The sequence below is a fragment of the Lycium ferocissimum genome, chromosome 10 (assembly GCF_029784015.1).
Source record: "Lycium ferocissimum isolate CSIRO_LF1 chromosome 10, AGI_CSIRO_Lferr_CH_V1, whole genome shotgun sequence".
Classification (NCBI taxonomy): Eukaryota; Viridiplantae; Streptophyta; class Magnoliopsida; order Solanales; family Solanaceae; genus Lycium; species Lycium ferocissimum.
The window spans coordinates 22700392-22772480 of NC_081351.1; the positions used below are offsets into that span (position 1 = coordinate 22700392).

The 72089-nt window shown below is 32.8% G+C and overlaps 4 protein-coding genes, 1 long non-coding RNA gene and 2 pseudogenes across 6 annotated transcripts in view; 2 read left to right on the top strand and 5 right to left on the bottom strand.

Moving 5' to 3' along the window:
- LOC132034726 (condensin complex subunit 2-like) overlaps positions 1-1807 on the bottom strand; it is a 6484-nt pseudogene extending 4677 nt beyond the window's left edge.
- A 1469-nt stretch (positions 1808-3276) lies between these two features.
- Positions 3277-10080, top strand: LOC132032846 (pentatricopeptide repeat-containing protein At3g24000, mitochondrial-like). Of its 2 annotated transcripts, XM_059422614.1 has the most exons (3): positions 3277-6711; positions 7556-7654; positions 8469-10080. In XM_059422614.1, exon 1 carries the CDS (start codon positions 3477-3479, stop codon positions 6573-6575), a length of 3099 nt encoding a protein of 1032 aa, XP_059278597.1. In that variant the 5' UTR covers positions 3277-3476; the 3' UTR covers positions 6576-6711; positions 7556-7654; positions 8469-10080. The 2 variants fall into 2 exon arrangements, with proteins under 2 accessions (XP_059278597.1, XP_059278598.1); XM_059422615.1 differs by lacking the exon at positions 7556-7654.
- Positions 10081-13922: 3842 nt separating this feature from the next.
- LOC132032847 (ubiquitin-conjugating enzyme E2 variant 1D) lies at positions 13923-18259 on the top strand. Its single transcript, XM_059422617.1, has 4 exons — positions 13923-14111; positions 16381-16520; positions 16821-16946; positions 17899-18259. Exons 1-4 carry the CDS (start codon positions 14078-14080, stop codon positions 18037-18039), a joined length of 441 nt encoding a protein of 146 aa, XP_059278600.1. The 5' UTR covers positions 13923-14077; the 3' UTR covers positions 18040-18259.
- A 2474-nt stretch (positions 18260-20733) lies between these two features.
- LOC132035204 (uncharacterized) lies at positions 20734-22491 on the bottom strand. The gene is made up of 2 exons (XR_009409196.1): positions 22456-22491; positions 20734-21342 (listed from the first exon to the last, which is right to left on the bottom strand). It is a non-coding gene; the product is annotated as an uncharacterized LOC132035204 (long non-coding RNA).
- Positions 22492-37285: 14794 nt separating this feature from the next.
- On the bottom strand, positions 37286-37672 carry LOC132034727 (protein GL2-INTERACTING REPRESSOR 2-like). Its single transcript, XM_059425090.1, has one exon. It carries the CDS (start codon positions 37670-37672, stop codon positions 37286-37288), a length of 387 nt encoding a protein of 128 aa, XP_059281073.1.
- A 21751-nt stretch (positions 37673-59423) lies between these two features.
- LOC132034728 (probable E3 ubiquitin-protein ligase ARI8) lies at positions 59424-60686 on the bottom strand (annotated as a pseudogene).
- Positions 60687-71870: 11184 nt separating this feature from the next.
- Positions 71871-72089, bottom strand: part of LOC132032848 (short chain aldehyde dehydrogenase 1-like) — a 2583-nt gene continuing 2364 nt past the window's right edge. Inside the window, exon 3 of the mRNA XM_059422618.1 lies at positions 71871-72089. This exon is cut by the window's right edge and continues 450 nt beyond it. Coding sequence (XP_059278601.1) covers positions 71998-72089 — 92 coding nt within the window. The 3' untranslated portion in view covers positions 71871-71997.

Consider the following 72089-nt stretch of genomic DNA (forward strand, 5'->3'; position numbering starts at 1 on the left):
CTTTTGGAATCTAAACCTAGGGATGTAATGATTTATTAGGCTGAAGCATTGAGGGACACATGTGCGTTAAAAGACTTGGTATATGAGATTTTGTCGTCTAAGAGTTAAGATGGAGTAGTCCGTAGGATTAACTCATATACTTAATTGTGTTTTGGTGATTATAGATGTATTTTGAAATTCTTCTTTTAATTATACACTAATACCTAGTGTCTTTGCAATGTTTCAGCGGAACATGTGAACTTGGAAGATTTTGCTTTGGTGTCATTTGAGACATAACATTAAAAGCTAGTCTATCCTCGCTAGCTGGTGGCAGTGTGTAATTAATAAGTTAGTCAACAATGCGTCTATATTGAGGTCGCCTGTATGAATACTCTGTTTATTCCATTTTATTTGAGCCTGTTTCGTTCCAATACGTATTAAGAATGTTCAACATAATTTGTCTATTTTTGCATTGATTATGGTCTTTCTCAAATGCTCCATCTAGTATTCAACTGCTCGTCTCTAGACAATAGTAACCGATTCACCGACCATCACTATCAAAATTAGACACATCCTTCTACTCCCTCACCAATTCAGAACACTCCAATCTTGAATAAGGCAAAACATTGACCCATCAAGGTTAGCCCGTGCGGAATGAATCACAACAGATTTTTCCACTGGCGTCACCATGGAGGGCGGAGGTGGGTTGATGGTGGCAAAGGTTAACATAAGATCGAGGTGATCTTAGGGATACAATGATGGTGATTTAGAGAATTGTTAGTAGGGCTTGAATATGTGGAGGTCTATTTGTATAGGAAGAGGGGAGTTAGTGGGGTGTGATTATGTGGAAGTGAAAAATTATGTGAATTTGGTGAAAGTGGGTAGATAACATCGGTCTCATATTGGAGTACTTGATATTTCCTATTTAGATAACATTTAAAAATAAATTATTTCACACATAATTGAACGTGCATGTTATAGTTTGGGTTTTTTGACAATGGCTGGTTGGGTTTGTGAAAAGATGGGCGTCTATTTATATAGAAAAGAGGAGTTACGTGGAGGTGAAAATTGTGATTGGATTATTAATGAGAATTTGTTGAAAGTGGGACTATAACGTCGGTTTCACTTTAATAAAATACTTTCATCTCTCAATAAACGTGGAAATGTAAGTACAAATAAAAGTATTCGCATAAGCCATGTGAAGCATATTTGAGATAAAAAAGAAATGTAATGTGACATGATAATAGTATCTATGGAGCCTCTAGGACAGGAATGATTTTTTTTTTTTTTTTTGTCATCACGAATTTAAATTTTTCCTTCTTTTTTTTGTTTGTGCAAGTTTAGTGTTTCAATATAGATTAAGTCGTTATATTCATTATTTTATTCATTAAAGGTAACAACAACAGCAACAACATACGCAGACCTTATCCCTACCTTGGGAGGTAGAGAGACTATTTCTGATAGACTCTCGGCTAAGAATAAAGCAATAACAAAGAAAGCCAAATAGGAAAAAGGACTAGTAACTACAACAAAACTGTATGCTAAGCGAACAATAAGAGATAGTAAATAATAACATAAATGAAAGGACAATAAACTACAGGAAAAAAAATATTACTACTAATAGTAAAGAAGAATATGCGAGACAACGCGCCACTACCTACTAACCTTCTACCCTAATTAGTGTCCTTCACAACCTCCTATCTATGTTCATGTCCTCGGTAAGCTGCAACTGCACTATGTCCTGTCTAATCAATTCTCTCCAATACGTCTTCGACCTACCTCTCCCTCGCCTGAAGCCATCCATAGCCAATCTCTCACACCTCCGCATTGGGACATCTACGCGTATCCTCTTCACATGCCCGAGACTGAACCATCTCAGCCTCGCTTCTCACATCTTGTCTCAATATATATGTATATATACTGTTAATATTTTCACGAATTTCTTATCTCTTAAAAGACTATTGCGGCTTCAAAAAATAAATAAATAACAACGAACAAATATGTTTGAGACTATATTAATAAGTAGGTAGAATAGTTTTATAGACATTTATACTTGTATCGATTTGTCAGCTCGACTCTTCAACTTCATGAGGTTTACATTCAACTAATTGAATTTTGCACTTTTAATCCGTCAATATATGAATTTTCACAAATTTAACGAATTATATTCTCATTACATCACTTTGATTATTAATATGTTATGTTAGTTTGTATTGTGATTTCATATTTTAGGGCAATATAGTTCTAACAAAAGTCTAAATATAACATATTTCCTACTGTATAGAAAGATCAAAACACATTTTTTATAAATTGAAGGTTAAATCTGCTAAATTATATATTATATAGACTATAAGTTGAATTTTATCAATAATAGGGACCAAAATATTATTAACCTTATAAAGAATTAACGGAAAAGGACCAAATATACCCTCATTTGAGTTTCGCTCCAAATGTACCCCCTCTCCCTCCCCCGGTTATTCGGCGGATATCTCTCTCTCATTATATTTTGACACAAATTTCTCCTCCCCCGAGTGGCGTGGGGGGCGTAGGGTGTGAGGTGCAAAAAGCCCAAAAAAAATGTCAAAACTTTTTTTTCAAAAAGTTTTTTTTTTTTTCGGGGAGGGGGTAGGGGTGCAAAAAACCAAAACAAATGTCAAAACTTTAAAAAAAAAAAAATTTTGGGGGGGTGGGTGGGGGTGCGTGGGGGTGGGGTAGGGTGGGGTGCAAAAACAATTCAAAACTTTTTTTTAAAAAAATAATTTTTTGTGGGGGGGGGGGGGGGGGGGGGGGGGGGGGGTGGGGAGAGTGGGTGGCGGAGTTTGCGTGGGGGTGCAAAAAATAAAAAATAATGTCAAAATTTTTTTTCCAAAAAACATTTATTTTTGGGCGGGGGTGGGGGAAGGGATGAGTGGTGGGTGGGGGATTGGGAGTGGTTGGGGTTTGGTGATTCTTTGGAATGAACTTGTGAACTTTTTCACTACTTTTATTAGGAAGTCATTTTTTTCAATTTTGAGAAAATGTTTTCCAAAAGAAAATATTTTTTAAATTTTTTGACCAAATGAACATGAAAAAATTAAAAAACATTTTCTGAAAAATATTTTCCTCCGTACCGAACACACCCTAAGTGGATACTCTTTTTGATTTGGAATGAGTATATATATTATAAAGATCATAAGTAAAACAACAACAACAAGAACGACTCTCAAGTAAAAGCACACAAAAAATAGGGTGTGGGGAGGATAAAGTGTACGCAGACATTACCAGACCAAACATTCTTTAAGTCTTGGAAGATATCTTGAGGTAGAAAGGCTCAAGAAAAGCTCATAAGTAGAATTTATCAATATTAAGGGACCAAGAGAGTTATTATCCTTATAAAGAATTAATGCCCTAATGTCATTTTTTTGAGTAAATTTATACAAAAACGAGGGAAAAACCAAAACCAAAATATCATCTCTTTTGAGTCTTGAAAATGATTGCTGTTTAATAGCAGTATTTACATGGAACTCGAGTTTCTATCTGCACATATGCGTAATCCACCTATTTTTAGAGGCTTTTTATCTAGTCTTTATCCTGTGCCTACAACCCGTTTGATAATATGCCCCAATAAACAAAAACTGAGTAAATTTTCACTCTTTCCATCTCTTCACTTTAACTGTTTCTCATGTGCTGCTGTAAAAGTAGTTGAAGTTGAACCTAACTCTCCATCAGTTGAAAAAAACCCAAAAAAACTTCAAGATTCTTTAAAATATGGTGAAAAGAAGAGATTTTGTGATGTTGGTAATGTTGAAAACAAACCAAAAGTTCAAGATTCTTTGAAATATGGTGAAAAGAAGAGATTTTGTGATGTGGGTGATGTTGAAAAAAACCCAAAATTTCAAGATGCTTTGAAATATGGTGCAAAAAAGAGATATTTTGATAAGGGTGAGGGTGATTTTTTCATTAGGGATAAGAAAAGGGGACTTAAATGGTATTCTGAAATGCTCAAAGAATATGCTGCTAAGTTATGTTTGAAGGAAGGTAAAGCTCTACATGGTGAAATGATTAGGAGTGGGGTCGAACCGGATTCACATTTATGGGTTTCTTTGATTAATTTTTACGCGAAATGTGGGGACTTAAGTTTCGCGGGCAATGCGTTTAATTTGATTCCGGAGAGAGATGTTGTGTGTTGGACAGCATTGATATCGGGGTTTATAGCTCAAGGGAATGGAACTAAAGGGATTTGTTTATTTCTCGATATGAGGGGAGAAGATATTAGGCCTAATGAGTTCACTTTGGCAACAGTTTTAAAGGGTTGTTCAATGTGTTTAGATTTAAAGTTTGGGAAACAAATACATGCTGAGGTTGTTAAAGGTGCAGCCTTTTCGGATGTTTATGTTGGTTCTGCTCTCGTTGATTTGTATGCTAAATGCTGTGAATTAGAATCTGCTGTTAAAGTTTTCTTTTCCATGCCGGAGCAGAACTCAGTATCATGGAATGTGTTACTTAACGGATATGTTCAGGCTGGTCAAGGAGAGGAGGCTTTGAGATTGTTTATGAAGATGTCTGATTCAGAGATGAGGTTTAGTAATTATACGCTATCTACTATTTTAAAGGGCTGTGCCAATTCGGTAAATTTGAGAGCTGGTCAAGTTATCCATTCAATGTTGGTCAAAATTGGGACCGAAATGGATGATTTTACAAGCTGCAGTCTTGTAGATATGTATAACAAATGTGGTCTGCAAGATGATGCCCTGAAAGTGTTTTTAAGGACTAAAAATCCTGACATTGTGGCATGGACTGCAATGATCAGTGGACTTGATCAGCAAGGACAGAAGAGAGAAGCTGTTCAGCTTTTTTGCTTGATGAGGCGTTCAGGTTTGAGGCCTAATCAATTTACATTAGCTAGTGTTGTTAGTGCAGCTGCTGATTCGGTGGATTTAAGTTGTTGCAAAAGTATCCATGCTTGTGTTTACAAATTTGGTTTTGACTCAGAAGAGTCTGTCAGTAATGCATTGATTGCAATGTACATGAAATTTGGGTTAGTTTTTGATGGGCGTCGTGTATTTTCTTCTTTGAGTAATAGGGATATAATTTCGTGGAACTCCCTTTTGTCTGGATTCCATGATAATGAAACGTCTTATGAAGGGCCTAAAATCTTCAGGCAGTTACTTGTAGAAGGTTTGAGGCCAAATATGTACACGCTCATCAGCAATTTGAGATCTTGTGCAAGCCTCTTAGATGCAGGTCTGGGGAAACAAGTGCATTCCCATGTAGTTAAAGCTAACCTTGGTGGCAATCTATATGTAGGAACTGCTCTGGTTGATATGTATGCCAAGTGTGGGCATTTGGATGATGCAGAAGTGATCTTTTATAGATTGAGTGAAAAAGACGTTTTCACTTGGACAGTGGTCATTTCAGGTTATGTGCAGTCTGATCAAGGAGAAAAGGCTTTCCGATGTTTAAATCAAATGCAAAGGGAAGCTATTAAACCCAATGAGTTCACTCTTGCTAGCTGTCTACGAGGTTGTTCTAGTATAGCGAGCCTAGACAATGGGCAGCAGGTGCATTCCGTGGTAATGAAGTCTGGCCAGTTCAGTGATATGTATGTGGCTAGTGCATTAATTGACATGTATGCAAAATGTGGGTGTATCAAAGATGCTGAGTCTCTATTTCAGAGCATGAGATCCTGTGATACAGTGTTGTGGAACACACTTATATGTGCCTACTCCCAACATGGGCTAGATGACAAAGCATTGGAAACATTTCGAACCATGTTAAGTGAAGGTATTCTCCCTGATGGGGTTACCTTTATTGCTGTCCTTTCTGCATGCAGCCATCTGGGCCTGGTCAAAGAAGGAAGAAACCATTTTGACTCCATGAAAATTGTCTTTGGTATCACTCCTTCAATGGAGCACTATGCTTGTATGGTTGATATTCTTGGCCGTGCAGGCAAATTTGATGAAATGGAACTCTTCATTGAGGGTATGGAGCTTTCCCCTAATGCATTGATATGGGAAACTGTTCTTGGAGTCTGTAACGCTCATGGAAATGTGGAATTGGCTGAGAAAGCTGCAAACACACTTTTCGAAATTGATCCAAAAGTAGAGTCAAGTTATATATTGTTGTCCAATATATATGCAGCAAAAGGGAGGTGGGCTGATGTCTCGAAAGTTAGAGCACTAATGTCCAAGCAGGGTGTGAAAAAGGAACCTGGTTGTAGCTGGGTTGAGATTGATAATCAAGTACATGTCTTTTTATCTCAGGATGCTTCACATCCTATGTTAAAGAATATCCATAGAAAGTTGGAAGAGCTGGCTTCGAGAATTACTGCTGCAGGATATATGCCAAACACAAACTATGTGCTTCATAATGTCTCTGACAAAGAAAAAATAGACAACCTTTCACATCATAGTGAAAGGCTAGCTCTAGCATTTGCTCTTACGAGCAGCAGTAGGAATAGTACTATCAGGATCTTTAAAAATCTTTGCATCTGTGGAGATTGCCATGAATTTATGAAGCTGGCATCGGTCGTAACAAACCGAGAAATAGTTATTCGTGATATTAACCGCTTCCACCACTTCTCTCATGGAACGTGCTCATGTAAGGATTATTGGTGATTATTAACTGGTTGACTCATCAGGCAAGACTATTCATGTTCCGCAGCTGCAGCAGATCAATAGTGCTCAACTGAAGTTCTAAATGCAAGTCATGATATGTCAATATGAATATATTATTGAGGCGGCAAGTAATGAGGTATTTACCAAACTTTAGTAGCTCTTGCACTATTATGCAGAGTATAAACTTAAGAGAAAGATGAATTGCCTCAGCCTCTTTTATTTTTGGTGTAAACAGGACCTACTGGGGAAATAGAAGATTTAGTAGATTTTATAGGAAAAGTGTAAAATGTTAGCTATACTGATGTTTTTCCCTCTGTCCCCTTTGGGTTGTAAATCCCCTCCTCGTCATCTTTGGGTGATGAGTTTTTTGTGATTATGAATATAGTTACCTTTACCTCAAAAAAAAAAAAAAAAAAAACACTTAAGAGAAAGATCTTAGATCTATATTCATCTTTTTCTCTTTGGTATTGTGGTTACTCTTACTTATATTCATCTTTTCTTTGGTACTACCTTCTTTTTTCAATTTAGTCAGAAAGATCCTTTGACTTTGACTTCATATTTGCAGTTAATCACCAAGCTATGGTGAAGTAAGTGTTTAATTGTGAGACTTTCGTTATTGCGCATTTAATTGTGAGACTACCGTTATTCTTTTGTTCTTATGTAATGTGCAGGAATGCTATGTTGTCCTTTCTCAGTTTCTTAATGTGGGCACGGGGCTGTCCATCCCAATTCTTCCTAGGAAATTGAATTTTTCTTGTGTTTGTTGGAACTTGGAAGTATCAAGCTGTTTTAGTTAAGCTATTTTGATACATTTTACTTCTAAAGTGACCAAATTTCCTTGATTCAGAAAAACTTTGGTTGAACACTTCTAATGATCTACTTATCATTTTTTAATTTTGTTTGATTGAGTTTCTGCCAAGGTTAGTTTTTTGCTTGGAAGATCTTTTTAATTCGAAGACAACTCTTTCTATCACCTACAGGACTTATAGCTGGAGTGATAAGTTACCTGAAGGGTACTAATAGATGAAAAGGTTAATCAATCTCTGAGCACTCAGAAAAGATCATCTCAGTCTGGCATGGTATGTGTTCGAAATTTACTTGATTCGGAGATAATAGAATAGTCTAATGAAAACGCAGAATTTCGTTGAGTCTTATGCCATACATTAAACGGAAAAGGGTCAAAATTACCCCTGAACTTTGAAAAATAGTTCATCCATACCCTTCGTTATACTTTAGGCCAATTATACCCTTACGGTTATACTATGGGGTCAATTATCCCTTTGTAACTATTGCCACGTGGCATCATCCCAGCCCTTCAAAATTATTTTACCCTCAAATAATTTTTTTACCCACTAAAATAACTCAATCCGACCCAAATTTTTTTTTTTTCAGCAAAAATAATATGGATAATTTTTTCAGCAAAAAAAATAATAATAATTTCGTATTAGTTTGGGCTGGAAAAAATAATAATTTCGTATTAGTGGGTAAAAAATTATTTGAGGGTAAAATAATTTTGAAGGGCTGGGATGATGCCACGTGGCAATAGTTACACAGAAGGGTATAATTGACCCCATAGTATAACGAGAAGGGTATAATTGGCCCTAAAGTATAACGAAGGGTATGAATGAACTATTTTTCAAAGTTCAGGGGTAATTTTGGCCCTTTTCCGTACATTAAATGTTCGACCAGTACATTATTAGGATCAGTACATATTTAATCTTGCATGGGATGATGCAACATGAGGTTGTAAAATGACTTCATCACCTCTTCTTCTACTCTGATTCTTCTCCTCTACTTATTCTTCTCCAACTACTGATGCAAACTCTTTTTTCTGGTTATTTGCCTCTATTTATCATTGTTTTTTATTCTCACGGTATGTATTTTCATTTATAGGAGGTTCATAGTTTCGTGTTGCATAGGATCTACTCAGTGGCATGGGACTGCAGCAAAGCCTCGAGGAAAGAAGAGATAGAGCAGAAGGATAAGCTGACGTGCCTTGCAAAGTAGTTTGTCACACTATTCTATGGCCTTCAACTACTTGCTAAGATTGTGTTCAGTTCTATTGAGTTCTGGGTTTCCAAGCCTGTTATTTCACCCTAGGAGGTCAGTAACTGGAAGTCCATCAGATCTCTTTGGGAAGAATTTGGTTCTAACGCCAGGTTCACCATGGGAATGGAAGAAAAGTAGCATTTTGCTCCAATAAGTGGATAGGTCGTGAGCCATTAAGAGAAAGGTTCCCTGGAGTTTTCAGAATATCAACACAACTTGAGGCCACAATTGATGGAGTTTGGAGCCAACATGATTGGAACTTCATCTTCAGCAGAGCCTTCAATGACTGGGGGGTTGGGGAGAGTGAATGAACTATTCCAGATTTTGGAAAATTTTACCGTTACAAATGAAAATGAAGATAGCATGATATGCAAGGCACATCCAACAAGGTGTTCAGAGTGAGAGATGCATATGAGCTTTATGGAAATTCTGGGCAGCAAGACATCGCATGGCCATAGAAACACATTTAGAAAGCTAAAGCACCATTCAAAGTAAATTATTTCACTTGGCTAGTTGCAAGGAAGGCATGCCTAACACAAGACAACTTACAGAGAAGAGGTATGCAACTGACCTCAAGGTGCTATCTATGCAGAGCTGATTCAGAAAACAATAGTCACCTCTTCCTACATTGCAATTTCTCATCCCAATTATGGCACCTATTTAAGGCTATGATTAAGCAAAAAAGGGTAATTCCAGGGACAATGTATGATCTGCTTGAATCATGGAACTATGCTGGAGGAAATGCCAATCAGAAAAAATGGTGGAGGGCTATCCCAGACTGTATATGGTGGAACAATTGGAAGGAAAGAAACAGTAGATGCTTTGAAGACGAGTATAATTCCATTCAATAAGTTAAGGTGAATTGTGGGTAGATGATACTGAAACAATGTTACAGTTTTGGAAACCTTGTGTAAAGACTGTGATGCCTATTTTTGTGTAAATACTGTTGCCAGCACAAATTTGTGCTGATGAATATACTGTTACGTTTATCAAAAAAAAAAAAAAAAAAAAGGCTATATATACATGTGCTCTCTGTGCTTGATGGTAGTCGGAGAACAGGAGGAAAGAGGGAAGAAATGGCACCTCAAATGTAACACTGAAGTGATCTGATCTACTGAATGGCTTCTAACAAGCTGGGAAACAAGGGATAAAATTACAATAGGAGTTGGGGAATGTAGGTTTGAAAGAACCATACAATTGGTTTACTTCTCTTAGGGACTGTTTTGAAGCTGCCAAGATGGTTGAACCCTTCCGTTATTAGGTGCCAAACCAGTAGCTATGCTGCTGCACCTCAGTAGAAGGCAAGAGAGAGTCTCTAGCTATGCTGTTGCACCTCACTAGAAGGCCAAGAGAATCTTTCTTATCCCCATCTATTTCGTATGAAATCCTGTTGTCTTCTGAAAGCATGAACAGATAACCATGGTTTTAATACTACTTGTGTAAATTTTCATGTTCTCTTATATGCGTAGATTAGCAACTGCATGCTCTAGCTTAACTTGATGCATCTCGTGTTGCTTAAAATGCTGTAAATCTCAGATGCTGGCTGAAGGCAATCATACGGTGCATAACTATTTGTAGTTTTTAACACATTATAGAAGTTGTCCTTTGGCATTTTCCCTTTTTAGGCATTGTTCTTTCAGGTCCTTTTTCCATTTTCACCTTGCTGCGCATTGTTTAACTGGTTTATTGATGAAGAAGTGTAAGTGTTTTCTAGGCTCAAAAGCATATGTTGGCATGATTTAGAACTGATAAAGCAAAGGATTTGCGGAATTATCTCTCTGTCAACTTTAGGAAACACAGAATGTCAGCTTCCCTTAATGTAGTTTTTTGAAGTTATCAAATGGCTTTTAAAGTTCACTCCCCTCCCCCTTATGTCTCTGGGGTTGGCTCAAACTCTACCGTGTGTTAAGAATATTCATGTTAATATGTATAAATAATATATGTTGAACCAAGTAAGCAAAAAGAAGATTCAAACCCAATAAACTTAAAATCCTGGATCCGCCTCTGCCTTTCGTTGAAGCTCTTTGAGGCAGTGACTAAATATCATAAAAGTAAGTCCGTCCTTGTACTATGTAATATCATTTATGTAATATCATAAATGATATATCAGTTCGAACAAAGAAAAGCGCTTTTAAATGCAGCTGTTTTGGAATCTCTCTCTAAGCAAATAAGAGGTGCTAGGTTGCTAAACTGATGTTGTAAAGAATAGGTACTGAAATACAGGACCTTATGTACTGTAAACTCTAATGGACTTGTCAATCATGAAAAAAAGGAAAATGTAATGGACAGAGCAAACACCAGGTTAAGTATCCAATCCAACAGCTGGTGTGACTTCTAGTTACTTAAGTAACTCAGTTATAGACTTTTGATGCACTCAGTTGCCTGATATTTGTGCCGGTGGGAGGTAGCAAGTACACCGTGGAATCAGTCGAGGTGCACGCAAGTTGGTCCGGACACCATAGTTATTAAATATAATTTATTTCCATAAGAAATTTCTGTTTAAGAAATATATAGCTTTTAATACTTGATGTCTAACACAGATGTTATACAAAAGATGAAATCTTACTGCACATTTCAAAATCTTTCTTCATAAATCTTGCTCTCACCACAACCATTTCAATAGTAAGCTCCTACTGCGCATTTTCAAATCTCTCACCCCTCAAAAAGACCTCCCTCCTTATGTTGTGAGTTGCGACATAATAGTCCATGTTATCAAATTTTATTTTCTGTTGTTTGTTGTTATCTTCCAAAAGGTTCCTTTCTTATTTTGTGCAACTGTTTTCAAAGTTTGGACTTTGGAGGGTATATATATATAAGCGCATGAAGTGGGTAGGCATACTATCTAGTATGGTGTTACTTCTCATGTGGTTGCAAAGTCTCCACTTTTAACTTTGATACAGCTTCAAAATCTATTAGCACAATTTTTAAGAATTTCACAAGCTGCATTGAGGGAATCGTTTTGTTTCAATCAATCAATATGTTTAAGAAAATTACACTTATCTTTTTTCTTTGATAAAGAGTCTCTAAATGCTAGTGCTGCATGGTCTATGACTCCAAGTCAAGCCCTGACAACTATTAACATTTTGAGTCTCCAATTGTCCGATATTCTAGGTTCTTCTAATGGTATGTTTGAGGATCATTCAGGTCTTAACCCTTCTAGTGACGCATCGTTGGCTAAGTCATCGCAGCGGAAGAGTCGCGGTTACCACCTTGAAGTACAATTTCCATTGAGCGTGAAGTACAATTTCCATTGAGCGGCGGATATAATCCTTTGCAGTGTCCAACTAGAATTACTTGTTCATGATTGCTATAAGAAGATTGCTACTTTGCACTCTTTCATTCCTACCATAGTCTCCATTGTTGAGAATCAGCTCTTCCCTGTTGGTATGAAATAAGGCAAAGTAGGTGAATGTTTATGGTAGCAGGAGTAGAGAAAATATTCGAATTTAAAATGTGAAAAGATAAAATGATTAAATACTTAAAAGATACTTAAATACTTATAATTCTCCCTAATTGTTTGTTTGAATATTGAAGCAGGATTCAAGTTTATATACTTGAATTTATACTCCTATCTTTAGAACAATAAGTTGTGGTCCTGATCTACGAAAATTTGATACAGATTCGGTATAACAACAATAACTTTTTGTAGGAGAATTATATAAATCATTTAAATCACTGGAAATAAACTTTAAGATTTACAACACTTAAGAAATACTCCACTCAAATTTGTTTGTGGAATGAAAGTTGTTCAGTCAAGAATACAAAGCATGATCACTAACTGCTAGAAAATACTCTGCCAATATAATGAATAATAATGCTACATCCTTTTAACCAAATAATTTCACTTCCTTTTATAAACACTTCTATGGTAGAGTCATGCATGATTAAAGTATAATAAAGATAAAGTCACCAGTATAAGCACATATTGTATGTTTACCCACAGGCCACAACAAAAAAGTGGTAGGATCTTTTAGAAGATCAAATCCCAAAAAAAATTCAAGCATATAGACCATATATTTAGTTGTTTCTAAATAATTTAATAATCATTAGGGATCCCTAATCATTGATGTAGTTTTCCACTACTGCAAAGTTGAGCATCTTGCTTAAACCTTCTATCACTAACAAAAATAAGAAGGTTTTTTAATATTAATTTTTTTAACCTAAAATAAAATACAGGGATTCAAATGTGAATGTTTTCTCTTGCTCACTATCAATATGATTCTATAAATACTACTAGATTTGGTAAGAATAGAAATTACTTCATGTTCGTTTGTTGAAACAAGCTGAATTAACCTTTTGTTCTCTGGAGAGCTAAAAAATTATGTATGATCTAAATTGAATGTCAAATTTGAGAAGTTGAATGGTACATATACATCAAAATTTAAATAGAACAATATTTCATGGACCAAAATCACAATTTTTTTATTTCTCATTTCTTTGCCAACGAAATTGTTTTTCTCACATATTCGAATTTCTATTGTTTGATTTGTTTCCCTTACATTATAGACTATTCCATTTGGGAAAACTTCTCTATATTCCATTTTCAACTATCTCCATTTTCTATTATTTTTTCCTTAGGATTTTCAAGAAAGTTATCTCTACTCCCAATGCTTTTTATATTCTTTTTTATTTTTAGGAAATTTTGATTTCATTTTACTCTACCTTTTTCAAAAAGTTAATAGTACTTTTAGTCCTCAATTTTGATTCTTACGACACTGACTAAAACGAGCATTTTTATCCCTTTGCTTGTGAATACTTACAAATTTATCATAATTATCAGTCATTCTACTACTTAATTACACAATTGTTATGTTAAGCTTGTGTTATCACTTCGTATTTCATGTCGATATAGTTCTAAAAGTAATTCAAATACAAGATACTTCTTGCATAAAAAGATTAAAAGCATACATTTCGACTAATTAAAAGTGAAATGTGCTTCATCAAATATCACAAGGACTAACTCATTTTTTTTTTCTAAAAAAGGACGGCCGTCTTGCAAGCTCTAGGGTTAGTAGGGTCGGGAAAAGAGGCTCGCTCCGAAAAGGTGTAATGTAAACAACTTACCCTAATGCAAGTATAAGTAATCGCTTCCACGGTTCGAACCCTAACAACTTTACCGTTGCTCGAAGTCTTCCCTTCTTAGGACCAAATCAAAGTATATCTATAATTTAAGGACTAAAAATGTTATTATCCTCCTTTTTATTTTTTATTTTTTTTTATTTTAATTATGTATGAGATCTTTTGTGCAATTGCATTTTCCTACCCACTACCAATCATATATTCTATATTTATTTATCCCCTCATTTTTCCCTTCTGCCTCTCTTTAGCCCTCCATTAGATTTTTCCCCAAAGATTCTCTCACTCTTTTTAAGTTTTTTTTTTTCTTTCTTTTTCTTCATCAAATCGATATTTTGTACAAACCCCAAATAATCATCAAGAAGTATTAATTAGCTATGACTCTTGGTTCAGGAGGATCTAGTGTTGTTGGTAAAACCAATTTTCTTGAAACCCCTTTTTGTTATTACTTTAAAGTTTTGATTTTTGTTATGCAATTCTTTATTTTCCATTCAAATCTTGTTGTGGGGCTGTTTTGTTTTTCTTGTTTTATGCGTGTTTTGTAATTGATGTGTTTTTTGGCTTGTGGGTATTTAATACCTAAGTTCTTGCTGATTAGAACTTGTTATTCTGTTACTCCCTTCGTCCCAATTTATGTGATATAGTTTGACTGGGCACGGGGTTTAAGAAATAAAGGAAAACTTTGAATCTTGTGGTCTAAAATAAGCTAAAGATATTTGTGTGGCTATAGATCATCTCGCTAAGCGTAAAAGGTAAAGTTTAAAGTTAAATTGTTGCCGAATAATGAAATGTATCGTTCTTTTTTAGGACAGACTAAAAAGGAAAGTGTATTGGGACATGGGGAGTATTATATATTGAGGAACCCGCTGATCAATTGACTTGGACTAGCTAAGTAGTGTTGGTTGTGGGTTATGTTTGCATTTTGCTGCAGTTCAATTATTTTGTAAATTTGACATTAATTTTATCATTTTCCCTTCAAATCTGCTTTTGGATCGTTTTGTTTTGCTTCTTTTGTGCATTTTTTATGTTTGATGTGTTCTTTTGCTTGTGGATATTTAATGTCTCAGTTCTCATTTGTATATATTGAGGAACTGCCTGATCAATTGATTTGGATTAGCTAGGAAGTAGTCCTGGTTGTGGGGTTCTTTTGAGGTTCTGCTGCAGTTAAATTCTTTTGCAAATTTAACGGTAATTTTATCATCAAAATGAGCGCGCGCGTGTGTGTATATATACACAGTATATATTTTCTTGGGGGTGGGGGGTTAGATTCTTGAATGTGAAGTAGATGTTGTGGTATAGAAAGTTGTGTTTCAGAGAGATTTGTTCCATTGAGATAACACAATTATAGTTTTATGAACTTCCAGATCTTAATTTTTTTTTTTTAGGTGTCTTGTCCTTTAACTGAATCTTACCAGATGAAGCTGTCCACAAGCCTAATGTCTTAATTAAATGAAAAACAATGCTGAGCATTTCTTTGGTTTCGTATATCAAAGTACACGAGTGTCTTTACCGTGCAGTTCTGTGGAATTTGTTGCAGGTGTTAGTTGTCCAACAATCGCTGTTTGTTCTGTGATCATAGCGTGTAATTTGGTGTGCATGGTATATTGATTACTTCATATCGTTATCAGGGTTTTTGCTGAGTAATTATTCTTGGCTTTTCTTTTCTTGCTGCCTTGTATCCACACTCTATTCGTTGTCATATCTTTTGTTGTTGTAGTTAGAATTTCTGGTCAATATACCGTAATTTTCGCACCCAAGGGTGCGGCCTAGTGGTCAACGATGTCAGTTGAGAACCATGAGGTCTCTGGTTCAAATCCCAACAAAGGCAAAAACACCAGGTGACTTCTTCCTATTTGTCCTAGCCTTGGTGGACAGAGTTACCTGGTACCAGTATCCCGTGGAATTAGTTGAGGTGCGGGAAAGCTGGGTCAGACAATATGGTTATCAAAACACACACACACACACACCCCTCCCCCATAACTTGCCAAATTGTGGAGTGATGCTCTTTGGGATATGTGGCAGAATTGGTTCCGTTCCGTCTTTTCTTTTTATCATGAAAATGTGAGTTAGACGTATGCACATTCTAACCTCAGCTTGACGATTTTTGCTTCATAAATGGACCTTCAATAATTGCACAAAACACTTTGTCCCTTTTGCTGCTTCTTGGTGGGCACTGACGGTTTGTTACGAAAAAACAGCAACTACTACTGCACCTCAATCTCAAGCTAGTTGCGGTTGGCTATACGAACCTCACTATCCATGTCACTCCGTTTAGACCCATTTCAAACCTATATTCAGTAATTTAGGTTTTCAAAAACCAGCAGTTCTCTGCATTTCTACTGGCATATAAAGTTTAACAAGATTTAAAGACTCCCAGCAAACAGAGGACCTAAAGTAAGCATATCACTGACTGTTTGATGTGCTAGCAAATTTATTTAAATATCATTTCATGTGTGAATGGGTTCTTACCTTACTTGTATGCATCTGGATTGTATTACTAGATCATTTTTACTTTGTAGTAACTGGATTGTTTTTACTTTGTAGTAGAATGCGTAGCAATGTCGTTGTTCTTGTTTCCATTTAGACTGTACAATCTAATTTGGAGTTTGAAGCCTTTACACAATTCTAGACTGTTTTCTTTTTGAAGATTTCAGCAACCAAAATTTCAATTTCCTTGCAGTTCCTCGCAATTTCAGATTACTGGAGGAACTTGAACGTGGGGAAAAGGGTATTGGAGATGGGACAGTGAGCTATGGTATGGATGATGGAGATGACATTTATATGCGATCTTGGACTGGCACCATTATTGGTCCTCACAATGTACCCATTCTTTTCTCTTCTTTTACTTCCTACCATCTCTTTCTTTGGATATAGCAAATACATGAAATTCTAGTCCTAGAAATTGTTGGCCAAACACTATTGCTGCTTAAAAGTGCTTTTCAAATTGATTAGCCAAACACAAACTGCTTCTCTTGGGAAGTACGTTTTTAAAAAACACCTTTTAAAATAGCATTTTCCAAAATAAGCTGATTTTAGAAGCTTGGCCAAATAGGCTATTAGTAATAAACTGATGCTCTGTGTTTCCATTCATTCACAGAGACTAACTTCCTTCTTTTCTAGTCTGTGCACGAAGGTCGCATTTATCAGTTGAAGCTATTCTGCGACAAGGATTATCCAGAGAAGCCACCAAGTGTCCGTTTCCACTCTCGTATCAACATGACATGTGTCAACCATGAAACAGGAGTGGTGAGCGACAAATTATTATAATGCTAGAATCATAGCTTTTGTTATCAAGCAATTATTATGTGACAAGTTGCATCTCAGAATGGTTGCATGTATGCTAAAAATGATTAAAGTAATTCGAACTTCTGTTCTCTATGGCTCAATTCAACACTTGCAAAGTATATTTTTAATGGCATTACATGTAGCATAGTACTTGTAAAACAAAAGTGGAGCAACAATCAGATACCCTCGAAGGATTTGTATCCTACAGTAGGTACTAACCAAATGATTCTTTTCACTGGAATATCTGATGTTCTTTTAATGCAGACAAATTTTGAATATGATGCTTTATTTTAAAAGTTCTTGTTGAAGATACCAAATTAGTTTCACTGGTATTTCCTAAGTGCATGATTAGCTGCTATGATGTTATGTTCCCATAATCGTAGGTTTGCAGCTTTAGATGTTGGATAACATTCTATTTCTCGGTTAGATAGGATTTGAATGATCGGCCAAGAGTTAGAAGTATAGAGAAATATGAAGCCACCAGCAAAAGTGGTACTTATGATTAGTCATGTCTAAAAGTGCTTACAGATTTTGTAATAATATATACGTTTTCACTGGCCTAATGTAATACTCCCTCCATTTTCAATTTTTTTTTTGTCTTAGTTTGATTTGGCATGGAATTTAAGAAAGTAAAGACTTGAATCTTGTGGTCTTAAACTAAAAATATGTATAATGTACCAAAATGCCCTTTATTCTTGTGGTCTTAAACATGCCATGTGGTATGTTGAAATTAAAAATTGCCAAACTAGGAAAGAGACATTCTTTTTTTAAACAGGCTAAGAAGGAAAGTAAGACAAGCAAATTGAAACAGAGGGAGTATGTTTTTTCTTGTTTATAGCGGCATATATATGTTTTCAATTAGTAAATTGGTAAACTAGATGATGATTCTCTACATCGTATAATTTGTGCACAGGTGGAACCAAAAAAGTTTGCTTTGCTTGCAAATTGGCAGAGAGAGTACACTATGGAAGACATACTGGTTCAACTGAAAAAGGAGATGGCTTCTCCCCACAACCGTAAGCTAGTTCAGCCACCGGAAGGCACCTATTTCTAGCGTTAAAGGGCAATAACGTATAGGTCTTCTTGTCAACTATGTGCGAAATTGTACTGCTGTGTTGTCACATTGGGAATTAAAATGTAAAAGGGGTTGAATGCCTGAAGAGGCTTTTCTCCTCTTACCTCACAATGGACTCTTCATTGTCCCCTCTGCTTTTCGTTTTTTCTAAACTTCGACTATGCTTGCTGTTTGATTAATGGATTCAGTTCTTGTGCTATCTGAATCATCGTCTATTGGTTCTTTTGCCGTATGAATCATCCTTATACTTGGTATTTTCTTCCTTTTCTTTGGCATGTTGCACAGCAAATGGTTGATACTGGATATGTCTCTAGCATTTCCTATTTTGTTATGTCCCAAGTGTCTTACATTATTGTTGAACAAAGAAATTCCTGCAGTTCTTCCATCTTTGTTGCACAACAAATGGTTGATGCTGATTTTTTTTTTTTTTTGGTATCGTTCCAATTTTATTGAATATCCTCGTAGGGACTGAACTATTCTCTATACTAAATTCCCTTAAAAAATGGCGTTGAGACCCTTTTCGAGCAGCCAACTTAGAACCACAGACTCTTCTTCTGCATAAGTCCTGGTGGAACAGAGTTATCTGATATCTATGTTATTTGGTGAAATAGTGGAAGTTATACAAGCTAGCCCAGATATTATCGTTATAAGAAATTATATATAAGAGAAAGTTATAGTCACGAGAACACACTTAGTAAGTCTAGTCTGGGAGGGACCAAGTTGTTAATAGCAAAAGGAAAAAAATGTCCAAGGGTTATTAATTTGGTTGACATTTATTCTGAATTATACAATGGGAGCAAAGGGATATGAATTTGAAGAGGTGCTTTTATATCAAACTAAGTTAGTAGAGTGTTTTAGGAACAAATTCTAGCTATTTTTATTCTTTCTTTTTCATTGTTATCATTGGATTTGTTAGGCAAAAGAGATTCTTTTGCACATGCTGTTTTGTTCATAGGGTGTACAATGAATGCATCAAAATAGTACTTCCACTTTATTTAGAAACCATCACAGTCAACCATTAGTACACCAATTATGGAAAGTAAGATAAGTTGTTGTTGGATTCTTCTTTTTTCTTTGAGAAGGGCCCTCCAAATGGCAAGTTGCGTTAGTCACATTTTCATAAGATAATTGGACCCTCGCAGGGTCATGGCCCCCATTCTGCAAAAGATTCTCTATGTTTATTTGAAAACACATAAATTTTTTTAACAAAGACTAAATTTGACCTATAATTTTAGGAGTACAATAGATTCGATGCTAAAAACTTTAAAGATTGAATATATCGTATTAAAATCTTAAGTTCGTGTTGACTCAATCCTCAACTACAGAAAAAGGTTTGGCGATTGAATGTCGTCAAAATGACAACATTTCCCCCTGCTGATCTCCCACCGCCCCCCCCCCCCCCACACACCTCCCCCTCCCCCCAAAAAAATAAAAATAAAGACAGAATGTTTCTAGTTAAAAGAAGGTGAAAGGACCACTTAATTTTTTAAAAGGTACTGCAAATAAGAGGCATAGTAGCATAGGCGGGTTATTAAGTAGGCGTTCGGACATCAAAAAATTGTTACGTTGGAAAAGAAGTAAGTATTCAAAGTTAAGTTGAAAAAAGTGTGTTTAAAAATTGAAAGCGTTTGAACATGCATTTAGCTTTAAAAAAAGTAGAAATTTTGTGAGTGAATTTTTTCACTTTGGAAAACTGGTCAAATTTGATTATAGACTGAGATAATCAAGAATGAAATCCTGCAGTTATAAATCCTGAAAGATCGTTTAAGGATACAGATGTTATCTTGTTACTTTTGTAGCAAATGAGGTCCTATATATGAGGAAAACAAAAGGGAAGCAGTTGTGTTCTTTGCAGATGAACAACAACAACATACTCAGTGCGATCCCACAGGTGAGGTATGGGGAGGGCAGGATGCACGCAGACCTTATTTCTGTTTTTGTGGGGCAGAGAGGCTGTTTCCAGAAGACCCTCGGCTCAAAGAAAGGAAAAGAGAAGGAAAGAAGAGAAAAGAAAGTGAAACACTACTAAAAAAACAGTGAAATTCGACCAAAATTTTCGACCACGCGCGGTCGAAAAAGGCCAATTTTCGACCAAAATTTCGACCGCAAGGCATGGTCGCTAACAGCTAGGGTGAAATTTTTTTCGACCTCACGTGGTCGAAAATTTTCGACCACACGCGGTCGAAATAAGTTTTCTACCTAAATTAAAAAAAAAAAAAAAAATCGACCACATGAGGTCGAAAAAGTTATTTTTATTTAAATATTAATAAAAATTTTTGACCGCATGTGGTCGAAAATATTATTTTACGCAAATATTATTTAAAATTTTCGACCTCCTGTGGTCGAAATATGATAAAAAATAAAAAAAATAAAAAAAAATTCATAATTTCGACCGCATGAGGTCGAAATTTAGCAATATTGTTGCCGATTTCGACCTCATGAGGTCGAAATTCAAAATCGTGCCTTGATTTTCGACCTCGTGCGGTCGAAATTATGATTCGAGTACAATTTCGACCTCGTGAGGTCGAAAATTATCAATATGCGGTGACTATTCGACCTCATGAGGTCGAAAATTATCAATATCGGGTGACTATTCGACCTCATGAGGTCAAAAAATCGGAAATTTTTTTTCGTAATTTCTTTTACAAAGAACCCACCTGCCAATCACACTCATCAACCAAATCAACAATGCAATTCATCAACACGTCCAATTCATCAAAGTACTTCTACAATCATAAACTTCACATTCTAAAATCAAATTCAACCTCAAGTTTCAATTTAAAGTACTTCTAAATATCCTTAAAACTACATTCAAACACTTAAACATCGTAAAGTTAAACAACCATAAACTACTTTCTACATTCAAACACTTAAACATCCATAAACTACTTCCTACAATCTAATTCACATTCAAAAGTACATCTAATTCGAATTAAAACTATCATAAAAAAAATATACATATCCAAGAAAACATAGCAATATTACAATCCAAAAGTATATGAATCAAAAAAGTCAACGTTGGGTGTTAGAGACATGATCCGATTCCTTCCCACTATCCTCATAAACAAGAGCATGAACTACGTTGTCTTGTGACCTACGTTGTCTCTCAATCCATTGGTCCGTACCATCGGCGTTCTTCGCCTTCCTCGTGTGAGTAATCTTGAAGACTTCATCTTGAGGTACTTCCTGACCCCTCTCGAGCGTTAACATCATCTTGAAGACAATAATCGAACCATTATACGTTGTAAAGATTACTTGTTTGGGAAAGATATGGGATGGGAACTTTGTGGTATGCAAAACGAAAGGAAAACAGAAGTCAGGCTTAAGAAGATTATTAAATTACAAATAACCAAACAACAGACAAACAAAACAACCATTACGAAGGAAACCTTACAACACATTACAAACACAACACTTACAAAAACTTAAAAAAAAAAAAAAAAGCTAAGTACTAATATTACAGTGCATGCTTCACATCATTATTTCCATCCAAATACAAGCTAAAGCAGCTCTAAGATCAAGTAGTAGCCCTGGCACTTTCTTTCCCTTGTTGGAATCTCTTAAACTTAAAAACAAACAACCAAAAAAAAAACAAAGACCTTTGTTTGAAAAACGGCGAAATAAACGAAAAAAAAAGCGAGAAAAATAGCAAAAAAGCAAGAAAATGAGCGAGAAAAACAGCAAAAAATAGCAAAAAAAAGCGAGAAAAACAACAGAAAAACAAAGAAAAAAATATAAAAAGCAGAAAAAAAAAAAGCAGAAAAACAGTTGAAGATGTTCTTTATAAGACGAGCGTCATCCCCAATAATCAAGATATTCTTCAAGGCCTTGACGATCGAACAAAAAACATCCGCAAGACAAACAATTTGATATAAAATATAATCTCATCCGTGAAGGGTCGTTTTTTATCACCGTTCTATTGCCCGAATTCATACTTAAAGCCCGGATAATCACGAACGATTCTATTAGTATTTTCAAATGGATACAAAGAGACATAAGGACATGAAGCGGCTTAATCCATTAAACGACCGTTATGCATTGTCACATGGTTCAAAATAGAAAGCAGAACATTGTAGTTTTACAAACCTTCAGGACTCAAATTAGGGAACAGAATAGTGGAGTTTTACAAAACATCAAGAATTCTTTTCTTTTTCATTTGTGTAGAATTATCTAACTCCTTTAACTCAACATCCTTTTTTGCACGTCAAAAGAATCACGAGGTCAAAACTTTCAAACAACATGCGAGCCTTCATTAGAATGATCATTAGCATAAAATACTCTTGATGCTTGGTTGGCTAATACAAATGGCTCATTTGTTTTCAAAATTCGCTGCTGATTAACATTTTCGAATCCATATCCAACATCAATAAGATACCTAAAACTAAGAAGACATACCTTTATATGATCAGTGTTTCCGGAAATGCGAATCAAAGAGTATTTAGTATATTATTTTATCTTATAAGAGTATTTAATAGGGTCAAATTAGCCGTTATAGCTAATCGTTAACTAGCCCTTGGAGAAGTATGTATTCCTTTAAAGAAAATTGAACTACCATACCTACCAAGATACCCACCACAACTGTGGAGTAAACAAAGAACAAAAAGACTCACATTTAGCTCACGGTAACATTAACTGAAGAATGCATACTATATACCATCAATATTACAATAAAAAACAGAACCCCATAGAATTTGAAAATGAGTGAGTCTCTTCTATACATAAAACAAGTTAGCACATTAAGAATCGTCATATAGCAGCATTGTCACCAAGTACACACATATTGGAACATACAAGCTTATATTGAATGAAATTTATACAGAGGATTCACATAATTAACCTAAATTATTGAGGTTTCAAATGCAGGTATTTTTGTTATATGCACAATTAGTGTATGCTTGAAACCAACAACATTGATTTCAAGGAAAAGATAGACTGAGAGATAGTTAGAACTTGAATCCTTCTGTCCCCATACATTTTAAGTTCAGCAAATTGCAGAATATCTAATAGATGCATATCTTTCAGAACAACTGCTCCTATATAAATGTTTTGAAAAGCTTTCGAATGAACAAAAGAAAAGATTTTCAAAGACTATCATAAAGAATATGGACTACTTCGTTATGGATACCATTTACATAGAAGAACTTGACTTGTGGAATAGCCACAGTACTAACTTTTCCAGGCTACAGCAAAGCTGTAGGTTGAGACGTCCGGGTATACTACATGTACACAAGCAAACAAGAAATCGACAAATTCAAATAGAAACGGAAGATTTAATTTATATATACTGAAATTGACACTAGTAGTGAAATTTAGTTTTTCATACAGAATGTTGTTTTACTTTCCAGATTCTACTTCTTATTTAAAGACTATCTGTTCCTAGACATGGCCACCTTAAAATAACAACTCAATGAGAATACCAACTCTCATATCTTTTCCTTATGTTCCTTTATCGAGAAGTATGTTATAAGTTGCACCATTATTGACATTCCGGATGGTTGTGCTAGCAATACGAGATCTACCATGGCAATCATAGCTCAAACAGGATGTGAATATACCTCACCTCATTGGATTTAGCTAGGTTTTAATGTTGTATCTTCTAGTTGAATCCAGAGCCATCTCTCAAAACTAGAACAGGCCTCAGGAATGCCATGTACCTACTACAAACTTCAACTTAGTAATGTTGAGAAAAATAGTCGAAGCAAAAATAGTACTCTAACCAAATGGAACTTTCTTCCGAAACTGCCAAAGACATGCTACAAAATTAATATTATCTCAAAAGGGAATGTCCATCATTAGTTAGGAATTTTTTTAAAATAAAGTATTATGGTTTACATCTAGTTCTTATTCAGTAAATTATTTATCTTACATGTAAGGTCAAACTAGCCATTGGAGAATTATTAGGATCAAACTAACCGTTGGAGAATTAATAGGATCAAACTAACTGTTAGAGCTAGTCATTGGAGGAACACCTATATATACAAGGTGTTTTGAAGACTTGTATATAGATTACTTCTAAGTCATTTTTCTTTCTCCTCTCTCTTCTTATACGTTGGTTTTTCTTTCTTGAGTTTTTATTCCTAGTTTATAACTGGATGAGCTTGTTGAAATCTTGGTGGATAGCCTTAATTAATTCCCAATTTATATTTCCGTTTGAGTGTTTGGTTGATCACATATGATCACAAGGGAACATATCTACTCTGCCCAACATATCATGCGTCATGTTAGTGAACTCCTTGATCCTATTACCTTTCCTTAAGCAAAGGATCAAGAAGTTGGAGGACCAATTGAGGAAGGTAAGGAAAGAGAACAAGATCAAGGGATTCACTAACATGATGTATTGTATGTTTGGTGGAGTAGATATGTCCCCTAACATACATCCTCATGGTCTCAATGATTTCACTTATGTGATCAATCAAACCTCAAACGGATATATGAAATGATGGAAAAGAAAGTTGGTAAAGTGGATTTCAAACCGAATGGCCTTCAACCCTTTATTGGACAAATGATTCCTGATAGGACCAACGTCGAGAGACCAAGAGCTCCTTTGTTGGTTCCTCTTGTAGCTCCAACACCGATTGTTCCTCCAATGGCTTCACCAATGGTTCCTTCATTCGTTCCTCTATCAATGTTTCCTCTGGTGACAAAGCAAGATAAATTCAAGATAAAGAAGTCTTAAAATGTCCCATTTCCTACGCTACTAATAATTTGCCCGGTTGCTTTCCTTGTTGGGTAATGTAAATAGCTCATTGAGTAAAAACAAAATGCACTTTCAATCAACTACATCTACTGTGAGAGGTGATTTGAATCATCTAACTGTGTATCTCTATTTGAACCCATTTCATTTCCAAACAAGTAAATGGGTCAATTTCATATACCAGATTGAATCTTTTACCAAAAAGCAAACAAAGAAATATTATCTAAATCATCTAATACCTAAAACAAACATTGAACAATCAATAAAGTTAAAAAATCTTCTAATTAAACTACAACTATACAAAGTAATGCAACTAATAATGATAAAATGAGATTGAAAAACAAAAACCAAAAAAAAAAAAAAAAAAAAGGACTAACCTCATTGTTCGGTCGGCCGGCGCTGTGGCTACTCCGGTGGTTTAATCGGGACGGCGTCACCTACTTGGAGAACGCCGGTGTTGGTGGGGTGGTGGAAATTTTGGAGAAGATGAGTTTAGAGAAGGTAAATTTTTTTGAAAGAGAAGAAAAAGTTTTGGGGGGAGTTGAAATATTTTCATCGGCCTGGGTGTATTATTTATTGAACTTTTTCGACCCCATGTGGTCGAAAAAATTAAGCCAGATTTGAATTAATTTTTTCGACCTCATGCGATCGAAATTTGATTTTTTTTTTTAACTTTTTAATTAATTATTTTATATTTATATAATTTACTTTTGTGCAAAATGATTTTTTTCATTTATTATTTGTACAAAAAAAAAAAAATCGACCTCATGAGGTCGAAATCATATTTTCCTGTAAAAAAAACGACCCCATGTGGTCAAAATCCTAAAGAAAATTTAAAAAAAAAAATAACTTGGAAATTTCGACCTCATGTGGTCGATTTTTTTTCCACCAAAAAGTGAGGTCGAAATTATTTGGTCGAAAAATCCCCTTTTTTTAGTAGTGAAAGGAACAAAAAAGTACTTCAAAGTAGATACAAAAAGTAAAGTATAGCAGTAAAATGTTGTTTGCAGATGATGCTTTAATATTCTTTTAGACTGAGGAAAGACCACTTTTTTAAATTTTTTCTTATTTTTTATTTTTTTATATACCCAACAGGACAAAAGTATACAAGTCTGCTAGGGGCAAATAAGAGCTCATCAAACTGCCATAAGGTTCTGAAGAAAAGGGACATTGTTTCTTTCGCCATGTGCTTCAACTGCTTCCAGAATTTTTGGGCAATCTTATTAGGCATCAACTCTCCGAATTTATCGCATATATCATATTGAAACTCTAATATGCGTCACCTAATTTATCGCATATATCATTTTGAAGCTCTACTATTTATCACATTCACTTACATTAAAAAAAAAAAATTGCCAATATGCCTTTGTGTCATCCTTGTCTTTTATTTCTATCCTTATGTCTACAGACGAAGCCCTTGCTTGTCCAGAATGACAAGAAGTTATGATTCAGGAGATGTCTGCTCTGCACTTTAGTGATAATTGAGGCTTAGTTAGGCCCAAAATTTATTTTCGTAACAATATTTTGATCAGATTAATCTGACATTAGGGCCAATCTTCATTGTATATGGTACCAATGGCAACAATACATTCACTTGTAGCCAAAGAAACAAGCTCCTAAATACCGGTAGAGTGCAAAAATATACGTCTTCTCAATTAGTATGTTGCCAGTCTAGATGATAAAGAATGTCACGTTTTAGATTTAGGAAAAAAATAGAGCACAAGGACAACAACAACCAAAAAAATAAAATTAAAAAAATAGCATAATAGAGTGATGCTAACACTAAAAATATATCTATGGGATTGAGATTATGGGTAGAAAAGAATACATTGCCAAATGCCCACGGGTAGGTTATGTTTACGGGGCAAATGCCCAGTAGGCAAGAATTTGGTGCTAGACGTGAACCATCGGGATCTAGCCTGGAACGCTGGCCATGAAGTTAGGATTGCTTCTGTTGTGGAAGGATATGAATGAGAGATACAGATAGGATTTTCAAGATAATTTGGGTAAAACTACAGAGATGTTAAGATGGTTAGAAGAAGCATAAGGTGTGCAGTAAGGTTGAGATTCAAAGAAATTGGCATCGGCTGATATGCAAGTACTGGTGGTGGATGTCACATGAATAATAGCAATATCCCTTTTAAACTCGAGAACAACAAAAACAATTGATTCCTGAGCACGAAGGGATAATCTATTTCTCACCAAGTGTAAGGTTATGAAATAAGCAAGCGCTTCCAAAGACCCAAAGAGGACAGAAATATAAAGGTAAATGTGTTAGAACAAAATAGTGTATGGAACTTGATCTTGGATAGTGGAGGTGGACATAAGATTTGATTAAATGACATGCTGTGAAAATTATATCTCCCAGAAATACAGCACAACATGTTGCAGGGTGCAAGCGGTAGAAGGCGATATATGATTAATAATACTACGAAATTGATGAACTGATCAAACTTAGAGGATAAAAATGTGGTGCATTATCAAATAGCTTGCATTGTTTCATCATTGTGTTGAAGGATTTATTGGCTTCTAAGAATGCACTTGTGATCTATCTGCCTGTAACAAAAGTGATCTGTGACAAAGACACCTATTTACTACAACTTTCTGCAAGTAACTATGTCATTAGTTTGTCAATTTTGCAATTTGTTCAAGGTAACGCAACACTAATTAATAAATATAGTTGACAGGGGGATGTATTTATTGTCAATAAGATATTATGGAAGGATATACTATTATGATTAGGAAAAGGAAATGAGTATATAAAAACTGAATGTGAATTAGAAATTCTATGTTTCTCATATTTGCACCTTTAGAAGTTTGAATGGCTTAAATTGATCGACTTAATTCTCACTTCGTACATATCACTTATTAATTTAATTGGAGAAACATGCTCAGTGAAGATTTATATAGCTGATCCCAACTTGTTTGAGATTGGGGCATAGTCGTTGACTTTTTGTATATGTCTCTTGATTATAGTACAAAAGATCTTGTCATTTCCCTTTCTTCATTACGCTTTAATTGCGGTTTGCACTTAAAGCTCCAACATATTTTGTGGTGTTTCTACACTTCTAGCCTTTAACAATCTTCATATTTGGCTAATCATTACCTATCACAAACTGGTACAGGCTGCTAGAAAAGTGCTGGCTACATTGTTTCTTTGGTGTTGTGGAATCTGTTGAATCATGCTTTGGAGAAGTTCTCACTTCTCTGTGTCTTTCAGACTTAAATTTGTTTGGTGGCAATAGACTTGTTCATATGTGGGCATCACAGATTCACAATAAGATAAGGAGAGTTAATGAGTCATACATTTGAAATAATTTTGCAGAACAACAATTACTAGTGATTGGAAGTATTACGTTCAAGTGGGATTGGTACGTTCTTGCAACCAAAGTTACCAATCGCTTTGAATTGGAAGAATAACACTTGAGAGACTTACCTATAAGCTTTATCCTGTTTTGTTATCTCTGCATGCTCTACTCCTATACCATTGTCAGCTAAAATATTATCAAAGAAGAGGAACCTTATTGTTGAATGACCATGATCTGGAATCGACTTGTTATTGACATCTTATGGACTACTGAAGTTCTTTAGTCATGGTGAGATCATTAAAAGTAGCAAGAGTTTGGAAATATAAGACCTTCGTAGGTGGTATAATTGCTAGTTGCTTTGTTATGAATAAAGTTACTTGGTAGTTGTACTGGTAGAAGGTAGCATGTATCTGGTGAATTGGTTGAGGTGTGCGCAAGTTGGCACGTTATAAAGGAAACATACTAGTTTCTCACTTGCTCTGTAATAGCTATACGTCAATCTTGTTGAAATCATATATATGAAAAACAAAGTAGTAGGAATTTTAGCTTGACATCATTTTGCATCACTAGGTAGATGTGACATGTATACAATATGTTCAAAAGTAATGCATGCTAAGGTGGAATGTCTGAGGCTGTATTTTGACTGAAAATAGTTAACTGTGTATTTCCGAAGCTGCAACCACTGTTGGCCATGATACAAATATATGGTGTTAACCTAGCTAAGAACAATAACTTTTGAGAAAAAAACTCTTTTTCTCAGATACGACAAGATGTCCTTTTGGAAATTAAAAGAACAAGGTTGTTAACTCTATCATAAAAAAACTGTTGGGAAGTTGGGAAAAAAGACTATGTTTATGTGCCAACAGTGATGAGTTCACCTGTTTCTCAATTTATGTTTAGTTTGCCATTACTTAATTAATTTGTTTATGCATATAGTTGAGTGTTGTATGTTGTCCAATACTACCAAGTTCGTGATCAGCAGCTTGCTAATGTGCCAACAAGTCAACTACTATCTGAAATTTTGTAATTTCTATTTTCTCTATTTATATAGTGTTAGAGGTAGAAGAGGAGCCTTAGATCAACAATAAAGTTGTCTTCATGTGAACTATAGGCAGAGGCGTATATATCTTGCCCCAAGTGGTGTCACGGGATATCACTTTGTCTAAATTTTTATTAAATATGTACATATAAGCAAAATGAATGTATTGGGTATAAATAAAAAAATAGACAATGCTTGTCATTATAGTGATTTATTCATTTGTCACTTCTTTAAATGTTGACACCGCTTACAAACAATCATGCGTTGCCATTGCCTAAAGGTCACGGGTTCGAGCCGTGGAATCAGCCGCCGATACTCGCGTCAAGGTAAGCTGCCTACATCACAACCCCTTGAGGTAAGGTCCTTTCCCAGACTCAAGGCGGAGCTAGGGGCGCAAGGGGGTTCATCTGAACCTCCTTCGTCGGAAAATTACATGACATACAAGGTTAAATTTTTTGAAAATCATGGTTCCACCACCGTCAGACCCTGTTGAATGATGAATACTTTGTGCACCGGCCTTTTTTTTTTTTCCTTTTAATGTAGAGGCAGATTGATGAGTAGAGGAACTGATTGCAGAGTGGCATTGCCTGCCAAGTTGGTGTTTTCTGTTTTAAGTACTGCATCATACTAAGTAAATGCTTCTCAATATTCATTTCAGAGATTGTTGACAGTATTAATGTACTTTGCTTTGTTTTCTTATTGACTAACTAAATGTTGTGCGTCATATTATTAATGGTACAACTGATGCCAGATCTGGCTTTTTTTGTTTTTGTTCAATTAAAAGTGCCTGTGCGTATGGTGAGAGGATGGAGTGGTTGTAGTTTTGGCTATATTTTGATGTTGAATTTATTCTACTGTGATGTCGCCTTTGGTCTTTTAATTTGTTGTTTTTCTGGTTTATCTTCTAAAATTGCCAATATCTTTTTAGGAGGTTTGACTAGTTGAAAATGAAAATATTGATGTCTCTAGAGTAAATTGAAATAACTTGCAACTTGTTCGGAGGGTTGTTACCTATTGTACTGTTACTTTAAATACAATATTTGTTTTGATTGCTAACTTTAATTTTTATTGTATCTTATTGTCAAAGTCGTTATGTTACGATGAGAAGTATCATTTTATGTAATGATTGATTTGTCTGATCACATCGTTATCTTAATTATTATTTTTCATCTTGCCTTTACTTATTACTCCTACTTAATAGTCTTATTTTACCCTTTATCCTGCCTTTTTTTATGATGACTCTACCCAATACCTTACTTTTCTTCTTAAATATTATAAGGTTATTTCTTATTTTTCATATTATTTATTCGTGATATAATGAAACAACAGAAGATGATACAATCTATTCGAACATTTTATTAATCAAAACAAGAGAATGCAATACAATACGATACGTTATGAAACGATGTGTATCCAAACAAACTGTTAAACACATAGTACAACACTTAATTATGTGGCAAGATGAAAGACATGTTCTGAAGATGCCCTAATGCCTTTAGGGCTTTGGTCTAGTAGTATGATGCGATGCGATATACATGATATGTGAGTTGGACATACTGTCATCGAGTTGAACCTTATCCTGAATAAAAACTTGGTATTTAAGTGAAAGATAGAGAAATAGACCTATTATCTATAGAGTTTCGGACTATGCGCCAAAAATTGGTATTTAAGTGAAGGACAGAAAAATAGGGTTGTTTTGAATTGTGCGCCAAAAACTCACGGTATTTAAGTGAAGGATAGAGAAGTAAATGTATTATCTATCCGAGTTTATTAACCGTGCGCCACTGACCCTTAGTGATTTTTCAGTTATAAAAAAAAAAAAAAAAAAAAAAAGACGACCTGATTGATGATTTGTCTTTTCACCAATCTGTAGACCAGCCTAACTTAAAATTTTAAACTCTCATCCTCTCATGTTGGAGCCCCCCTATCCACAACTGTATTTCTATCTCTTGATTTTGGTTTTATTCAGTTTGTTTCATCAACACGCAATAGCATCTTACCTCCTTGTTAAACATAAGGGCCCGATCCTCTCTCTTTGTGTCTACAGACATACGCACATATATTGTATTGCATTTAATAGGCAAACATGTCAAGTTACTTATTCGTACCAAGTACATTTGAAGTTTTATAAGTGTACTTTTTGATTTGCACACACCTTGATTATTCCACTGATTATCTACTAGTACTTTTCATTGTGTTGGATAACCTAGCTTATCAAGACTTAGGTAAAAAAGAGAGAAACTACCTAGGTTCTCCCATGTTTTTATCCCCCCACCATTCATCACCAGGCCACACTTTTAGGTTCGGTAATAAGTATTTTTTTCATGCTCGTAATTTATTTATTTTATCTCAAGTTTGTTTTGGTGAAGGTTGTGTTCGGGAGAGTTTGGACATATCTCGACTATTTCATTAAGTACTTGCTACCTCCTACTAGCATAGATATCAGATGACTCGCCTCCTTCCTAGGCTTTAGCAAATGAAAAGAACTTAGTGTTAATTTGCTTCCGCTGAATATTAAACCCGATATCTCATAGTTCTCCTACTTTATTAGCCACTATGTATGTTGTCATGCCTTTTGGCCTTGAGCTTAGATAATTTACTGACTCTTTTATTTACACTTTGATGGGGAGAGATTCGGAGTTGTGGGAAGGGGATAGTCTTGTTAGAGATTTATCATCAGTGACAATCTTATATATCATTGAACTCTTCGATTTTCCTATTTCTAGAAGTTATCAATTATTGCATAAGTTGGTTGATCCAAATTTGTAGCTTTTGGCTTATCATCAGTGATTAATTTGGTCAACTTTCAGAGTTAAGTTGGACATAGACTATTGATTTCATAGACAACAACAACTACATTTAAGGCTGAATAAGTTGGGATCGACTATACAAATCTTCTCTAACCATGATTCTATATTTGAGCGCAACTTATATCATCATCACACCATAATGAGAAAAATAAGTCAAATGTATATAAACAATAGTAGTAATAATACTATTAAAAGTTCTCTATGTTGTTGCTAGCGTATAAATCTAAAATAAGTTAAACGTATTATCAGAAAAGCAATTCAAAATCACCGTACTAACATGACTTTCCTATTCTCAACTAGTATATATCATCCATATGATTTTTTTTCTATTGTAATATATATTTAGCTAAGTCTATATTAATCTCCTTTTTAACACCTTCACTCGCAATGATTTCACACCTACCGATGTAACACCCCGTATCTTAGAACTAAGGTCAGACTCATACCATTGGAGTTTCAGCGGAAAAATTGAAGGTTTGAACGTTTTGCGAAAATGGTTGATAGGCCTACTTCGGGCAGTGATAACTCTTTGATTAGTTGGGAATTTGGGAAAGTACCCTCAATGAAAGTTGTAGTACGTAGAAATACCTTTCTAACGATATAAGGACCAAGCCAATCAGAGATCGGATCAAGGAGATATGATCATCTCAATATGGCTAATAGTAAAGCACTTGAAATCCTATAGAATCGGCTAAGTTTTCGATACGTCTGACTTCCCGTCAAATTTCGTGCAAATCCGTTGGGAATTTGAGGAACCTTCCTCAATGAAAGTTGTATAGCTTTGAAATAGCTTTCCAACGGTAGGTCGCCCAGCCCAAACGGAGTTACGTACAAGAAGTTATGCCCATTTTACCGAACACTATGCAAAATCGACACCCGTCGCTTCTCGGGGCGCGTGAGGGCGCGTGAGAGAGCGCGCGATGGCCCCGCTTCGCGGAGAGATCGCGCAACTCTGAGTTTTTAGCTTCAGAATGTTGCGCGATGCACCCGCATCGCGGAACCATCGCGAAACGGGTCAGTTTCGGGTCAAAAGGTCGGGTTTACGCGTTTTAAGTTATATTTAAGGTTTGGGGTTTATTTCCCCAGCACCCCATTCACGAAAAATTAACCTAAGGTCAAGAAGAACAAGTCCCAAGCCTCAAGAACCCTACAAGGTAAGTTTTATCATGATTTTAGGTTGAATTCAAGTCCCTAATCTCTTTCTAACTTGAGTAAACCCATCTCAAGGTTCAAGAGTTCAAGATTTTGGAAATCCTCTTCAAAGTTAAAGTCTTTAATTCAAGTTTGAGGCATTACCAGGTATGTAGAGATACTATCTACGTGTGGGAACATCATTGTTTCTTCCCCACGCCTCATAACCCATAAATTATGATTCTCTACTAAAACTAGGGTTTCTATACCATGCTCATGATAACCCTAGGTCCATGTCCATGATTATATTATGTATGAATTGTTATAATTCCATCATTGAGTTCTTAATATTTCTTTATGATTATTGAGAATCCGTCCGTAATCCATGAAACCCATATCTTGTATTCCATGGGCTCTTGCATGCATGTTTTTAAATAAGATGATTATTTCATGAATATCCTACATATCTACAAGTTTTCATGCAACTGTATTATATAATTACTTTCATGCTATGATACAAGATACATACATACTAAAATACAATTTATTTCATGAAACCATATTTACAAGCTATTTCATGAAACCATGTTTACAAGTTATTTCGTGAAATCATGATTACAAGACAAGTACAAGTTAATTCACGAAAATCATGGGCTTTTTAGCCAACTATATTATGTTCATGTTTTTTGGGAGTTGCACAAATTACCGAGAAGGCTCGATAGCCCGAAACTACGTAGCCACCGTAGGACAAGGATCGCTCCGCCCGTATAGGACGATACCTTAATTTTTTGCGAATGGATCCATCAGTGCACGATACCATCTTATACTACGGCAAGGTATGAGGCTCGCCGGTCGCGGCGAGGACCAGACTCCACGTACCCACGTGGTGATATTATATTGTCGGTTATGAAATGCTCTCCCTACCTACCATGTTTTACTCATGCTTTATATTATATATGTATTCATGTTCATGCTCATAACCAGGTTTCAGTTTCACGTTCAGTTCTTATCTTTGTTACTTTATGTCCCATGTTATTTCATTCAGTTGCTTTACATACCAGTACATTCAATGTGCTGACGTCCCCTTTTATTGCCCGGGGGCCTGCATTTCACGATGCAGGTATTGATATACAGGACGACACATCACGCCGATGGGGACAAAGCATTTGTATCGGCTTATTGGTGAGCCCCATCTCATTCGGGGTTTAGTCAACTCTTTATTTTATGATTAGTTATGCATCTAAGGTATCCGGGGGCCTTGTCCCGATAAGTATGTTTTTCCGGTCGGACTATGATAGAGGTTTCATAGACTAGATAAGTCAGTTATGTTATGTCAGACATTTTGGAGTCGTATAGCCATTTTGGCTCATTCATGTTATTTCTGCACTCATGTTTAAACAAGTATTTTTATTAAGTATTATGACTTACTACGTTTTATAAAGGCTCATCATGCATTCACGTTATATTTTCACTCATGTATGCCTACGATGATTGACAAGCCACGTGGTTCGCTCGGTCGCATGCGATGGCACCGGGTGCCGTGTTTCGCGAGCCATGGTTCGGGGCGTGACAACCGACTGGGGCATCTATAGGTCTACACATGACATGATCAAACCATCTTAATGTATCTTTTCTCATTTCATCCCTCAATGCGTGTTACTTACACCTTCTAGCGAATGCGGCAAATTTTTTAATCTTAATATAATCTTGTATCAACATACATCCATCTTAGCATTTGCATCTCTGCAGAACTCAGCTTGTAGATATATTAGACTTTGACGGCCTAAATTCACTCTCATATAACATTGTCGGTCTTATAATTATACTGTAAAATTTATCTTTTAGTCTTTCACTCACAAAATCTATATATTTAAAATATATATTTTCTAGAGGTGGGAGCCATTGAAATTAAGATTTCAAAACGAGGGATAGTTTAAATATAGCCAGAAGAGAGGACTACAATTTTAGGGAAGGAGAAATTAATGGGGCTTTGCATGTGTATGAGTTAAAGAAGGGGTGGGAAAAAGGTGAAGAGAGTTAAATTCAGAATTGAATAAGGGAACATGCAAGGAAGGAGAGATGCCCAAATTGAGAAAGACAATAAAATAGGTCATTTAGTGTGAAAAGAGTTCAAGAAGAAACCAAAAAGGAAAGCACCAAAAACTAAAATGAAAGGGTTAAAGCACTTTTGGTTCTTCAATTATTATAATTTCGTTTTAATCCTTGTGATATCTTACTAGCATATTAATCTTTAATTAATTATATTATGCACTTTTGATTTCGTTGCTTCTGAATATTCACAGATTTACTATGATCATTAATTGTTCCATCAATTTATTACAACATGTTATGTTATATTTGTACTGTTACTCCATATTCGACAGTAATGTAGTTCTAAAATAATTTAAATATAATATAGCTTTTCCATTAAAGGATAAAAAACACACATGTTAAATGTGATGAGTTATGTATTACAAGGACCAAAATAAGAATTCACTAATAATTGAAGGACCAAAAATGCTATTTTTTCTAAATAAAAAAGGTATATATTAAGCATTTTACATTTTGCAATAAAACATAAAGGAAGGTTTAATTGAATAGGGTAGTAGAAAGATGAACACAAACATTTAATTTGTATTTATCATATGACGTAATGGCCTCATTATTCTCAACCGTCTCAATTACTGTTTGCATTTATCTGATATTATTAATTGTTCTCTCAATCAAATAAGTATATCAAATATAACTGCTACCCTCTTGTTTTTCAATGCTCTAACTACCCAACCTCAATCCATTTCAATTTACCAGAATTACCCTTTTGTTATTGCATCATAACAAATATCTTTGACCTAATTAATTAAAACACCACATGCATGTACATCGTATTGTATCATCACATTGATTATTTGGATTTATAACAATATTGACATTGAACTACTTTCTAGATTACTACAGTCCTTTGATATATCCTCGTAATGTGCATCGTATTTTTTTTTTTTCATCTGATGTCCTGTTTCCACTTTCGACTGCGATTAATTCGGATTCACGTAGCATAAGGTCCATTAAAGAGCAAAAATGTTCCCTATCATGATTTTTCTATTCTAAGATCCGAAGTCGAGACTCCTGATTAAGAGCGGAGGAATCCTGTCCATCCCATCACAACTTTTGGTGGTGTGCCATTGCTACTATTGCTTTACGTCACTCGAACCTCTGTTCATGGTTAACATTTTGAACTTTGGACTTCATGGTGTACTTTTTTTCATATTTACATAGAAATATTCATCGTTGTTGTTATTGTCTTTTCCCCGGATGCTATGTACTGCTTCTCCTATCACATTGTCTCGTTGTTGTTACCGCTTTCTTTATTTTCGTATCCCTGTCCAAGTGGTTAATCTATCCCTGTCCAAGTGGTTAATCTGTTGAGTCAATTCTCAGTATGATACATGTTTAAAATGAGACTCCGATATGCCCGAGAGGAATACAAGAGCCATTAGGGCTATAGTTATTGGCATTCCTTTTAATTGTGGCAAAAATAGTGCCTCAATTAGTCATTGAATTTGACATACAATTTTTGTCTATGCTAACTCTTCAAAAATACGGTTGGGTGTGTGGCGGATCCTTCAAAAGCTAGTATTTTTAAAGGATTCGATACGGGTACAATAACATTTTTAGAGAGTCAGAACTCAGAAGTTTGCAAGAATATCCTTTATCATAGGTGATCTACGATCTACTCTGTTTTGCCAAAGTGAAGTAGCAAACCTCTGTTTTCCATGCTAAAAAGTGAAAATAAGAAGTTCCTAGATTGCTGGTTAAACTGACATCTTTCTTTTAAAAGAGTAGTTGACTAACTGAGATCAACTGACAATGCTAACGTGTCATGCTCTGATTGGATAACAACCAAAAAGTCTTTGCAAATAAATGGAGAAATTTACCTAATATATATTTTTCTTTTCATAGGAAAATGTAGGCACTTCTAGTTGGCCCATTTACACTGCAAAAGACGCAACATACCTTACAACTCATTAACCCCACAACTTCTTCCTAGTACTTAAAAGGAGTGACAAACATAACCGAAAGCTTCAAAATATTTAAAAATTAACAAATAAAACAAGGAAACTAACACTATTTAAGCTCCAAATTCCCATTTCTACTCTTCAATTTTCAAGTCAAAATGGAGCTCAAATAGTGCTATTTATAGAAATTAAACAGGGGAATTTCTTGATTTTCTTGATATGATCAAAACCTAAGTGCGCCTCCTCCTAGTACTTGTATTTTTGGACTCACACACAACATCAAGCAAACAAGTGGTCTTGCATTTGGGGCATTTTGGTTCACCCTCAGCTAGCATGACATACATCAAGCACCTTGGACAGCCCACCAACACCATGGATGTTGTGGTTTCCGGGCTGCTGACGTGGCGTTGATGGGAAGGCGAATCATCTGATGACACGCATGAGCTTGTTGGTGATGATGTCATTGACCTGTTAGGTGACGACTCTTGCATCCTTATTGGATGCTGATCAATGTGGTGTTGGTGCTGGTCATGGTGGTTGTGATGGTTCATCGCCCTTGGTGGTGATAAATTCAACCTCAAGTCAAGTTTGGGACCATTTCCATTCCTCCTACTCATGGCTCGTTATTTGAAATTTTTGAATAATCCTGAAATCAAATGACAAAAAAAAAAAAACCATGAGAAATAATTAATAAACAGGATCAAAAATCATTATTCTTTCGTTTCGACACAAGAAAAAATGATTTTTCTACACCCCTTTCTTGTGTTGAAGAATAAAACAAGATCAAGAATCATTATTCTTTCGTTTTCAACACAAGAAAAAAAAAAGAATTTTTCTACGTCCCTTTCTTGTGTCTAAGAATAAAACAGGATCAAACATCATCATTCTTTCATTTGGACACGAGAAAAAATGATTTTTAACAGGATAAAAAATCACCATTCTTTCGTTTCCACACAAGAAAGGAAAAAAAAAAAAAATTCTACACCCCTTTCTTGAGTCGAAGACTACGAAGACGAATAACCGCAAAACATATGAAAATAATTTTTTGGTGTGTTAGGACGGAGCTAAAGCTGGCAAAGTTGAACAACCTTTTCTACCGATTACTTTTTGTATATATATATATATCATTTTGAACACTCTTAGCGAAATTCCTGGCTTCGCCAATGTTCCTGTGTGATCATTTTATGACAAAGATTTTGTAGTAGTAGTAGTATACCTTAAGAGATTCTTGTGAACCAGCAGCAGCACCTCCACAACTAAGATGATATTTTTTTTGAAGAAGTTGTTGTTGATGATGATTATGAACTTGGACTTGTAAAAGCCATTATATATAAGGGGAACTATAGAGGGCAAAAATGGGATTGCATTAAAGGTTAATTTAATTACAATGAAGATGATAGGAGGGAGAGGGAGTTGGGGGTGGGGTGGAAGAGAGAGTCTTAAATTGGAATTTAATTGAATTGAAGGTGGAACAGTACAATAGATAGTTGTAAATAGAAGGGCAGAAAATGTATTAATTGTTGGAAAAATCCCAAGAAAGTTTGCAGAAAAAGGAAAATTGGAGTAAATATTGCAATTACAACTAATTAGTGCATGCAGTGTAAAGGGGTGTTTGGGTGGGGGGTTTGTGGGGAAGGGGGGTGTCTTTCATTCATTGCTTAAGAGAGTCGGTGTGTGAAAGGTGTATATAACCATTACTACTGTGTGTTTGTGTGTGTGAACCAATACATACAATATACATACATATATATAATATGTATATGTACATGTACAAACATTAAGAAAAAGCCATCATAGCCTTTAAAGCCAAAACTAGATTTTCTAACACATCCAACTACATCCTTATTAATTTCAATAGCTATCTATAATAAATTCTTGAGTTACGTATGATGGGCTTTTGTAAATATAGTTAACGAAATGAATGAGAGCATTACACCACCCTTTTGAGTGATCATATTTTTATTTCTCTCATTATTATGGATTCTTTAGACCGTGGCTAATTTTTCTTTTTATTAAATTGAACGATCTAAACTTTTATAAGTTATTGCAAATTTTAGATGGCAGTATAATATTTTGTCTGTAAGATTGATCATTATATAATCAAACACTAGACTAGAGGATAACATTGTCCGAATGGTACTTTCTCAAGGGTTATATGTGTATAATTTTTAAGCAGAATACATTAATAGACCCTCAAACTTGACCTCAGCTAGCAAGTATGCCTTCCAAATTTGGTATAAACTATATATTATTATTATTATTATTATTATTATTATTATTATTATTATTATTATTATTTGGTGGGAGGAGTGTGGAAGGATAATTCTTCTTGATTTTCATTAAAATTGACAGCTTATTAATATTAATTCATAATCAAAATATAGAACTCAAACATTAGAAGTTCAACAAATATATTAAGCCGCAATAAATAGTATTCAATACTAAACTTGAAAATTAAGTTGGGCCGATATATGTTAAATAATGCTAATAAGTTGCTCATCCTCATAACTTTGGCGGCGACATAAAAGTATTTTCATGAATTTAAAACCGTTATTTAAAAAGCCTCTTTTTCTTCTTTCTCTTTCAATTTTTCTTTGCAATTCATGATAAATTTTTTTGTCCCTTTTTTTCTTTTCGTAACAAGTAATTTGCTAACTCGCGTATATTAGCTTATTGTAATGTTTATAAAATTGATAACTAAAAATACCTACACACGAAAAGATAAGAAAAACATTGTTGGTTTCTTCTAATTTCTTGTTTAAAAGGGTTGATTTATGCAAATGTCCTTTTTTACACCATCATTCAGATTTTGTTTGCTATTTTAAAATTGCCATAATACATAAATAGGCCTCAGCTGACAAGTATGTCCTCCAATTTTGGTTGTGCACAAGTAGGCAACTCAACTTGTATAAAGTTGAACAAGTAAACACAAATGTTGACGTGGAACTGACATGGCAAATAAATTTTGGAGGTGCCACTTCAGTGCCACATCAGTGCCACGTGAGCATTCGTGTTTACTTGTTCAACTTTATACAAGTTGAAGTGCCTACTTATGGCTAAGTGATGTGTCTCACGTGTATTTTTTAATATTAAAGTGAAATAATTGTCTGGTTGGGATGTAAACACGAGGTGCACATCTACATTTTCCATCTGGTGGTTGCGAATTTCACGCATATTTGTCTGATCCGCGATCATTAACTCCAATTTTACTTGCCCATTTAAAATATGGATAAACGAATTAGCTCTCTTAACCCGCAATAAAATAGATTGAAAGTTGGTTGAACAAAAACGAATCAAAACCTTGTTTCAAATTTCATCCGTATTCGTCTGATCCGCCGATCATTAACTCATATTTAACTTGCCCATTTGGAATATCGATAAATGAATTAACTCGTTTTTAACCCGCAATAAAATAGATTGAAAGTTGGTTGAACAAAAACGGATCAAAGCCTTGTTTCAAATTTCACCCATATTTGTCTAATCCGTCGATCATTAACTCCTATTTAACTTTCTCATTTAGAATATGGATAAATGAATTAACTCGTTTTTAACCTGCAATAAAATAGATTGAAAGTTGGTTGAACAAAAGTTGAGCAAAACCTTGTTTCAAATTTCACTCGTATTTGTTCGATCCGCCGATCATTAACTCGTATTTAACTTGCCATTTAGAATATGGATAAATGAATTAACTCGTCTTTAACCCACAATTAATAAGATTGAAAGTTGGTTGAACAAAAAACGAATCAAAAGCTTGTTTCAAATTTCACCCGTATTTGTTTGATCGGCTGATCATTAACTCATATTTAACTTGCCCATTTAGAGTATGGATAAATGAATTAACTTGTTTTAACCCGCAATAAAATAGATTGAAAGTTGGTTGAACAAAAACGGATCAAAACCTTGTTTCAAATTTCACCCGTATTTGTCTGATCCGTCAATCATTAACTCGTATTTAACTTGCCCATTTAGAATATGGATAAATGAATTAACTCATTTTTAACCCGCAATAAAATAGATTGAAAGTTGGTTGAATAAAAAAGGATCAAAAGCTTGTTTCAAATTTCACCCGTATTTGTCTGATCTGCCGGTCATTAACTCGTATTTAACTTGCCCATTTAGAATATGGATAAATGAATTAACTCGTTTTTAACCCGCAATAAAATAGATAGAAAGTTGGTTGAACAAAAACGGATAAAACTTGTTTCAAATTTCACCCGTATTTGTCTAATTCGCCAATAACAAATGAATTAACTCATTTTTAACCTGCAATAAAATAGATTGAAAGCCAGTTGAACGAAAACGGATCAAAACCTTGTTTCAAATTTCACCCATATTTGTCTGATCCGCCGATAATTAACTCGTATTTAACTTGCTAATTTAGAATATGGATAAATGAATTAACTCGTTTTTAACCCGCAATAAAATAGATTGAAAGTTGGTTGAATAAAAAGCAGATCAAAATCTTGTTTCAAATTTCACCCATATTTTTCTGATTCGCCGATCATTAACTCGCATTTAACTTTCCCATTTAGAATATGGATAAATGAATTAACTCATTTTTAACCCGCAATAAAATAGATTGAAAGTTGGTTGAACAAAAAACAGATCAAAAGCTTGTTTCAAATTTCACCCGTATTTGTCTGATCCGCCGATCATTAACTCATAATTAACTTGCCCATTTAGAATATGGATAAATGAATTAACTCGTTTTTAACCCAAAATAAAATAGATTGAAAGTTGGTTGAACAAAAACGGATCAAAACCTTGTTTCAAATTTCACCCGTATTTGTCTGATCCGTCGATCATTAACTCGTATTTAACTTGCCCATTTAGAATATGGATAAATGAATTAACTCATTTTTAACCCGCAATAAAATAGATTGACAGTTGGTTGAATAAAAAGCAAATCATAATCTTGTTTCAAATTTCACCCGTATTTGTCTGATCCGCCGATCATTAACTCGTATTGAACTTGCCTATTTAGAATCTGGATAAATGAATTAACTTGTTTTTAACCCACAATAAAATAGATTGAAAGTTGGTTGAACAAAAACGGATAAAATCTTGTTTCAAATTTCACCCGTATTTGTCTAATCTGCCGATAATAAATGAATTAACTTGTTTTTAACCGGCAATAAAATAGATTAAAGCTAGTTGAACAAAAACGGATCAAAACCTTGTTTCAAATTTCACCCATATTTGTCTGATCCGCTGATCATTAACTCGTATTTAACTTGCCTATTTAGAATATGGATAAATGAATTAACTCGTTTTTAACCCGCAATAAAATTGATTGAAAGTTGGTTGAACAAAAACAGATCAAGTTCTTTTTTCAAATTTCACTCGTATTTGTCTGATCCACTGATCATTAACTCGTATTCAACATGCCCATTTGGAATATGGATAAATGAATTAACTCATTTTTAACCCGCAATAAAATAGATTGAAAGTTGGTTGAACAAAAAAGGGATCAAAATCTTGTTTCAAATTTCGTATTTGTCTTATCCATCGATCATTAACTCATATTTAACTTGCCCATTTAGAATATGGATAAATGAATTAATTCGTTTTTAACCTACAATAAAATAGATTGAAAGTTGGTTGAACAAAAACGGATCAAAACTTTGTTTCAAATTTCACCCATATTTGTCTGATCCGCCGATCATTAACTCGTATTTTACTTGCCCATTTAGATTATGGATAAATGAATTAACTCATTTTTAACGCGCAATAAAATAGATTAAAGTTGGTTGAACGAAAACAGATCAACCTTGTTTCAAATTTCACCTGTATTTTTCTGATCCGCAGATCATTAACTCATATTTAACTTTCCCATTTAGAATATGAATAAGTGAATTAACTCCTTTTTAACCTGCAATAAAATAGATCGAAGGTTGGTTGGAACAAAAACGGATCAAACCTTGTTTTAGAAAAGTAGAGAGTTGTATGTGGTGGGTTGGGGTGTATATATATTAATTGTGTCATTCATGCACATAGTCAAGTATGACTAATATTCAGAAGCTCAATATTCTAAATGAAATCAATGGTCCTGACAAAGCATTGAGTTTTTTCCCACCTAAAAATTTATCACCTTATGTTATATCGTCTAGAAATTTAATTGATGATATACATCGGTTTTCTTATCCAATTTTTTGTTTCTAATTCCTCACCTCATCAAGGTCATATATGTCTTCACAATTTCTGGATTTTTATTAATAAATGTAGGAGAATGCGTCGTTTGTATTAAAGGCTAGTGGAGGTTGGGAGCTAAATTGTGCAATAACCTCTCCATGGGAAATGTATACAAGTAATGTTAAAGCTTACGCAATTGATAGTCAAACAACAAATAAGTTGCATATTTTTCAAATTTTGAATGAAATCAATGTTGCCGTAACAATGAAGTTGCATAAAAACCCATCAAACAACTTTAGAAATCTAAAATTGTCCTTCATAGAGACGTCGACTAGAAGTATAAGATTGCTGGCCTGAGAGAAAGTGGCCACTCTCTCAAGAAAGATGGCCCAATTTCTCTTCTTTTTTTCTTTTTGATTTTGTCTTTTTTTTCTTCTTCTTTTTTTTTTCTTCTTTTTTTTAATCGGGGAAGTTTTAGAATGCTAAAGGATGGAAGTGAAGGATGCATGCCGAATCTCTAATTAACTTGGACACATATAAAATTGTTGATTCATTTGATGTTTTGATGATTATCAAATAAAGTACAGTTATTAATGATTCAAATGATTTATTGAGTGTATTATTAGTTGAATTAAATAATTTGTGTTGTTGGCTTAATGTGTATCATGTGTTGAACCAAGTTTGTAAGACGGCTCTTATTTCATTTGGAACTGGAATAGCGTGAACTAACTCCTAGTCTAACTAAAAAATTAAAAAGGAGTGTCTACGCAGCTGAATTTTATGAAAAAGTTAATTAGAAAATAATGCTATAGAAATACAAACGCGATTGGAGATAAAATTTGTAATATATTCTTACTTGTTGATCGAGAAATATTAATTTTGATTAGAACTTGTAGCGATATACCCAGTCATATAGTATAGACTATCATAAAACATTTTCACCTGTAGCAAAGTTGAATACTACTAGATTATTTTTGTCTATTGCTTCGAATTTAACTTGAATTGGCCACTACATCAATTCGATGTAAAGACTGTTTTTTCATGAGAACCTTTTAGAAGAAGCATGCATGAATATCCATAGTGCTTTACTATTTCATAAAGTGGAGTTGTATGCAAATTGAAGAAGACACTATATAGACTGAAACAATTAGCAAGAGCATTGTTTGAACGATTTAACTTAGCTATGAGGAGGTATGGCTTAAAAGTTAAAACAAAGCAATTCAGATCATATTTAATCCTAAATCATCAAAAAGGGGTTATAACTGCTTTAATTATTTTTGTTGATGAGATGATAATTACAGGTAGGGGTGTACAAAGCCAACCGACAAACCGCACCAAACCAATAATCCGAATCAAATTGAGAAAAAAACCCGATTAGTGGTTTGATTTGACTTGGTTTGGTTTTAAAAAGAAAAACCCGAACACTATTGGTTTGGTTTGGTTTTAACTAAAAAAAGTCAACCCGAATCAAACCAACCCGACATTACATTTATAAAATTTCAAACATATTTTATACATAAAAATATTTATTTATAATGTACTTTACAAATTTTTTATCTTTTAACATATTATTTCAAGCTTGGAATTAGAATTTTGAATGGTCCAATAAATTTTATAGTCAATGATATTAGTAACTCAAATAAAACTCAATAAAAATCAAATCAATATTACTAATGCTAACAAAAGTAATTCATATCTAACACTGGAATGACAATAATGTTTATATCTATTCTTTAGTTTAGAAGGTGAAAATACATAACTTAATTTTATTTTTTTCTTTAATATTTAGTCATGTAATTAATACTTATTAGCCGTATTTATTTTAGCATGACTTAGTACTTTTAGACTATGATCATTTTCTACGTGCCTTACAAACTAGCCATATTTATTGTAACATGACTTAGTACTTTTAGATTATGATCATTTTATTTTATGCAATTTCATTAATTTTTTTTTCGTCGAATATTTTAGTACAATTTCATTTCTCATCTCACATTTTGTGTTATTTTCTTAATAAATATCGTTATTAGATAGTCATATCTTACTAAGACTAAAGAAATATTTCAAGTACAAGTTATATGTTTTATATGAAAACTTTACCGGGAAAAACCGGAGAAAACCCGATGTTGAAAAACCTCAACTTTTGTTGGTTTGGTTTAGTTTATGGATTTAAAAACCCAATGCAATTGGTTTGGTTTGGTCTTTAAAAAACCCGAACCAGTCCGGTCCATGTACACCCCTAATTACAGGAAACGACGAGGATATCTCTAATATTGTGAAAAAACATATGCAATAGAACTCGAGGACTAAAATATTTTTTTGGGAATTAAATTAGCTTGATCAAGTCAAGACGTTTTTCTTTCACAACGAAAATATATGCTCTAGCATCCAAATTGTCAACCTCCCTCTAGGCTGATATGCTTAGAAAAACTAAAAAATTAGTAACTAAGAGAAACACAAATAGGAAAAGCGTTTAGAAAATTAATTAGATTAATTACCTCGCAACCAAAGGCGCAAAGTTCATACGAGCTTTATATTAACGATTATTTATACAAGACTGTTGCAACTTGCAATATACTCTTTTTTTTTTTTTTAGTTTATGAACCAAAGTGTAGCGGAGAAAGGTTACTAATTTCAGAACCTTTGATTTGTTATTATCTATATACTATATATGTATAGTATTTTTTATATGTGCCTCTATTCTGATAAGTGGTCTAAATTACTTAAGGGTGCACATTTAGCCCAATCACCATGATCATAACAAAGTGGTCTAAATTCCTTATTACTCGATTATTTTTGGAGATTCTTAAATAACAGATTTCATGGCATATGGACAACAGAGGAAGTTCATACATCATTGTTTCAGCATAAACTTTTGTGAGGTGGTAATATTAAAAAATAAACTTACAACTTTATGCTACATCATGTGTCAGACTTTATCACATTTTTCATGATTTGATTCAATTTTTGTTGATGCTATATGTGTACTTACAAATTCATTGACTTGACACACAATTCTCTTAAAAATTTAAACGGGATACTACATGTAAATGCACGAAACTCGTTTGCATCAAACTATATTAACATATTATGATAAGTAATTTAATGCGAAAAAATATTTATTAATCAATCATGATTAAGTGTAAGAAGTGTAAGTACAAAAATGTATCACAAATATATTAATTTGGAATCAACACCCGAAGCAGACAAATTTCTAGATTGATTTTCTTTAATATTATTTAGTGGTCCTAATATAAACTGGCTGAGATTATTTTTCTGAGGAATTAAGTTATAAAGCCCGTTTGGCTTAACTGAAAATAGCTGATAAGCATGAAGTGTTGAAATTCCATAGATTAATCAAACTACCAACTCAGAAATTGCGAAGGGCTGCTACAATGGTCACACACAGTTTCTGTTTATGGAAACTATCAATCAATGTGGCAAACAATAGTTGACCGTGGCATTAATGGTAATATTAATGCATTCTATTTACAGAAAGAAAGCTTATTAATTTAACTCCACATGATTCGAGAAATTAGAAAGAAGTTACAATTTCTAATTCTCACTATTTATAGAAGTATCTATTTTTGACTTTTAAATATTGCTTCTTAAAAGGAAAAATAATTTCCCCCCTTTAATTTTGTGAAAAAGCTCAAATAACCCCCTCAACATTGGATAATGAATATTGCTCCCCTCCTATCTCAATATCTCTGCTATTAAAAAGGTGAATCGATAAAAAAATCAATTTAATTGGTTTGATTTAGTGTATTTGAAATCAATTTAATTGATTTGATTTTTTAAGTAAAAATCGACTCAAACCAAACCGTGTTTGTACAGTAAAAGTATAATGTATTACTTGGTAGCATCAAGTTCTATCCTTCCTTGAACTAACATAAATTTAATAAATATACTAAAAATCAATTAAGTATCTTCCACAAAGACTTCAATTTGGTAAGAAATTAGAATTTTTATAAGAAAATTAAGACAATAAGTTAGTACAGTAGTAAATTTCAATTTATAACTTGAATTATTAATTATATTTTTATAAGTCCTAATTTAGGCTTAGAAGTGTAAAATGAATTTAAAATAGTAAAAGAAAAACATTTGCAGTCTAAAACTGAGTAAATTGTTTTATTTTCTTATATGAAGTTGAAGGGAATATAATCTTCACTCAAATTTTAGAATACAGATTTTCCTATAAATTTAATTAGATGGAATTTCTCAAAAAAGGTTTCCCAAAAACTATAGCAAAATCAAGTCCAAGAGCCACCTATTAATAATCGTAGATCATGGCGTTTTTTCTTCTTTGATTGTCCATTTTCCCTTTTCCTAGTCATAGTCAACAATAATTATTATGATCAATTTTGATTTGATTAGTAAAATATCCTTAAAAGTGTTTCACGTTGAATCACAGTAAAACTTTATTCTCATTATTCAAAAAAACCAATTATGATACATGTTCATATGTCAAACATTGTTGCTCGAGATGCAATGTTCGTAACCATAGTTATAAGCTTTTAGTATGTTTTACTATTAATAGTTTTCACAAGAAAAAAATGCTACTCTACCTAAACTATGGGTTTAATAAAGAGGACGGGCAAGTTGGAGCACGTTAAGGCTGGTTCTTAATTTAGTGGCAAAATATTTAATTCTGGACCAAAAAAATACTTAATTAGAGATAGGGAAAAAAAAGATAATGTTACATATATTTTCTTAAAATATTTAAAATTATCATTTTTCACGAAGGAAGCACTTGAAAGAAATGATCGTTGTATAAATAATTTATTTTTTATATTTAATTATTTAATATTATTTCGCATTAGTACTAAGGCTGCATTTGTCCTATTGCCCAAAAATATTAAAGTCCCACTTCCCGAATTTGATCTAGATCGAAAATTTTATAATATTAACTAAAATTGGAAATTGTGGGTCAAAGTTGTGTTATTCAATTTGGTTTCTATAGATGGAGGAGAAAAGTTGTATAATTCATTCTTCATTTCCACGAAATGAGTATGTCGCTTTGACATTGAACAATAAATGTTGACAAAAAATAAAACAATATATATAGCTTTTAAATTTAAACATCTAAAAGACAATATATCCCTATTTTGTGTTGGTCTTTAATTTTTGTTCCTCGTAATAAATAATTTTTCACTGGATGTGAGTTTATATTGTTGCATCATAATATGCCACAAGTTATTCCCCTAATGACGAAAAAACTAGGGTAAATTACGTATATATATACATATTAAGGAGAAATATTTACGAAACGTGACGATAGTTTTCTATTTACAAAACATAACATAACATTACAAACCCTATAACAAACATATATTTTTATAAAAAAAAAAAAAAAAAAAAAAATTATTTTTATTTTTTTTAAAAATATATTTTTATTTTTATTTTTTATATTTTTTCGCTCCAAAATTTATGTATGAAATGTGTATATCTCTATATCAAGGCTTAAAAAGTTCGCTCAAAATTTAGTGTATGAAAATATGTATATCTCGCTCAAGGCTTAAAAAGTTCGCTCAAAATTTAGTGTATGAAAACGGTATGAAAAATGAAATGTGTATATCTCGTTCGAGGCAAAAATCACCTCAAAATTATATGTATGAAAATGGTATGAAATTTGTATCTCGCTCAAGGCTTAGAATTTCGCTCACATTTTTGTGTATAAAGTTCATGTTAAATTTCTCTAAAATTAATACAACTACAACAACATTGTATACAACTTTGATACAACATTCAAGACTTAAAATAATCACTTAAATTTTTGTTTATGAAATGTGTATATCTTGCTCAAGGCTTAAAAAATTCGCTCAAATTTTGTGTCGGAAAAACGTATGAAATGTGTATATCTCGATCAAGGTTTAAACATTATGCTCAAAATTGTATGTATGAAAATGGTATGAAATTTGTATCTCGCTCAAGGCTTAGAATTTCGCTCACATTTTTGTGTATAAAGGTCATGTTAAATTTCTCTAAAATTAATACAACTACAACAACATTGTATACAACTTTGATACAACATTCAAGACTTAAAATAATCACTTAAATTTTTGTTTATGAAATGTGTATATCTCGATCAAGGTTTAAACATTATGCTCAAAATTTTATGTATGAGAAATGGTATGAAATGTGTATATCTCGATCAAGACTTAAACATTATTCAAATTGTTGTGTATGAGAACTATATTAAAAATATCTCTACTAAGACTTACATTTTATTCACATTTTTGTATGAAAAACTATATTAAAAATTTAAGCTTTAATACACATTTCATACATATATATATATATATATATATATATATATATATATATATATATATATATATATATATATATATATATATATATAGATATATTTTAAAAATAAATTTTAAAAAAAAATTAATTTTTTTTAAGTTTAAAATATTTTTTTTTTTAAAAATTATTTTTAAAAAAAATTATTTTCGAAAATAAAATATTTAAAAAACGAAAAATATATGAAAACTATCGTCACGTTTTGTAAATATTTCTCCTTAACATGTATATATACATAGTTTTCCCAAAATACTATAGGTCGATTGCTAAAGGACGAAAACTAAAGACCATCCATTTGAAGGACAAAAATTAAAGACCAGCCTATTTGAAGGGAAATTTGTGCAATTTTTTATTTTGAAGCACCCATAAGATCTGAGAGTGGCCCAAAATTCTGTTATACTAACATTTTGGGGAAATTCACATATAGACGATTTTGTGATCATCATTTAAGCCATGGTCTAAGTTCATAATTTTTTTTTAAATTTTTAATTTTTTTATTTTTTTTAAATATAGCTACTTCATAAACAACTTTAAACATACAGGAATGAAATTACAAAAATTCGCATCCAAATATATAAATTTTGTCTAAAATTTGACATATTGTTGTGTAGGCAAATTCCGACACGTGTCTGAAGTTTAGCTTGCCAAGGCTAAACTTCAGACACATACTTCTGACATATGTGTCTAAAGTTTGTCCTGCCAAAGTCAAACTTCAACCATACAAATATACTAAAGTTTGTCTTGACAAAGCCATACTTCATACATACAATTAGGTAGGGCTGAGCATAAATACCGAAAACCGAAAAACCGAACCGAACCTAAACTTCAACAAACCGAACCGAACCGAACCGAACCTAAACTTCAACAAACCGAACCGAACCGAACCGAATTAGTTTGGTTTGGTGTTTGGTGTCCATCGTCAAAAAACCGAAACCGAAATAAGAACCGAAGTTTGATAAAAAAATCGAAAAAATCGAACGCGCAAAATTTAATACATTATCCAAAAAAATTAAAATAGTCCGGGCCCATTAAGTTTAAAGCAAAAAAAAACCTAATTGTAATAAGTCCTCTTTTGCATTTGTATCCCTAATTTTCCACTTCAATTGAAAAAATCAAATATCCTCAATAAAGAAAGGTAACTAGGATGTCTCTTTAGGATTAATGTATGTCCTTTATGTGTTTTCTTAATTATTTTTACGGTATGTATATAACACCTAGTAATCCTATGTCATGATTATAGTTTTCGTTCTTGTGTATCTGTTTGTTTGATTTTGATTTCAATTTATCGATTTTATGTTTTATTGCTTTTGAGAATATGAATTAGTGTCAATGGAATCGCTTCTAATATTATATTAAAAAATCGAATTGAAAAAAACCGAACCGAACCGTACTTTAAAAAACCGAAACTGAAAGAACCGAACCGAACTAGTTTGGTTCGGTATTTGGTGTCCACCTTCAAAAAACCGAACCCGAAATATCCAAACCGAAGTTTGATAAAACCGAACCGAAAAACCGAACGCCCACCCCTACAATTAGGGTGTACATGGACCGGATTGATTCGAATTTTTTAACTACTAAACCAAACCAATTTTGTCGGGTTTTTAAATTTATACACCAAACCAAACAAATAAAATTCGGGTTTTTCAACTTCGGATTTTCTCGGATTTTTTCCCGGAAAAGTCTTCATACAAAACATATAACTTTTACTTCAAATATTTCTTTAGTCCTAGTAAGATACAAATATATAATTAAGGTGTTTCTTAAGAAATTAACACAAAATGTGAGATGAGTGATGACATTGTATTAAAATATTCAACAAAAAAGATAATAAAATCGGTTAAAATAAATATTGCTAATTAATAAGCCATAAAAAAATGACCATAATCTAAAAATACTAAGTCATGCTAAAATAAGTACGGCTAATAAGTATTAATTACATGACTAAGAAAATAAATTAAGTTATGTATTTTCACTCTCTAGACCAATTATGCGCAAAACTAAAGACCAAATATCCAACATTATTGTCATTCTAGTCGTAGAATTGAATTTCTTTTGTTAGCATTAGTGTTGAGTTGATTTTGGTTTGGACTTTCTTTGAGTTACTAACATCCATGGGATATAAAATTTATTGACATTCAAAATTCTAAGTTCAAGCTTGAAATAATATGATAATATACAAAAAACTACGAAAAAATTTAAGAAATTTTTATAAATTACATTACAAAAAAATACTTTTATGTATAAAATATTTTAAAAATTGAATAAATGTAATGTCGGATTGGTTTTATTCGGTTTGACTTTTTTTAGCTAAAACCAAACCAAACCAATTATGGTCGGGTTTTTTTGTTCAATACCAAACCAAGTCAAACAAAACCACTAGTCGAGTCTTTTTTTCTCGGTTTGACTCGGTTTGGTGCGGTTTGTCGGTTTACTTTTTACGCCCCTACATACAACTCCCTTTGCTTTACGATAATGCCCACTATTTTTCAATATTTTGCGTTGTGTACATCTGCATTTTTAATTGAATATTTTGTTCATGCAGATTAATAAAGGTTCTAACAGTTGAGATCATCGAGAACAACGTGTTTATGATAATACTTGCAGCTTCTATCAATCCTACTGAAATCAGTAGAATATATGTAGAACGATGAAGAGGAAGAAGAAGAGGAGGAAGAAAGAAGAAGTAGTGCTGGTGGAGGAGAAGTCTTAAAATTTTCAATACCCTTTATAAATTAAATTACGGTGAAACGATTTGGTTTACCATCAACCTTTATTTCTTGGCCCATATTTGCCCTTAAATAAATAGCCCTAGCATAATCTAAAATTCAGATGACATGGCACTCCCCTGTTGGTCCTTATGTAATTCATATATATAAATTAAAATACTTATCCATTTAAACCCATTTGATCCACCTATACCGACCCGAAAATCTGCAAACAAAAACCCCTTTTCTTTTATTCCTTGTTCTTTCTTGATCCTCAACTCAAATTGATTAATCCATTTAAAATCAACTCAACCCGCCTATTTGACATTCTAGGTACACTAATTAATTGAACACTTTTACTTTAATTGCTTTTATATTTCAACTCAACTTGATAAAACTATTACATCACTAAATAAATGAATATTTTCTTCTTTATTTCTCCTTTTTTTTCTTTTTTTTTGTGTGTGTTGGGCCGGTGGGGGGGGGGGGGGGGGGGGGGTGGGTGGTGGTGGTGAATGATAATGTGTTCACGTGACAAAATCTCATGGCACGTGATCTAGTGGATCCATTTGCTGTATGCCTGATCTTAGTAGTAAAGTAGTAAGTATTACTGAAAAAAATAAAATATAAAAACCATTAGTACAGCTTGTAAGTTTTTATTAATGGTGAGGCATTGAAGTACCACATAGGAAAATGCAACCCAGACTTAATTACAGATGGGCTTGCCTTAAATTTCACATTTAATTAAAATATCACAAAAGATTTCCCGTACAATTTTAACAATCTTTTTAATGCATAAACATAAATAAACTTTGAGGGAGTAGTAGTACTCTTGAATGTTCAATTCATTGAATTCTTGCTGGGGTAATTGGTGGGCACATTTTTTAAACAGAGATGGATTCAGAATTTGAAGTCTATGGGTCTTACAACGATCTAAAGTTAATATTAAAATAACTGGATTCACAATCACTATTAAAAAAAATGGGAATTCCGGATAGACGTTTCCGACGGAATCTATCAAAATACATAAGATATCCGTCTGCCAAATTCTACAGTTTCCAACCTGATGTCCATCAGAAATTTTCAGTTTTTAGTGAGTCAATATTTATAGAGAATAAAATTCCTAAAACATTTATAAGTATGAGCAAAAACTTCTATATTCACGTAAACTCATAAGTTACATTGTAGATCTTCCTCTAGTGGTTTTAAATGTTATCAGAAGTACATATTTCAATTAATTGAAGTTATACGTGTTTAGTCAAATATTACAAGCACTAAAATCATACTTTATCAATAACTGAAGAATCAAAAGTACTATTAACCCAAAATATTTAATAAATTTTTAATACACACATATAAAATTTAAGCAAAAGCTTCTAAATTCATGAAAATCCATAAATTACGCTGTAGATCCGTCCCTCATTTAAATGGTCTCTCTTGAATGCATCTCTCTGTTGTTGTCATGTGAATTGAATTGTAAAGAGTAGTCATTTCTCCATATCTTAAGAACCCTAATCTGGAGCTATATCAGTTAATGCTTTTGAATGCAATATTGAATGAGCTGGTGGGTTGAATTCAATTAATTCTTCTTTCATCAAATGAGATCGCTATAAATTCAGTAGTTGAATTCATTTTCTGTAAATTTTAAAGCAGACGAAATTGATCATGTATAAAATTAATGCAAATCCTATAACTATATATTGTTTCAGTGTGTGAAATTTGTTTTCATAGTAGGACTAGCCATACACGGTTAACACAAACATATATCAAGAATGTAATACTACTTCACTTAAAAAATAAGAATTAACGATGGACAATTTATGTCGCTAATCAACAAAAATTCGTTGCAAATTTTATTTAACGATGAATCGGTGATGAATTATCAAAAACTCGTGCTAGCTAACGAGCTATTTAGCGATAGTTGACAAGGACATAACCTAGCAAACTTTTTAAAAATAAATAAATTAACAAACTCTCAATAATCGTATTGTCTGCTCTTTTGATTGATTAATTACACAGCGTTATCTAAAAGGTGAGAAAACTGATCATGACAAATCACTCATCAGTACTCACTAGATATAGTCAATCTTTACTCTTGGACATGACATAATAAGACTATTAAAAGACGGATATATAGAAGGTTACAAAATATATGTTAACGTCATTTCTTCTTCACTATGTCTCATGTAATATACGTAATGAAAATAAACTTGCATTAGCATAGCATCCTCATATAGATTTCAGAGGTACATTGTACCGCAAGTACTAGCGGAGCCACCATTTTTCGTAAAGGATCGATTGATATTTGTTCATTGAAAAATTACGTTGTGTAGACTGATGATAGGTGAAGAATTTTTTTATACACATATAGTAGGGGTATATTTGGCTTTGTTTTAGTTCTTTATATTTTGATTTCCTTTAGTAAAATTGAAAAAACATGGCTCCACATTGACCACGGGTGTTAGCTTAATTTAACAAGTCGCATAAAAAACATTCAATAAATTGACTTAATACAGTTAATACAGAGTATATGAGTTGTTCAATATCATCCCACAACAGTTTGATGAAATTTTGATTGACTTTTAACCAACTTTATAAATCCTGAAGTTTTTTGTTTGAAATTAGTACTACTTAATAGCTTAAATGAAATTCTAAAATTTATAAGGATCGATGAATCTTATTATCCGAAGTTTTATGTAGCAAGTTGATACATTTTGAAAATTGGGGCAGAAATTTTACTTTTTCTGGGGGAGTTACGCATTTGGCCGCTCGGTTATTTTTTTGGACGAACAACTATTCAAGTTAATTTCAACTTTTTCTTCAAAATCCACCTAATGTTAAAAACACACTGTTCCCCTCAAATCAGACAAAACATGATGTACCCATTGACAAATTTTAAACTTGGACTGGAAAAATGATTTTCACTCTCAATTTCTCTAAGAATATTAATTACTACTACTTTTCTGTCTTTATTTTCTTAAAACTTTTAAGTTTTATCTAACATACATGGTGTAACTTTCTGTTGTTTTCTTTTTCATGGTGAAATTACAAGATCTGATACATAATTGAAAATTAAGAAACTAATTGGTTAATTATAATAAATTGATAAGAGGGGCAAATTTATCATTATAAAGCTAACTTTTTCATTCAAAATGGGAAAAAGTGAAGGGATAAAAGAAACTTTATCCTGTAAATTGTATCGTAGCTTCTTGTGTGTTGGCTTTAATGTTTTATATATATTTATTTTTAATTTACTATTTAGCTGTACTAAACAAATGGAATTAATTTTCAACCAAGGCAAAGTGAGTTGTCATATTCAACAGTTATTTGTCATATTCAACAGTTATTCGATCCGTGATAACATTAATACTAAGTCAGTCATATACACCAGTATTTAGCAGATTTAATAAGTACTGTAGTAAATTTAACTCATACATAACAAGACTGTAGTAAATTTAATTCATACATTACAAGTTAGTGAATAGTTAAAATACAAGTACAATCATTTGAAAACAAATAAATATACAAGTACATTGATATAAATTCAGTCATATACTTAGCAGAATAAATAAGTACTGTAGTAAATTTAATCATACATTACAAATTAGTGAACAGTTAAAATATAAGTACAATCATTTGAAAATAAATAAATATACAAGTACAATCATAGCACAGAAAATATTTGTCCTAGGTTATTGATAGAACGGATAAGTGAACAGTTAAAATATAACCCCAATCATTTGAAAATAAATAAATATACAAGTACAATCATAGCACAGAAAATATTTGTCCTAGGTTATTGATAGAACGGATAAAAAATATCCTTCCATCCACCTTTTAGGTCTAAAAATACTCTTAAGGTTTGTTTTTTTGCTCAAATATCTCCTCAAACTAACAGTCAAATTAACTTCTTTTAAAAAGCGCGTGACATTTTTATAATTGATCACACATTTTAATTCAGAATAAGTAAAAACCCACTCAATTTTTAAGACCCAAACCCATTGACCCGTTGGAGGAAAGACCAAGCAAGACATTTGACAAAGATGACATGGAACAAAACATGTGTGAAGGAAAAATGGAAGAAGTCTTTAAGAACAATGAGGTTAATTCACGTAATATTGAAGGAGAACATTTTAAATTTACTGAAAAAAGTGAAGAAAGTGAGCAAGGTGAGCGTAATATGTCATGTCAACAACCATATAAAGCTGATGGAAGAGTGGCTTGGAGGGAAGGTGCGGAATTATTTGAAGTACATAGTTGAAAACTACCCATCTTGTGGGTTTCCTGAGAAAGTCAAGAATGAATTTGGTGTGCTGCATAATATGGAATCACATGGATACAGACAATGCGAAGCAGCCACTGACCTTAAGTCTGGACGTGTTCGAAGATGGGTAGGTTAATTTAGATGTACAATTTAAGTCTGGACGTGTTCGAAGATTATGGGTCAAATTGAACAATTCAATAAAATTGCCAATAACCAAGAGCTCAGAAGTTTTAATGGATGAATTTCCAGATTGACTTTTTGAATTGTTGATCTTCTTCCACTTTAAGCATCCCTTTTATGTCTGTTCTTAGTGTGCTGATTTTCAATCCGAAGCAGCCACTTACCTTAAAATGGGTCAATGGGTTTGGGTCTTAAAAATTGGGTGGGTTTTACTTATTCTAAAATTAAAATGTGTGACCAATTATAAAATGTCATGTGGCTTTTTAAAAGAGTTAAATTTGACCTGTTAGTTTGAGGAGTATATTTGAGCCAAAAACAAACCTTAAGGGTATTTTTAGACCTAAAAGGTGGATGGAAAGGTATTTTTAGACCCAAAGGTGGAAGAAGGGTATTTATGAGCCTTTTTCAATAGGTTAGGGGTATTTATGAGTATTTAACAAATGTTGGGGTCCCAGTTTTCAGTTTCTTATTCTAAAAAGGGAAAAGGCTTAAATATGCCATCGAACTATCGGAAATGGCTCATTTATGTCACCCATCAATAGTTTGGCTCATTTATGCCATCGAACTATCGTTTATGGTTATTTATGCCACTCATCAATAGTTTGGCTCATTTATGCTATCGCCCGTTACCAAAATGACTCATCCATGCCATTTTTCATTAACGCTAGTTTTATCATACCAGATATGACACGTGGCCTCTTCCGGTAAATACAATCCATAAGCATAAGTCCATTTCAAGACTCTCCTACATTCAACAATTTGTTGCCAAGCTTCTACAATGAATTTCAATTTAAACTCACTTAAATGGTATCTCTCATAATAATGTGTATACCTTAGAACATTTTCCTTGGCTTCCTTTATCTCTTTTGTTTCCGCGTAACGATTACATCTACCATTACAAGTGCCCCATTTTTTCTAAACAAAGCCAACAAAATTCGTACGAACACCTACAAGTCATATGCATACATCCGTTATTTTTCTCAATAGCATTCTTACACTTAGGACACTTCTTAGTGAAAGCCAAAATCCAATTCGTATTCTCATCTTCCATGAAATTACTAACTCTCCACTTAGCTATAGTGTCTCAATCAATCGGGCGATGATTCTCATCCAAGCACTTCCAGCCGAAACCATTAGAACAATCACAAATCACATCGTAATTTCCGCTCCTTATAATATCAAGTTCAACAACGCGATCACATCCCCGAGCAGGACACCGCTTGATCTTCAAGTTTTTTTCAACATAGGATCGAAGCAAATAATTGTAATACTTCAATCGATCTTTCTCGGATGCTAACATAATAATCATACTTTCACCTACCATAACGTTACAACATGGTTTGGGACAACGCAAATCGAGACATTTAGGACCATCATTAATTGACATGCTAATGTAACATTCCCAACATGCCTTACAAAAAGGATGTTTACAAGTACAATCATTTGAAAACAAATAATATTATTGATATTATTTTTAATTTATTTTATTTCTATTATTTTAAGTTTTTTCATTTTTTAACATATTTTTAATTTCAGTCATTATTTTAATTTATTTTTTTCACACATTACAAATTAGTGAATTTTTTAAAAATGTACAATTTTTTATATTATTAGCACAGAAAATATTTGTCTAGGTTTTGATAGAGCGGATTCTTTTTCTGAAAAAAAGTTCATAAATATCCTCCCTTTGGGTTAAAATACCCTTGTGATTCCACCTTGTAATTCTAAAAATACCCTTAAGGTTTTTTTATTTTATTCATTTACTCTTTTAAAAAAGCATAACGTTTTATAATTGGTCACACATTTTAATTTGAAAAACACCTCAATTTTAAGACCCAAACCCATATTGGAAAGAATGAGACATTTGACAAAGATTAACAAAACATGTGTGAATATAATGGAAGACGTTATTAAGAACAATAAGGTTAATTCACGTAATATTGAAGGAGGACATTTTAAATTTATATTTGAAGAAAGTGAGCAAGGTGAATTATGTCATGTCAACAACCATATAAAGCTGATGGAAGAGTGGCTTGGAGGAAGGTGTTGGAATTATTTGAAGTACATAGTTGAAAACTTATGTTGGCTTTTCTTTGAGGAGTCAAGAATGAATTTGGTGTTATATTTTCAATTTTAAGACATTTGCTTTCACAGCCACTGACCTTAAGTCTGGATGTTGTTTATAATTTAGATCAATTTAAGTCTGGACGTGTTCAAATATTATGGTCAAATTCAACAATTCAATAAAATTGAATAATGTTTTATGGATGAATTTCCTATTTTTTTAATATTTTTTTTTTCAAATCCCCTTTATGTCTGTTCAGTGTGCTGATTTTCAATGCAGACGTTCTCACTTAAAAAGTCAATTTTGGGTCTTAAGTTTTATAATTAATTAAAATGTAAATATTAATTTGCTTTTTAAAAATATATATCAATTATTTTGTTAGGAATATTAGTTGCAAATATATGATTATTAATTAATATATTTTCAAGAAACAATGTGTTATTAAATAACTAATTTAATATCATTCATAAAGGCAATATTTTTAAATATTAATTTTAAATTTTAAATTTTTATTAATTTAATTTTATTTTTAAATTAAGCATCCACCATTGTGTCATTTTTTACAATTTACGCCATCGAATAGTTTGGCTTATTTATGCCATGTAATTACGAAATGAAAATATCAAGCAAATGCCATTTTTATAATTACTTATTTGTTTTTATAATTACTAATGGCCTCTTTCAGGAATACAATCCATAAGCATAATTCCATTTCAAGACTCTCCTACATTCAACAATTTTTCAATTACAATGAATTTGGCTTTCTCACTTAAATGGTGAAATTCACTTAGTAGATTCTTCAATCCTTTATCTCTCATCTCATTTAAATCCTCCAAGGACTTTTGTTTTGACTTCTCATTTGACATCCATCTCTCATAATAATGTGTATACCTTAGAACATTTTCCCTGGCTTCCTTTATCTCTTTTGTTTCCGCGTAACGATTACATCTACCATTACAAGTGCCCCATTTTTCTAAACAAAGCCAACGAAATTCGTACGAACACCTACAAGTCATATGCATACATCCGTTATTTTTCTCAATAGCATTCTTACACTTAGGACACTTCTTAGTGAATGCCAAAATCCAATTCGTATTCTCATCTTCCGCGAAATTCCTAACTCTCCACTTAGCTATAGTGTCTCAATCAATCGGGCGATGATTCTCATCCAAGCACTTCCAGCCGAAACCATTAGAACAATCACAAATCACATCGTAATTTCCGCTCCTTATAATATCAAGTTCAACAACGCGATCACATCCTGGAGCAGGACACCATTTGATCTTCCAGTTTTTTTTCAACATAGGATCGAAGCAAATAATTGTAATACTTCAATCGATCTTTCTCGGATGCTACATAATAATCATACTTTCACCTACCATAACGTTACAACATGGTTTGGGACAACGCAAATCGAGACATTTAGGACCATCATTAATTGACGTGCTAATGTAACATTCCCAACATGCCTTACAAAAAGTATGTTTACAAGGCGCAAAAGTAGCCTTATCAAGAGAATATTCCTCAAAACATATCCCACAATTCACTTTTCTCAAAGGGTTCTCGTTTTCTTTGTGTTCTGAGACCGAGACATAGTTATTATTTTCTGATAACATACCTATAGACTCACGAACTTTGAGTTCGTTAGCGAACCATTCTTCATGGTCTCTTCGGATATCCCAATTATAGTGGCAAAGAAGTGATAAAGAAACGTCTCGTGGGACCAAAAGAATCATTGAAGTTTTCGAGATATCTTCTTTCATGAGTTGACGAATATCTATATCCGTCAAGATTCTATAATTTATCTCTTCGTGAGAGTCCTCATCAATGGAGTAGCCAACACTGCAAACTTTCTCCTCTTCATCTGATCCCGTATCATAAATATCATGATCACAATCCATTAGGGGAAATTGATTGTGAAACTAGAAATTAAGAGGAAGAGATAATAATCGTAAAATAATAATAAACCCTAGACACACCCTACTACACTACTTTTATAAGAGGCAAAACAGAAAACCTAAGCCTAAAAGAATTAGTAGAAGTTCTTTTTCGTAAAACAGAGAACCTAAACCTAGCAAAAGTAGAAGCTCTTTAAAAATAATAATATTATTTATGTAATAGTTAGTTTATTATTTTTAAAATTGAATAAAATGAGTTGGAGCCTGGAGGTTCTTGAGTCAAACCTTTCTATATATAGTAGTCTCATACTCTCATTTGCCCAAATCTTTTTTGCCAGTTATATATCGATTGATTGTTGTACACGTATAAGAATATTTGAGTTAGATCATATTTGATATAAATACACATTACCCAAAACTTAAGCTTTTTTTTTTTTTTTTTTAAGGCATGGTAAAATTTTAAGACGTGATACACGTATATATTTGAATCATCATAGACGACATTGCTCATATTCACATCTAATCGTATTGCGGAAATATATAAAAACATGAAAGCAATCAAGATGAATATAGATATATCAGAAGAACTATTGTCGGTCAAACATTACTTTGTCTCATTGAGTTTTATCTCCAATATATAGTATTAAAATATATCTAATTTACCAACACATCAAAATTTATCTAATATACCAATACACTTATCATGGCAAACCAAAAGAAGAATTTTAACCAAGTGATAAAAGGTGATACCAACTCAATTGACTGGGTAACTATAAATTATAATGGTGACCGAAGTAGAAAACATAGGACTAAAGAAACATCTATTTCTCCTTAGATTTAAACTTTGATTGTTCATCTTCGTAAGTTCTGACAATATCCAGTCATATTGACCTCGACAAAAAGTCACAATTTGATAATCCAGTATATTGATTATTCACATAAACTAGTACTTTATTCTTTCTTGTCTAATTATTTAGTTAGAACTCTATTTTAATAATATTGATTTTAGTTTATAATATTGTATACTACAAGACTCCACATATACGTGTCGAATAATTAGTACTAATAATAGTAGCATTGAAAAATACTACTCGTCCGACCATTTTACTTGTCCAGTACACTAAAACTAGTATACCAGGGTTGAAAACATTAAGGAATTGTCAATGATTGTATAACTTTTAAAGTATGTTTGATTGATTTCAACTATTTAGATGATTTATAGTACTAATAATAAAGGAGATATAGTAAAATCATCATTTTTTTTTTTTTAAGAGATGCGCCAAATCAAACATGAACAAGTAAAAATGGACGGAGAAAGTACTATAAGAAATAGAGGAAATATTTGCCTTTATTGATATTGCGATGGCGGACCAGTCATACGAAAATTGGAAGAGGAGAGTACGGTGAACGAAGATTTAATATTTCATAAAAGTAACTCCAAAAAAATATCTTATTCATAATTATAGTTTGTCTTTTAATAGTTATATTTTAATATATTTAAGCGTAAGTGTAGAATCTTCATAATAGGGGATTGTAAGTGATTGATTTTAAATACAGGGGATCAATCCGCAACGGAGTCATAGTACATGAGTGTTTAGTACAGTTAGACCTCTCTATAACGCAATCCTCATATAATAACTAAATTTTTTTCGAAACTGATTTTTTATGTTAGATTTTACCTCTCTATAATAGCTTTTTACCTATAACAGTAACAACTATCTTTATGACAGTACGCTCTTTGTAAAATTACCCCTTTGATCTATAACAATTTTTTTTTTTGTAATATAATGATTTATCATATTTATAGAAATAGAATTTTAGGATTACTAATAATAGGTTTAGAGATTTTGACCAAATAGTTTGATACTTTAATACACTATTTATGACAAAGAATATTATATGAATATATATTTCCATCATTAAAAGTTTTTCCTTCGTTATATAAAGTGTGATTAAACTTGGTCTTTGACAATTAAAAATGAAAAATTAGACTTTATGCATCTTTTTGCTTATAATAGAGAAATATTATTTAACGACAATCTTTATTATAGGTGTACAACGGCTATTCGCGAGAGCAACAAAGAAATTTTGGACTCAAGGATCTTTGTTACAGAGAGGTTTGACTGTATAGTTAACCCTAATTTTTATAGTATTATTCTCTACGGCACTTCACAGGGGCGCAACTAGGGTGGTAGGAGGAGTTCGGATAAGTTACACTAATATATAAGGTCAAATATTCATTTATAATATAAATATTATATAATGAATCCTCTTGACATTGCACAATTGTATAGCTCAGTGGCTGAGGGGTTTAATGTCCTACTAGTTTCGAGTCCACATTTGGCATGTTAATTCCACATTTGGCATGTTAATTTTTGTTTCTTTTTCACCTCCTCAAATAAGATATCCTCAAGATTAGTTATGAGGTAAATTATTTTCAATTTATATAACCCAAATAAGCACGTTATTTTTGCAATCATCTTTAGCTTATTTTTTGTTTGTTGTAATATGATTTTTTTTTTTTTTTTTTGTCTTTTCTTCTTTTAAATACCTATTGCGCTGGCATTTTCTTCTTTCGAAAAAAGATACTTCAATCAACGTAACACCATATTAGTTTTGATCTAACATATTGTGTTAGTGTGAGTTTTAACGTCAGTTTTATTTATATTTAGCTTCTTTTTTTTCCCATAAATCCCGTTGACGTAATTTTTTACTGTTCACTTCTTTAAAATGTTGAACCCCCTTACTCAAATTTCTGAATACGTCGTACGCTTGCTGGGTAAAATTCACAAATTAACCCCTTTTTAGCCCCGATAATTGAAAAATAGATGTTATATATGGAGTTTCAATTTTCATAGATAAAAACTCCAAGACACTCATTGCATTTTCAGTTCCAATTTATTTGAAGGTTGACAATTTGGTGAGTTAAACAATCCTTTCTTTGAACCAATAGTATAACGGAGAGTACATTTGATCCTTTTCGCACAGTAGAGGGGTAAATTTCACCCTTTTCCCTTGTAGCATAAATTATATCTCAATAAGTTGCACCAGACTCTAAAAATAAATTAAGAATAACACAAACTCTAAAATTGACACCTCTAAATATTTCTCGCTGATTTTCTTCTTTTCATAATTTCAGTCAAATCGAAAAGGCAAAGTTCGGTAAATATTTGATGGATAAAGTGTAAATTTTTGGCAAACTTAAAGGACTATAAAACTACTGCTCACTCTGTCCAATTTAAGTGTCTTACTTTTCTTTTTTAGTCTCTCCCAAAAAGAGTGCCTCTTTAGTAAGTTGATAATTCAAACATCTTACATGTCAAGTTTAAAATCACAAGATTCAGGGAACATTTTAGTACATTATACACATCTTTAATCTAGGACTACAAGATTCAAAAGTCTCCTTTTATTCCTTAAACTTTGTGCAAGTCAAACTAAGATACTTAAAATGGAACGGAGGGAGTATTACGTTTCAATTTATGTAAATCTTTTCAGAGTACAAGGGTCAAACTTTATAACTTTGGCCGTAAATTTTGACATAGATTTTTCAAGCTTGTAAAAATAAAATTTATATATATATTTAGAAACTACATAAAAAAGTATTATAAGTCATGATAATTTTTAATTCAAATAATTAAGAAAATAAATGTAAGAAAAACATGGTAAAAAAATCACCTCGTAGACTCTCAAATAGTAATAGGTTAACATAAATTGAAATAGAGGGATTGGATACTTTTAAGTGACTCTTTTGAACCAGCTCTCAAACATAAGGGACCATGTTGTCATTTTTTTTCTCCGAAAAATCTGAAGTTAATTTAAGGACAGAGGGTCACAAATACCCCCTCTATTTTGGAAAAAGGACTAAAAATATCCTCTATTATAAATTTGGGTCCCTCACGTCATTAAAGTTTTCATATATACTTTGTCTTAATGAAAATTTTCAACATAACTCGATTTCATTTTTAAACCAGCTTCATTTAAGCCCGACCCAATTAAATAAAAAACTCATATGGTTTACCCGCTCCCGTGCCTAGTGGCTCTAGACGTAGGACTCGGGAACAAGTTAGCCGCATATGAGTTTTTTATGTAATTTGGCCGAGTTTAAATGGAACAGATTTAAAAATAAAATCCGATTATGTTGGAGATTTCCATTAAGACAGGGATGAAATGCTGAGGAGGTATTTTTGACCAAAAACCCCAATTTATTATGGACTTTTCCTTTTTTCGTCCGGAAACTGAAGTTAATATAAGGTCGGGCCAAAACGCCAAAATACAACAAAAACTATCTGTGTACTACAGTCAAGAGTATTTCAGACAAATGGAGGAGAGCGACGTAACTACCATACTCCAATATTATTATTATTATTATTATTATTTTAGGTTGTGATGCATACTTTTATTACTCCCCTGTTTCAATTTATGTGACACTTTTCATTTCCGAGATTCAAATTGCGTCAACTTTTCATGAACTGCATTAAAAGTACTATATTTGCATGAAAACAGTACTCCCTTAAAGTTGCAAATTATAGTACTTTTCGTGTAGTTTTCAAATATATATAAATTTTAATTTTAAAATATTATGTTAATCTAATCTAATTTAGCTTCAAAGTTTAGTCAAATTTACTTTCGAAAAGTGAAAAATATCACATAAATTGAAACAGAGGGAGTATTATTATTATTATTATTATTATTATTATTATTATTATTATTATTATTATTATTTTGATTTATTTGCTGCATAAGGGTTTTGATATCACTGTGGATTTGGAGGTGGGGAGAGCTGTTGCGGGTCCAATTGTTCCACTACGACGTGACTTCAATATCCCGCAATACATTGACCTGTCCAACATGGCCATTGACAAATTCAATTCAGAGAATGTAATTAATAATATTTGTCCTCATTATTTTTTGGGAAAAAGGTCAAAAATACTTTATTTTGAAAAAAGGGTTAAAAATATCTTCCTTACTTATTTTGGGTCAAAAACACTCCTTACATCTTTAAAGTTTTCAAATATACTCCTATCTTGACGGAAATTATCCCCCAAACTTCAAATCTACGTATTGGGTGAATAAGGGGATTTTATGGGTTATTATTTAGTTGGGTTGGGTTTAAATGATGGAGTGAGTTTAAAAAATAATTTTGGGTTATTTTGGGGAATAAATTTCCGTCAAGACAGGAGTATTTTTTATTCAAAATAAATTCGGAGAATATTTTTAGCCTTTTTTTTTTCAAAGTAAAGGATATTTTTGATCCTTTTCCCTTATTTTTTTGGTTATTAGAACAAATTACGTCCCATGATTGATTGATATTTGTCTTTTGTCTTCTTTTTAAGGCTACAAATTACATACTTGTGAAAATTGTGTCTGTGAACGTGTCATTGGCGGCGGGGTTATGGTGTTATATCACTTTTCAGGCTGAAGACGACAATGCTGTAAACACCTTTCAAGCATTGGCGTGGTGGGAGTGACTGGATCCAAATATGTGCGCTTTTGCAGGCTTAAGAAGCTCAAATGAGGTAAACGTTTTTAATATGTTTTTTTTTTTTGCATAAAATCACTATAAGAAAGTATAGCAATTGCAACAGGTCTTTTAGCAACAAAAATAATATAGTTGGTAAACGTCAATATTTGACAACAACTTATTTTTATTGTTGGCATATATGATAGAATCTTTTAAAAATGAACTTTTTTTTGTTGGCAAAAATTTAATTTTGTTCATATAGTATTATTATTGTTGCAAAAAATACTTTTAGAATTAAAAAAAAAAAGTTGTCGCACGCTATTGCAATAACAACCGTTGGGAAAAGTTTATGCAACAAAAAAAATGTTATTCTTAAAAAATCTTTTTGCAACAATAACCTATCAAAAAAAAAAAAAAAAAAAAAAAAAAAAATTGTTGCCAAATGTCTTTTTTCTTGTAGTGAATTGTCCCTTAAGTTTGCTAAAGTGGTTCAACCTAACAGAATATACTTGAAACTAATGGTGACTACCAAAATAACATTACTAAAAACTCGGCAAAAACCAACCGAAATACCGTACTTGTCTCAAGGTTATATTTGAAGGACCAAACTCAAGAGACTCTACCTTCTAGCTTGTTACTTACATGGCTTATATGTGCAACTTGCTTATGCTATACTAGACGCTTTTGTTACGTTGTTTCATTTTGCCCTGTGAACGGAAGAGTAATTGGTGTTGATAACAACAACAACAATAACAGAAACAGACCCTGTGTAATCCCACAAGTAGGGTCTGGGGAAGGTAGGATGTATGTAGACCTTTTCTCTACCTTTGCGGGGTAGAGAGGCTGTTTCCGATAGTAACTGATGTTGATACCATGATATATTTTCTTGGTACCCTTGAGGTCTAATAGAGGAACTTCAGTTTTATTCCCTAAATTATATACATCCAACACCCTCCTAATACTTACATGGTACCGAAGATATCTTAATAAAGTGGTACTTAACGAAAAATTCCTAATCGACCTGATTATATACCTTATATGCCTTCCAAATAACAAGTTTGCTTAGAACTCTCAATCTTAATTAATATACTTGCGAAAGTTTTAGTTTATAGACATTATAGGAATGATTTTGTGGGAACTCTCAATAAGGTTAAATTATACAATTTTCTTTATATTGGAAGCTCCATTTTTCTACGGACGGAACACATTACAATGGTATCCAACATTTTCCCCTGTACTATCCTAAATTGCTTAATTCTACCACCGTTACACTTTGGGTCCATTCATACTCTTGTTGTTTCAAACTGTCTCGTATTTCACCTTGCCATTAATGGAGCTTCAATGTAAAATGGGTAGGACTTCACATGTCCAAATTCTTCGAGAAAACGGATGAATTTAATCTTCAACCTTTGAATATGGCTTAAAAGAATCCCTGGGTTGGACCTTCGTTAGGGATCAAGGGAAAAAAACGAGACTTTTTCCTAACGGCTGGGGTAATATTAGACAAGTCTACGGAGGAAAAAATTGCTCAATTTTGAATAACATATGGCAACTTCGACCATTTCCGAGAAAGTTTCTGTTGATAACAGAGATGAATGAGTTGTCATAAGGTCATCTTTCAAGTGTTCCAATAGGAAATTGATGAAGACTAGGGTAAAATCATTCGTTGAGGAGCATTTTTAGTGCTTAAATTACGAAACTATGCAAGACCTTATGAGGCATCTAGTGTAGATGCATCATCAGGAGACAGAGTTGTCCAAATAATGGGAATCTTGCAATTCTTTCATCATACAGATACTCATAAAAAGATGTGATTGCATCTTCATCTAAAAGGAAAGATGATTGCATCTCAAATTGGTTTATCCTTGTACTTTATCTAGAAAGTCAGATGATCCTCGCAGAAAAGTTAACCATTTATGTAGATTTTGATGATGGGATTATACATTTTGAGAGCATTACTTATCCTGAGAGAATTTAGGTTTTTTCGTCATAAAAAAAGCAACTCTGGTTTCTTTGCTCTGATGTATGCTGTCATTTGATTTCAGATGTTGGTTAATTCACCTTAAAATTGTCCTTTAAGCTTATTTTCTTTACAAGAAGTTTATAGTCGTTGGACCATAGTTAGATCTTTCAACAAAAGGGTATGTTTGTTCTGAATGATTTTGCTGACTTGGACCAAATTGTGAGTGCTGTTTCTGGAATGTTATGCCACTAGTCCTATTAAAATGTTACTTGATTGATTCAAGGAGAAGAGTAGAAGACAGATTGCCAACAAAAGTTTCTAGGAAAAACAGATTCTGTTAAATTGAAAGGAAATAACTTGTAGATCACCTCAAAAAATCTCTTATTTTGGTCAGATTGCTCTTCATGGAGCATGTTTAAAGAACATTACTGTGACTTCATGGAGCATGTGTAAAGAACATTACTGTGACTTCATGGAGCATGTCTTAAAAGAACATTGCCATTATAATTTTAAGACATTGCCATTATAATATGCGAAGAATATTATTTAGCTACATAATCAGTGTTATTTGTGTAAAGAACAAACGAAAGGTATTACCACTCATTCCTACACGGTCAGTAGGAAATGACTTGTGGAACATACTTTTATAATCTGCTTTTTTGCAGCTGGCCTGGAAGGAAGCCAGAAAAAGACATCAAGAAAAAAATAACCCTCGGAATACCTTTCCTGTTGCATTAATGGTAACTTATGGATAGATAGGACTCCTGGCAACTATGAAGGAGTTTTCAATTCTCAAATTTAAATGTTTAATGTCTTTAACTTTTCGGTGGGATGGAACTCTATATGATTAGATGATGTTATGAATTTTGTGTGCTACCTTCATTTTCGAGCCATTATGGTTGCATTGTGCACAAGGGATGCTATCTTGTGGATGTGAATTCTTAATAATTGTATTGCACCTTATAGAAAAAATGGACCCTAGAAATTTGGTATAATAAAAAATCTCTCACAATTTCTCCCTCATTGGCCCCCTCCCACACGCACTGATCATTCTCTCTGACTTGTAGTGAAACAATATGTAGAGATTGGTGATTGGAAAGAGACTGTCCTTTGACTGCGTCGTTGTTAGTGAGGAGTATAAATAGTTATACTTTACGTAACATATATAGTTATATACATTATAAAATATGCCTATAAAACGACTCGGGTATAGCCACTAGTTTTCACGTATTCTCTACATATTCTCTCGTTTATCTTATTTTCTCACTTGGTATCGGAGCTAAGAGAAGTCCTTAGTTCGAACCTCATGGCCATTAAATACAGTATTTTCATGTGGTTGGTCCAAGAAAAGTAATCAGGCATGCACCAGAAAAGGCGCATTGCTAATATGATTAAATAAAAGTGTCCTATAACAATGCTTTAAATTTGTTTTGGCCAACCTACCTTTGCTTTTCTTTGTTATAATGTTTTTCTTTCTTTGGCAGGTGATATGAGATCTCCCGATTCCGATGTTAAAGCTACGCACTGAAGTTGCCATCTGTTTGAGCTCTTCTCAGTCTTCTACTGTGGTGGTTGTTGTTCAGACAAGTGTTATTTACATGTGTTATTTCTAAGACAGGGAAACAGTTGTGACGTGATCTTTTATTGTCGTACTTATTATAAGAATGTTTTGTTATATCTGTTACTACTACCACTGGAAATAGTGTTCTGATGTTATGATTCTTGTAATGTTTGATGATGGATGCTTTATTAGACTAACTTACTGTTGGGAAAACCTCTGGACCTGGTGGGTCGTTCACATTAATCTATGGTAGTGCAGTATTTTGTTTAGTTTTTATTCTAATTGATTTTCAAGATTCAATTGGTCCTCAAATATTTTTGCATTTTGCATCCACTTGGGACTTGCAATCGATGTTATGACAGGTTTTCTCTTGTAAGTAGTGTTGTCAAAGGTGCGCTTAAGCCCTCAAGCAAGGTGCAAAACATGTTGAGCACTTCACTTGCTTAGCGGGTGCTTCAGTTTCGTCATCAAGGCTCTAAAGTATACTTTTCTTTGCCAATGAGCGTAGCTTTAAGAGTCGGCACTAAATAATTGGTTTTGGCTCTAAAGTATACTTTTCCTTGCCAATGTGCGTAACTTTAGAAGCGGCACTAAATAATTGGTATTTTATTTTATCTGGACTATACATACATAGTTGAACTTTTTCCTCCATTTGTGCCTTTCTTCATTAAAGCGGTTTAGTTGGGCTTAAAGCCCCATTGGACCTTAGAGCTTTTTGCCTTTGATAACACTACACTAGTAAAAAGAACGTGTTTGATGATTGATGTTACATGAAAGACAAGGAATTACATACTTGGATGAGATTTTTATGATTATGGATGAAGTTCATAATCAAATTTGGTGGCAATTGCATGAATGATCGTTTGAATTTTGGTGGGATAAATTGGTCCAAATTGGGACAAATAAAGGTGGCAACCGGTTTATTTGGAACCGGTTATGATTGCAATTTCTAATCCTACTTAAAAAACTGAATTGGACATGATTTATCCTAAACGGTTTTACTCCAAACCGGAACGGTATACATACATAGTTTTGGTTAAAATCTATTTTTTTTTTTTTGTTTTTTGTATTATATATATATATTATAGTATTTATTAGTATATTGTAGCTATATTTACATATGTTATACAAGTTTATAATTAAAGTTTAAATATTTAGACTGACGGATCAATGCTAAAGTCCAAGAATGCAGAATAGTGCTTTTCGTATACATATATATGTATAACTTATATATACTTATATATATATATATATATATGTATAACTTAATATATATACTATATATACTTATATATATGTACTATATACTATATATACTTATATATATATATATATACATATATATATACATATATATACATATATATATATATGTATGTATGTATAACTTAATATATATACTTTTATATATGTACTATATACTATATATACTTATCTATATGTATAACTTAATATATATACTATATATACACTATATATTATATATACAAAAGTTTTGTTATATATACTATATATACACTATATACTATATATACTTATATATGTGTATAACTTAATATATATGTACTATATACTATATATACTTACTTATATACTTATATGTATATATATGTACTATATACTATATATACTTATATATATACTATATATACATATCTACTATATATACTATATATACTTATATATATACTATGTATATATATGCATTGTTGTACATACATATCTACTATATATACTATATAAACTTAATATATATATTATATATACATGTCTACTATATATACTATATATACTTATATATATACTATATATACATACTACATATCTACTATATATATATATAAACTTATATATATATTATATATACTATATATACTTATATATATACTATGTATACATATCTACATATCTACTATATATACTATATATACTTATATATATATTATATATATATGTTACTATATATACTATATATACTTATATATATACTATATATACATATCTACTATATATATACTATATATCTCTTAATATATATACTATATATATTTATATACTATCATTTTTATTTTAATTTTAATTTTTTGGAATCGTTTGGTTTAAATTTTGGTTAACTGTCCTTCCGGTTAAAATACGCCGAAGCGGTTGCCATCTTTAGGGACAATTAGCAAAATGGTGAGTCATAGTTTATGACTATATGCTCATCTAATAGGGTAAGGTGGCAGATCTCTTAAAATGGAACCTTGATAAACTCAATAACAGATTGCAAGTTGATGATACTTGAAAAAGAAAAGTACTTAAATCAATAACTCAATTTTTTTTATTTGACAAGGAGACAGTGATCAAGTTAAAAAATGCAAATCCTCAACATATTATTAGAGACAACAGAGTCTCAAAATTCTTCTTAAAAGCCACTGAGAATATCTCTAATACACATAGCAAAAAGTGGATTAGTTTTGCTATAACCTCCATCAATCATTAAGTTCAATCCACTCA

Bases quoted from the DNA above. Each gene is read 5' to 3' on its own strand.
- LOC132032846 (XM_059422614.1), top strand. From the start codon at position 3,477: ATGGAACTCGAGTTTCTATCTGCACATATGCGTAATCCACCTATTTTT.
- LOC132034727 (XM_059425090.1), bottom strand. From the start codon at position 37,672: ATGAGTAGGAGGAATGGAAATGGTCCCAAACTTGACTTGAGGTTGAAT.
- LOC132032847 (XM_059422617.1), top strand. From the start codon at position 14,078: ATGACTCTTGGTTCAGGAGGATCTAGTGTTGTTG. The intron at 14,112-16,380 runs GTAAAACCAATT...ATTTCCTTGCAG, and splicing joins AGGAGGATCTAGTGTTGTTG to TTCCTCGCAATTTCAGATTA. The intron at 16,521-16,820 runs GTACCCATTCTT...CTTCTTTTCTAG, and splicing joins CCATTATTGGTCCTCACAAT to TCTGTGCACGAAGGTCGCAT.